Here is a 72,089-nt window from a genome sequence, read left to right as displayed (position 1 = left end):
TTACTTAATTTTGAGCAACAAAGATTGTCAAGTACAATGATGAACATAAACAAGTGATGGAAATTCAAATAGTATAAACAATGTTAGAGAATTGATTTCATACCTTTTCATATAATTTCCTCCCCTTTTCAATCGATGTGTAAATTATAATTATCCACTTGAGTTTATTTAGAGCTTGTTTACCCCTAATCCCTTAGTAGGCAAACGTATCCCTTGAATTTGAATCCCCAATCCCTTAGGCCAATTACAAATTCAACAAGATCATGAAGAACAATCATATCTCAATTCAAACTAACTAGTCCTGCCCAATTTCCCAATTGTGACAGCATCTAATCTGTTCTATTTATAAACGCAAGCAATTCCCAATCTCCCAACTGTGAACTGCTCATAGAATAGACATTAAAACATAAATAGAACACTGGGATAATTAAAATGAACTTAACATCAATTGAAAAAGGTTCAGAAAATATAATCCAAAGCACTACATCAATCCACTAACAAAAGGAAATTTAGTTCTGCATAATGGAAAAAGAAAAATCAAAAAGCAAAAAGTTCCGCAAAAAGTTGCAGCCAAAAGCTCCCAAGAAGAAGACGAAGAAGAAGCCCCGTTTGTTGTCTGTGAATCCCCTTTTTGTCTCCCCCTTCCACGTGTTTTCATTCCTCCCCCATCATTTCCACAAATTCCTCCTTTTTAGGAGAGTGGTTTTCCTTTTCCCTAACTTCCTCCACTTTTCCTTTAATTTAATCTTTTAAAATCAGTCATAAAAGAGATCAATAACTGCTCGATAACTGCTCCTGGAAAATTTCACAGCCCATGGAAAACTCCCCACTCTGCCTGTGTTCTTCTCTGCTTTAATTTTGTTTTGTTACGTGAATCCACAGATAACTCCACATGTTGTGGGAACTTTCACAGCACAGTTGTTGAACTTTCTGTTTTGCAACTCCATTTAGAAGCAACATCCACATGTAACTCCACAGGTTGTGAGACTGTTCACAGCTTGGTTGTTGAACTCTCTGGATTCATCTTGGTATCTTGTACATCAATTCTTCCCAAATTGTGATTTTGGCACTTAGAATCATCAATCTACAATAAAAACACAAAATGCCAATGTATGATCCGAAACAGAGATAATCCATGACTAAATCCTTCAATGAATGCAATTATGCATGCAAATGACCTAAACTAAGACATGAATGCAATTACATGTACTCACACATCAGTAATATATGAATGTATTAGTTAAATTTCTTTATATATGAATATATGATAATATGAATAACATATGTTTGATGAATATATGAATGCATGATTTTAATTATAGTATGATTATTTGTTTAACTAAAAATAGATGGAAGAAGAATTAGATTAGTTGTACTTGGACCGTGAAGATATAGAGGACGATGTGGTTGGTGTAGACTTTAATATAGTCGCAATGTTACATCAACAATTACAAATAACAACCTCACTGGCTGCACTAACAATGTTATGCATTGTTTGTCATGCCTTGAATATATTGAATATGTGCTCGAGTGATCCAAGTAGTGTTAGCACTTTCCTTCCCGACAAAGACCGTCGCAGGCAACAATTAATGTCGTACTTGGTGCATACTAATCGATGTCGTGACATCATTCGGATGGGTCCAGAGGCATTTATTAATCTTTGTGAGAGACTAAGAACAACTGGGTTAGTTAAAGATGTCATTCGCTCAACAGTGGAGGAACCAGTAGCTCAATTTCTTCATATAATTGGGCATAATGTTAAGAATCGAAGTGTCGCATTTTTCTTCCATCGATCTGGGGCGACGGTTAGCAAACACTTTCACAATGTGTTGGATGCTATTTTAAGTCTAGAATCTGAATTTTTAACTCAACCATCAGGAGACGAGGTGCATCCATATGTCTTAAACAACAATCGGTTTTATCTGTACTTTAAGGTAAGCATATGAATCTGTCAGTTTTGAAGCACTTGTACGAAACAATGTTTATGTTTCGCATTTGTATGATGACTTCTTATTTGAATGTTTAGGATTGCTCAGGGGCCATAGATGGTACTCATGTTCGTGTAAGAGTGCCAAGAACAGATGCTCCAAGATTTCGTGGAAGAAAAGATTGGCCAACTCAAAATGTGTTTGCCGCATGTGACTTTGATATGAAATTCACATACGTTCTAGCGGGGTGGGAAGGAACAGCATCTGATTCTAGAATCTTAAAAAATGCTCTCGATCGAGATGATCCGTTCGTCATCCCCCAAGGTAAGTGTCTTCATTGGGATGTTATGATTGGTTGTTTATTAATTAGTAAATGTTGATGTTATGCATTATTGTAGGAAAGTACTATCTTGGCGACGCTGGTTTTATGCTTAAAAGTACAGTATTGACACCATACAGAGGCGTGAGATATCATCTTAAAGAATTCACACGCACAGGACCACAAAATGCACGCGAGCTCTTTAATCATAGACATTCATCATTGAGAAATGTTATAGAAAGAACATTTGGTGTGTTGAAGAAAAGGTTTCCTATCATTGCCAGTGGAAGTGAACCACATTATGGATTGGAGACAATGACAGACATCATTCTAGCTTGTTGTATCCTACACAACTTTATCCGTGGAGTTGATAGGGATGACCCATTGCTTAATGAGGTTCATAATGAGTTAAATGAAGGGGAAGACCATAATGTGACATCTTCTCAAGTTCGAGAAGATGATTATAGGGTCGGTACAACTATTAGGGATGCCATAGCTGATGAAATGTGGCAAGATTATGAACATTAATAGTATTGTATTTGATATCATTTTATTATGACTGTGTTTTTTGAATTTGACATGTACTTGGTTTTATGATTAACTCTACTTCACTTGTATAAATTTTCTTTATCAAATAGGTTAAATATGGACAGGGGTAAGGGACAAATGATCGAGTCATCTGCTGCTACAAGAGAGTTCGTTAAATGGACTGAGGACATGGATGCTAAGCTTTTGCATTCTATGATTGAGGAGAGTCGTTTGGGTAATAGGGTTGATGGTAGTTGGACAACCCAAGCGTATAATAACATGGTTCAATACCTTCATAGTTGTGGTTATGTTAATGTTACTAAAAATAATGTCAAAAATCGTCAAAAGGTATTGAAAGACAGATGGCGTGAGGTTCATGACCTCTTTGGTGGATTGAGTGGATTTGCATGGAACGCCGTTACTATGAGATTTGAAGTTGAGGACAAAGTGTGGGCTGATCTCATCCAGGTATTTGTTAAAAATTAAGATTTCGTAGATTCTTGAAACACATAACTTCAACCACTATTTGTGTCATGTGTGTTGTTTCAGTCAAGGCCAACTGCAACCAAGTGGAGGGTTAATAGCATAAGACACTACGATTTAATGGTCGATTTATGGGCTGCGGATCGAGCAACTGGGAGTGGTGTTCGGACCGCTCGTCAAGCGCGTCGTCAACGGGTTGGGCCTCGTGTACAGGTTGATTTGAATCAGAATATGGAGTACATTCTTGAAGAGCCTAACTATCATGACTATAGAGACCCAACTCCACCATCACCTCCTCCATCCGTGGATGAGTACAGTCCAGGGCAGACTCAGTCTGTGCCATCCGTTCCATCCGGAGGAACTTCATCCTCACGAGGTTCCAAAAGGAAGGCACCTATGGTCGATGCGATAGATGCACAATTTGATAAGTTGAAATCCAGCCTCGATGGTTTCACAGATGTCCTCAGCTCAACAAATGTTCACTTTGGTGTAATTTCTGATGCTGTTGTGCGTCAAGTATCAGCAATGGAAGACAGAAATCAAATACTCCGTCGCTCCTCCACGTACACATACACAGAGAGCGACATTTACGAAATGTTGAGTGCTATGAATATTTCTGATGAAAACTTGCTCGATCAATGTTATGATTTCTTATGTTCAAACCCCACTTGTACCAAGAGGTTAATGGGACTTCCACCACACAAGAGGTGGAACAAGTTATGTAAAATGATAGCGGGTGGTCAATGTTAGAATGTTTTGGTTACTTTGTAGTTATGTTTTGCATTCAAACTATTACATGTTTCCTTCATCCATGTTCAATATTGAAGTTAAGGTTATGGTTATGGAATAATGATTTGTCTTTAATTGTTGTTATTATTAATATTCTTTAATTTATTATCACTTAACTTGTGCATGTTTTTATGTATGGTTTTGTTGAAGAAATTGTTAAATGGTCTCATCATCAACCAAAAGGCCTAGAAAAAATCGTAAGGGAAAAGAATTTGTGACTCAGCCAGAAGATGCAGTCGATGTCAGACCATCTATTGCAGAACAATTAGATCAGCGTCGTTTCTTCACTCATACCCATCAGATGGAAAATTACGCAGCTGATTTCTACACAAGAAATATTGTTCTGCCAAAAATAATGAATTTCGAATCATTTGCCGGTTCTAACTTATTTTTTACTCAGCATCTGTTGTTTCAAGGAGTGGTTGAATTTATTTCGTTGCAAGCACCCTTTTATTCGGATTTGATCAAAGTTTTTTATTCAAATCTGAACATTTCTTGTAATGGATATTTGGTCACTGAGGTCAACAAGACAAGAATTAGATTGAAACCTGCTGATTGGTTGAATGTTGCTAATCTGAAGTATCAGGGCCAAAAATTGTGTTATTCAACTATCCCACACGACTTTCCCTATGATCGGGATATGGCATTAGCTACTATGGTTAGACCAGAAATGCAGGGTGAACGTGTAAAAACAGTTGGATCTTTGAATATTGATGATAGACTTCTGCATTATGTTATTGTGCACATGTTGACTCCACGACCTGCAAATTTTGCAAGGGTATTGCAGGAGGATATCTTTATGATATGGGTGCTTAAAAATAATATAGCTATCAATTGGCCTTATCACATCATGCAACATGTGCTTAAATGTAAGGCCGGTGACACACCCCTTCCGTACGGTGTCCTTATCACCCAAATCATGCAATATTGTGGAGTGAATGTTGATGCCGATGCCACCACTCATATTGGGACCAGACATCATTTTTCAATTCATTCATTAAAGAGGTTGAATATTGCTAATGTTAACGGTGTTTGGCAACACGATGTCGGCGATGATGAAGAAGAAGAACAACCACACCATCATGCCAACCCTGTGGAACCTCCTCCACATCTTTCAAATCCTAATATGATGACTCAAATGTGGGAGGGGGTACAAGACTTGCAACACAGAATGCAGGGTATGGAACAAATGCAGGTGCGGGTTCAGCATATTGAAGATAACTTGACAAACTTATCTCTCGACATGAACCGACAATTTGCTGACCTCAATCAAAATGTTAACTTAATTCTTCATCATTTACATGATTAAGTTGCTTACTCTTCGGTGCGTGTATTTTATGACCTTATTTTTGTACTTGACTTATGTGCTTCATTGCTTACAAACCTCACTGAAGCAATTTCATCACGATCTATTCCAAATATATTTCTATGTTATTACGTTCGTTGTTTTTATATCATGTTATGTAAAACTATAACTGTTTTTAATTATCGCCTTCATTAAAAATTAATAAATCTCAGTTCATTACAAATAAATTCATACTACTCGGAACTAAATTATATTCAAAACAAATACTACATTTTAATAATAATTCATTTTACTAAATTATAATTGAATTAATTTTTATAAATTATTTTAAATAATTATTTTAAATTTTTTTCTATTAATAAACATTTTTACAAATTAATATAACATAAACAAATATCATTTTATATCACCTAAATACCTAGGGGCATTTTGGTAATCTTAAATTTTTACCAATTAAACAAATTTTTTAAAACTGTCACATCAATCAAATTCTACACTAATTCTCACAAACTTTACCCCTAAATTCACTCTCAATCACCTTCAAATCCACTCAAATAAACACACACAAAAATTACCCTCAAATCCCTTCAAATTCATTCAATCACTCTCCCCCAAATCATCTCCCCCAATCAACCCCAAGTGAACACACCCTTAGATCCTCGTCTTATAAGCTTTGCCAATTTAGTCCTTTATATTGAAAAATTGACTCAATTGGACCCCTACCGTTAAATTGACTTAACGGTGTTAAGTTTTTTATGACATGTCAGATTGACGTGGACAATTTTTTGAGACGTGGCTTGCACATACCTTATTCATGGCTTTTTATTAAATAACCCTTTTACGTGGCATTTTATAAAAGAAACATTTTAAACCCTTCTCCACCTGCATCATCGGACCCCACCACGACCTCATCCACGAAACCCATCTCTCCCACATCTTTTCCCCCACCTCCAAGATCCTCACCTCCTGCAACGGCCTCATCTGCCTCCACCACAACACCGCCCTATCCATCCTCAACCTAGTCACCTCGTCAAATCAGACAGGTTCCCATCACAAACATTTTGGCCTTCAACTACATCGGATTCGGGTTCAGCCCCCACGCCGACGATTACAAGATCGTCTGAATCTCCATGTGCGTCGTCCCCTCGGATGACCAGGTGGTCATTCTCGACAACGTTAGGGTAGACAATAATGGCAGTGGTGGTGGCGAAATAGGGGCTTTTTTGGGTGGTTTTGGTGGTGGGATTTTGGGGGATTCGGGTTTTGGACTTGATGCTGGTGTAATCTTTGGAACCTTTTTAAAAGGAAAAAAAGGAGTTCATCAAACGCTCAAAAATCAACAGTTAATAAGTTTATGCAGAATCTAATTATCTCCCATGACAAAATCTAATCGAGCAATCCGCAAAAGCACAAAAAGGGTATCTGATTATTATATATATATATATATATATATATATATATATATATATATATATATATGTATATATGTATATATGTATATATGTATATATATATATAATCTTTTATAAGAACCTCTAAACATTGTTTAGAATGAACTCCGAAACCACTATACATTTTAGAAACAAAAAGAAGAAAATCCCAGAGTGCATCGATTGGTGAGAAATGAAAGCAGAGAAATTTACTGTAAAGAAACCTACTTTTATTTAATCTAAGGGAAACCCAAATGTTGAAACTTACAGAGATGAACATCAGCAGCAAAGACCAAACCTTTTGTTTAAACTTACATAACCCTCTTCGCATTCTTCTCTTTACACTTGATAATTTTTTTTTTTTTAAGTTTTCACAGTCTTCTTCCACCTGCATCTTCATGCATCAAAGTCAGAGAGACGATTAACTCACTGAGTCTTCCGATGTACGACACTCTCTCTCTTTCTCTTTCTCTTCTCACTCTCATCATTGAGAGCTACAATACAAAATACAAAAATACAAATACGATGTCGGGGGCGATGTCGGTGGCAGTGGAAACGTCAGCGGCAGTGAAGATGGTAACAGTAGCAGCAACCATTCTGGGGAACTGGTCGGGCCAAGCTGAACTTTAGGGTGATAAAGAAGAAGCAGTTCACGGTGAGGATGCAGGGAGCAAAGGAAGGGAGGAAGGGGAAGCTAGGGATGACAATGGAGGTGTTCAAGGTACGCAGCGGTGGTGGAGTTTTCCAAACCCAATTTGTAAAATGTTTCTTTTATCAAATGCCACATAAAATGGTCTCTCAATGCCACGTTCAAAAAATTGTCCATGTCAATCTAACATGTCATCAAAAACTTAACCCCGTTAAGTCAAGTTAACGGTAAAGGCCTAATTGAGTCAATTTTTCAATATAAATGACTAAATTGGCAACACTTATAAGACGAGGATCTAAGTGGGAAAACTCCACATAAATAGGGACTTTCGAAGTGGTTTAACCTAAAAACAAAACACCCATAAGTAGGTGTATTCAATTTTCCTCTAGCAATTTAGAATGAACAGAATTAGTAGGTACACCAAGCAATGCATGCAAGATATTGAAAGCATAATGAATTTCAAATAAACCAGTGGTAGGTGTCAACACCCAATTTCGTCCGGGTAAGTAAATATTTAAAAATAATAAAGAATAAGATAATAATAATTAATGGTGGGTAAAAAGGGATAAAATAATAACTTTAATACCATATTTTATGAAATGTTAGTTTAATATGGTAATAATTTGAATTAATATTATGCTAATAATTATAAACAATAATTAAAATAGTATATTAATATAATTTGTTGCGTCAGTTGCTTTTAAAGAGGAAAATATGATTTTCTGATAATAATGATAATCAATGTTTTGAATATTATTTAATTTGTTTTCTGGCAACCAAGACCATTTCTTTCCCTATTTTGTTTTATTGTCAATTAATTCACAATTAAGGCAAGATTTCCATAATATTATAATGTGTGTATATAAATACGCACTCTGTCATAGAAAAAGGGAGAGGAAAAAAGGGAGAGAAATATTTTGAAATAATGGAGATAGCAAGAGTACTGAAGAATATAGAGAAAAGTATGTTCTCAAGTTAGAGGAACTCTGCCAAAAGAGATTACCAAGGGAGAACTGGGGGAATACTGAAAGCTAAAAGGTATGTCACCTCGTATGTCACCTCTGCACTATTCTTTTGCTTTTTATTGTACTCTGAAGTTTTTTTTTTCTAAAGGTATTTTTTTTCCTACACAAAATAATTTTTTTTAATCATAATTTTATTTTATAAGTATGTGTCGGCCTATGGCCGATTTTTTTCTTTTTCCACCATTCTTAAATAAATAAAAATACAAAATCTTCAAAACCAAAAAAATGATGTCAATCTTGTGAAACCAAATCTTTTTCGGATTTATATTTCAAAAATCTAAATCAATCAATAATAATTTTTTAAACAAACTCACAAACCTTTTTCTAGATAAAGAACTACGTGATCCCTGATTGTCCATTATAAATGGATGTACGTAGGACCAAGGTCAATTCTTGTCGGGTTCATAAAACAAAAAAATATTTTTTTGTCTCTTAATAGTTTCTTTATATTATTTTTTTTAGGGAAAATTAAACATAAAAAAACCACGTCAACCTTTTTACATTTAATTAAAGGTACTGCCTTTGGGCAGGCGCAATAGGGAGCTAACACCTTCCTTACGCGTAACCGATTTCCGAACCTAAAAATCTACTTTTCGTAGACCATGTCTTATTTTTTGGTTTTCCATAGTTTTTCCATAATAAATTATGGTGGCGACTCCAAAATCTTTTTCCCAAACCCGTTTGTTTTCGGCTCGTCGGCTCGTCGTCCCGTCGCGATCCCGGTTGCGACAGTAGGATTAAAGTTAGAGTCAACCTGGACTGGTTCATCAAAAACAATCTCACTAGTGTACACAAACTCAGTGGTTGCATCAACACACGCTGAAAGACTATCATCAATTGAAACAATATCAAAGTCAGTCCATAAATCTGAAACAACAATAGATATATCGATGTGTTATATGTCAAATGTTGAATAAAACTATGTGAATGCATAACAAGGATAAAATTCAAAGCAGGTTCTATGGATTCAACTTTAAACAGATCAAAAGCATTTAAATTTATTTGAACCTCAGAGAATTCTAAGCATAAAGGGGGTTGATAGGTGAGTTTGGGATATAGGTGTTTTAGTGAGAAAGCTACTGGTTTAGGACTGTTATGTGGCCATTTGAGACTTGCTAGAGATATTATTTTCTTGAAATCTGATATGAAACATAGAGGTAGTTCATTGTTGAAGTGTTGGGGTGTTTCTAGGGAAAATTTGGGGTTTTGGGTAGTGAGATTTTGAGGTAAGCGTTGTGAGTTGTTTTGAGAAGTTGGGAGACTGATATCAAACCAATTATGACTTGTATAAGCATTTAAAGGAGTAAAATCTGGTGTGGAAGTGTTAGATTCATATTGGGGTATGTTCTTGGGCACATTTTAGTTTAATTTTGAGGTTTGACTAGTGAAATCTTGAAACAGAAAGGTTATCAGTAAACTGAGATATTTAAGTATGTTATCCAGTGTATTAAGACTTGTTCATGCTAATAGATTATTGATATTGAGTGTTGCAAGAGATAGAATTGACTTTAGGCACTTTTGAGTTGTTGAGTTGGTTTAGTACATCTAATTCCTATCCAAATGAGCAATGTAATACTCTACTTTCATCTATAAACATGTTGGGTCCAAAAACATACTTCAGTGTCAAAGTGAATACCAATTTTCTAAAGACTTAGTCCATTAGCTCACTCTAATTTTAACCAAAGTAAACAATTCAAACAACACACTATCATAATACCCAAAACAAATTTCAACAATTTTTCAATCCATTAATACAACAATTTCAATCATTCACAGACCAAGCAAGAACTCATTCAACCACCAAACACACAAGAACTCTACATACCAGACTACCAATATTAGATCAAATTCAACATGCATCACAGACTAGAAATGTATCGATAACTCTTAAAAGTGGTAGTTAGCTTCTCTTACCTAACAAATGACCAAAACGCTCTAGAAAGCTTAAAACAACTCCAAAATACAAGAAGCTTTATTTGTTACTACGAACAACAGAAACGTGATCAAGGTACACTATTAGATCCATTGATCAACAAATACTCAAGCTGAATAGGGCCCACATACAACAAATACAAGAAAAGACTAAAGAAAAGAAGTTAAAACCCAACTTATAGTCTAGGTTTTTCAATCAGACGAATAGAGAATTGAAAAGCTAGTCTAGGTTCTTCAATCAGACGAACAGAGAATGAAAACTCTAAAAGGGATATCAGATAACTCTAAAAAGTAGTTTTTAAAGAGATTGTGTATTTTAAAATAATGAAACTCGTTCATAACAAAAATATTTATATTTAAACCTTTTAATATTAAAATAGTCCAGTTTCAATATTTTTAAACCAATACCACTTTTAAAATATCATTTTTAAACCAATATTTTGACATGTGTAAATTTGAAACTTTTTTAAATTGTCAGAAATTTCATTTGTAATAGTTTTTAACCACTTAAACTTGTAATTTTAACCTTCACAAGTATCCACTTCTTTTAGTTATTTTTTATTTAAATTAGTTTTTAAAAATATCTTTCAATTAGAAATTAATTATTATTTAGATTTAAAATTTTTTTGTTATTCTCTTTCATTTTTCTCTGCATATAGAATACGTGAATAAAATAAAACAAATTTCTCTATATAATGTCTACCATATCTCTCATATATTAAGAAAACCCTAAAAAATCTCAACACTTCTTGTACTTGTTTTGTTTAACAAAAATTTCTTGATATGATAGTTGTTATTGGGTTAGAATACCCTAAGTACTCTTATATAAAAATATTATTTTCTAATAAAAAAATTAAGTACAAAAATAATAAATTATATTATTTTTTTTTATTTTGAACACAATTAAAACAATTTTTTCAATTATTTTAAGATATAATCGATTAAATTTAAATTAACGTTTCTTAACGTATAAAAATAATAGATCATTTGATATTTTAATCAATTATTTTCTTCTTAATTGAATTCAACAACTCAATAAAAATAACTTAATTAATTAGACAAGTTATAATTAATCATCGACAAATATATATTTTAAAGCAAGATTCTAAATTAATATTAAAAAATAATATATTACATAACTTATGATATAAATTATAACAGATCATCTAAAACCAATTTTTTAATACATTTTAAACAAAATTGAAAATTTATTTAAGTCCAAATCACGCTATATTATTGAAATACTACTTAGAAGAAAAAAAATTACAATCACCGTTACAATATGAATAAGAACGAAGAATAACAAATTTCTCAAACAAAACACTCATAAAAAGATTGCGTTTTTTATAAATAAGAAATATCTAACAATTTTATAATATATATATATATATATATATATATATATATATATATATTAATTTTATTTGTTATTATTAAAATCAAACTTAACCATTCTTTTTAATAAAAATGGAATAATACATTACACTAATCTTCCTTTTTTTTTTCTCTTCTTACTTAATGACATTTCTAATGTCTTTAAAAGTTTAACTATATTTCTTTAGTAGCCATGAAATAAGGGAATAAACAGGGGAGATGAAGAAAAACACTAGTGTAGAATTTGCTTTCTACGACTTATTTTTCACAATAGTTTTAGAGTCATTGTCATGAGAAAATAAGATGTGGTAATGTTATGAATAAATACCATTTTTTAATAATGTTTTTAGGTTAATTGTAAGACCCTTGATTTTAGCAAAGATAATTTTCTGACATCCTCACCATTAATGCACGCCACATCATTACTCAGCCAGTAAAACCCACTACCTAATCTGATCCCCTCCCTCTCTGTCGTACACGGAAAATCCGCGCCCATCATTTCTCTGAAACATTAAAAACGTACCAAACACTGCATGCACACACGCAACCTGTCGCGGGAGAAGCTTCCCATTTCAGAGTTCGGTGTGCAGGTGTCAACTTGGGAGACGTTCGTCGACCGAACGTGAGTTGACATAACTAGAATTTTTGAAAATTCCCTCTCACCTGCACCATTCATCTTCTTCCTCAGAACCTAACCTTTCGTTTTCTCCAACTTCTCTCTAGAAACCTTCACCTTCTCCTTACTGTAACTCATCCTCTTCTTCTCCGATCACGTTTCAGAACCGTAGGAACGTTCCTGGCACCGTGAGCTTCAATCCGACCCGAACAGATCCTAGTTCTGTAACCGGTAAGTCACTCTACTCTGGACGTCGATCTGAACGTTTGTTCTGTAGTACATGCAAACTAAGATTCAGTTGCATGCATGAGTTATAGGTCTGAGTTGTTGCTGATTTCTGGTGTTTTAGATTAAGTGAAAGTTGTCGAGCGAAACCTGAGGGTAGGACGCTGTTAGAGGTCGGACGAAACCTTACTTTTCAGGAGTACACTGCTATTCAGGTAAGGGAAGCTTATTAAATTTAATTCGTATGTCTGTCTTGTACTGTATGAACATTATGTGTGCCGCATGAAGTATGAACTGTGTTATTTGATTGTTGGTATATGTTGGTTGAAGTGCATGATATGAGTGATATGTGTGAATATGAAATATACATGCTTAGAAGTAGTGAGCGTAAGTGAAACTTGAATATTAAATTCCCTATGATAATGTGTGTCCGACATTAAACGGTTCTCGACCGTTTGGTGTTCCAGTAAACTTCTTTGAATTGGAATACTTTCATTCGGGAAGGATTCTGGTCGAGCATGAGTTATGTAGGTCTTTTACTTAGAGTTCAAAATGAGCAGTGTCGACCTTATACATAGTAATCGTATTGGGTAGTGCTCGGTCTTACACCAAGCACTCTTACTCTTTCTTGAAAAATCCTTGAAATACAGATCCTTCATCTGTGTCGACCAACAATGTCGAGCACCCTTCTTAATACAGATCATTCATCTGTGTCGACCGACAGTGTCGAGCACCCTTCTTAATACAGATCATTCATCTGTGTCGACCGACAGTGTCGAGCACCCTTCTTAATACAGATCATTCATCTGTGTCGACCGACAGTGTCGAGCACCCTTCTTAATACAGATCATTCATCTGTGTCGACCGACAGTGTCGAGCACCCTTCTTAATACAGATCATTCATCTGTGTCGATCGACAGTGTCGAGCACCCGTTCTCGGTAGTCCTCGTTATAAAGAGAGCTGTGAGGTCAATGTTTACGTACTCGGACTGAAAGACAAAAATGAGAATAAAACTGCAAGGCTTTGAATGACGAACATTATATGAGATGATTAAATGTTTATGATTGTCGTACGAGCGTTCCAGGGAGGAACGACTCACATATGTTGAATGTGGAATTTGGTAAAGTATGACTGTGGGCATGCTAATGCTGGCTTGGTCCATCCTGATATTCCGTGACACTCGTCTTCACGTAGAGGAGAGTGGTTCATGTGTGGGAATGGCAGGAGGTCCTTAGTCCATAAGTTAACATGGGCGACGTAAGAAACGGACTAACCTCGAGTGGCAGCTGTCGAGTGTAATACAGTTACTACACCACTCGGGTGCAAGGACGCCTGTAGCTACACAGATTCATACAGTCCGGACGGTCAGTCTAGTATCAGGAATTGATTTGAGTTAAGGGATTGATTTAATTATATGTTGTGAAATATTTGATATGTTGATGTGCTATGAAATGAATGATTTTACTTGAATTAAATTCAATAAGCTTACCCTGTGTTCTCTTCTTTGCGTTGTCGATCGGCTTTGTACGTCCGTCGTGTCCTTGCGATGATCATCCATGTGGATGGGAGCAGATGGAAGTGAGCTGCTGGAAGAGGCGCTGGTAGAAGAAATTTTGGAAGAGGCCAATCTGGTTGAAGTAGAGGTTAAGGTCGAGCCCTAGAGTGCTCGACAAGTGGTAGCTGTTAGTAATTTTGTTTAGTCTTAGAATTTGGATACCGTCGGCTATATCACATTTTGTATTTTAAGCCGTTCGACGTACTGAACCTAGTATCTTCTTGTAAAGACTGCACTGTTTTAATGATTAATGTAATTAATTCTGATTATGGTCATCACTATATTTTGGGATGTTACATTAGTGGTATCAGAGCAGTTTTGTTCTCTTAAAGGACGCTGTAGGGTTATGAGTACACTGTGTTTTTGCTGTGTGCTTACTGTATGTTTAATGAGTTATCATTATTTTAACTCTTGGACAGAACTAACGCTCGTTTTTCTCTGTGTCCAGAGAACAAATGGCGCCTAGACTTCCTCCTCCTCCACCACCCAATGGATCGGATACGACCGACAGTGCCAGATTGTTGGAAACCGTGATCGAACGGTTGCAACAACAAAATGCTATACTAATGGAGCAGAACGCAGCTGCTTTAAGAAGTCTTGAGGCCACACGCGAGAACTCCGAAGCTACTCAGCGACAATTAATGGAACTCATTGTCGCCACCAGAGGCACGCCGGGAGCGTCCTCTTCCAACGCTGCCCAACCTGCTGCTGAGTGGAGCTTGGAGAGTTTTCTCCAACATCATCCGGCTAAATTCAGTGGGAAGTGCCTCCCTGACGAGGCAGATCAGTGGCTGAGGGATATAGAGAGGATTTTTAACGCCAAGAGATGTCCAGATGAGAACAGGTTGGCGTACACGGAGTATTTATTGACTGGGGAAGCGAGCCACTGGTGGGCAAGCGCGAGAGCCATTCTGATGGACACTCAACAACCAATCACTTGGGAAGTGTTTAGAAGTAAATTTTATGAAGAATACTTCCCTGACAGCGTTCGGTTTGCAAAAGAGGTGGAATTTCTACAGCTGGTCCAAGGGGGTATGTCAGTTTCAGAATATACAAATAAGTTCAAGCACTTGGTGAGGTTCAATACTATGGCGACAAGTGAAGAGTGGCAATGTCGGAAGTTTGAGAACGGCCTAAGGAGTGATTTGAAAGTTATGATTTCAAGTTTGTGCATAAGAACGTTTCCTGCCATGGTTGAGAGGGCCAAAGTGTTGGAGAAGAACATGGCGGAAGCTGAACGACACAAGAAACAGCAACAAGTGAGTAGGGGACCGATAGTGTCCAGGGGAAGTATGGTTCAGAGGAGGACTCCGTACGCTCGTCCTAGTCAACCATCTCATGCAGGCGGATCACAAGCAATCGTTCCTGTCGGACAGTCTGGACAAGTGAATGTAACTTGTTTCCAGTGTGGGGGACCACACTACCGTTCTTCCTGCCCACAGCTGATGGGAGGTAAATTCTGCACTCGATGTAGAAGAAATGGACATCTGGAGAGTGAATGCAATATGGGCGGACGCGCTGTTATGAGGCCGCCGAACGCTGGAAGGAACCAGCAAGGGAGAGGTGGTCGAGCCCAAGCTGTTGGGCGTGTGTATGCCATTACTGGAGCGGAAGCAGCGACTTCAGGTACGCTCATCACCAGTACCTGCTTGATTTATGGAAAGCAATGTTGTGTGTTGTTTGATTCGGGGGCGACACACTCCTTCATCTCGAAGGCGTGCGTTGATAAGTTGGGAATAGCTGAGAGCGAGATGCAGTTTGATCTGGTGGTGTCGACCCCAGCAGCTGGTGAGATCAGGACATCTACTGTGTGTGTTAGATGTCCTATTGAGGTAGAAGGGCATAGATACAAGGTGAACCTCATATGTTTGCCTCTAAAAGACTTAGAGGTAATTTTGGGAATGGATTGGCTGAATACCAATCGCATTCTCATAGATTGTGGAGCGAAGAAGTTAATCTTTCCTGGTGAAGTAGAGGAAATTCTTTCAGTGACGTTCGGTCAGCTGAAAGAAGATATCATGGAAGGCGCCAGCTGTTTCCTCATCATGACGCACGAAGACAGTGAAGTTGTGAATGCGAATGAGGAACGATCGTCCAAGGTAGTGGACGAATTCCCTGATGTTTTTCCGGAAGATATCCCTGGACTGCCTCCGGTTCGTGAAATTGAATTCACTATTGACTTGGTGACGACAGCAGCACCTATCTCTGTTCAACCATACCGAATGGCGCCTGCAGAGCTGATTGAACTCAAAAAGCAGATTGAAGAGCTGATGGAGAAGAATTTTATCAGGCCGAGCGTATCACCATGGGGAGCGCCTGTGCTCTTGGTGAAAAAGAAGGATGGCAGCTCTCGGTTATGTATAGACTACAGGCAATTGAACAAGCTGACCATCAAGAATAAGTACCCGCTGCCAAGGATAGACGATTTATTGGATCAACTGCATGGGGCGACGGTGTTTTCTAAGATTGATTTGCGTTCGGGATATCATCAGATCAGGGTGAAGGAGAGCGACATCCAGAAGACTGCTTTCAGGTCTCGTTACGGACACTACGAGTATGTAGTGATGCCGTTTGGTGTGACGAACGCGCCAGCAATCTTCATGGACTACATGAACAGGATATTCCGACCATATCTGGACAAGTTCGTAGTGGTCTTCATTGATGATATCCTGATTTACTCCAAGAGCCATGAAGAGCATGAAGAACACTTACGGATTGTGCTTGGAGTGTTGAGGGAGAAGGAACTGTACGCCAAGTTAGCAAAGTGTGAATTTTGGATGAAGAACGTGCAGTTCTTGGGACACATTGTGTCAGCTGAAGGAATCTCTGTGGACCCGGCAAAGATACGAGCAGTTATGGAATGGGAAAGTCCGCGTTCGGTCACGGAAGTAAGGAGTTTCGTTGGTCTCGCGGGCTACTATCGACGCTTCATTGAAGGATTTTCTAAGATGGTAGCGCCACTGACACAGCTTACCAGGAAGGACCAACCATTCGCGTGGACTGATCTGTGTGAAGAGCGTTTTCAGGAGTTGAAGAATAAGTTGACGAGCGCCCCAGTACTAATCATTCCGGACACGTCCAAGCCCTTTGAAGTATACTAGTGACGCGTCCCAGCAAGGGTTGGGCTGTGTGCTGATGCAGGAGAGACGAGCAGTGGCGTACGCCTCTCGACAACTAAAAATTCACGAGAAGAATTACCCCACACACGACTTAGAGTTGGCAGCAGTCGTGTTTGCACTGAAGATTTGGAGGCATTTCTTGTATGGATCCACGTTCCAAGTTTTCAGCGATCACAAGAGCCTCAAGTACCTCTTTGATCAGAAGGAGTTGAATATGCGGCAGAGGAGGTGGCTTGAGTTCTTGAAGGATTATGATTTCGAGCTACTCTACCATCCAGGAAAGGCGAACGTGGTAGCGGACGCTCTAAGCAGAAAAGTGGTGCATGTGTCGTCCATGATGGTGCGCGAGCTGAGTTTGGTGGAAAGCCTTAGAGATCTAAGGTTACAATTTGAGTTGGAGTCGAACAGTATCAAGTGTTGTAACCTTAGAATATCCAGCGACGTGTTTGAACGGATCAGAACGAAGCAACGAGAGGATGAAGAGTTAGTGAAGATATTTGATGCCCTCGGTACGGATCAGGCCAAAGAGTTTAACACTGGAACGGACGGTTTCTTACGTTATAAGGGCCGGACGTGCATTCCGAATGATGGAGAGCTGAAGAGAATTATTCTGGAGGAAGGTCATCACAGCCGTCTTAGCATGCACCCTGGCATGACTAAGATGTATCAAGACCTCCGGAAATCATTTTGGTGGCCTGGAATGAAGAGTGATGTCGCTCGTTTTGTGGCATCCTGTTTAACTTGCCAGCGTGCAAAGGCTGAACACCAACGACCAGGCGGCTTACTTCAGCAGCTGGAGATTCCCGAATGGAAGTGGGATAGCATATCCATGGACTTCGTGACTCACCTACCACGTACGATCAGAAACCATGACTCAATTTGGGTGATCGTGGATCGACTGACGAAGAGCGCCCATTTCCTGGCAGTAAATTTGAAGATGTCGATGACCAATCTGGCCAAGCTCTACATTCAGGAAATTGTTCGTCTGCATGGAGTGCCGTCGAGCATAATTTCTGACCGAGACCCGAGATTCACATCTCGGTTTTGGCAATCGTTACAAGGCGAATTGGGAAGCAAACTGCAGATGAGTTCAGCTTATCACCCTCAGACGGATGGCCAATCTGAGCGAACCATCCAGACGCTTGAAGACTTACTGAGGACGTGTGTCCTAGATCACTTAGGCGCCTGGGATGAGGTCCTGCCGCTAGTGGAGTTCACATACAACAACAGTTTCCAGGCGAGCATTGGAATGGCACCGTTTGAAGCTCTTTATGGGAGAAAATGTCGAACGCCACTTTGTTGGTTCAAGGAAGGAGAGAACGTGCTAACTGGACCCGAACTTATACAGCAGACGACAGAAAAAGTGAAGTTAATCCAGGAGAGGTTGAAAACGTCGAGGAGCAGACAGAAGTCCTATGCCGACAAGAGAAGAAGACCGTTAGAGTTCCAAGCTGGCGATCACGTATTCCTTAGACTGAATCCAACCACGGGAGTCGGCAGAGCTATGCGACCAAAGAAATTATCCCCGAAGTTCGTCGGACCCTATCAAATTCTGAGGAAAATCGGACCAGTAGCTTACGAACTTGCACTACCGCCTCAACTGTCGAACCTCCATCCTGTCTTCCACGTTTCCCAACTCCGGAAGTATATAGCTAATCCTTCTCATGTGTTGGAGTTGGAAAACGTCCAATTGCGCCCAGACCGAACACTGGAGTTACAACCAGTAAGTGTGGAAGACAGTCGCACCAGGCTACACAAAGGAAAGGACGTTCGCTTGGTGAAGGTAGTGTGGAACGCTAAAACCGGTGACTCAACGTGGGAAGTGGAGAGCGCCATGAAGGACTTGTACCCACACTTGTTTACGGGTAAGTTTTAATTTTCGAGGACGAAAATTTTTGTAGTTAGGGAGAATGTAAGACCCTTGATTTTAGCAAAGATAATTTTCTGACATCCTCACCATTAATGCACGCCACATCATTACTCAGCCAGTAAAACCCACTACCTAATCTGATCCCCTCCCTCTCTGTCGTACACGGAAAATCCGCGCCCATCATTTCTCTGAAACATTAAAAACGTACCAAACACTGCATGCACACACGCAACCTGTCGCGGGAGAAGCTTCCCATTTCAGAGTTCGGTGTGCAGGTGTCAACTTGGGAGACGTTCGTCGACCGAACGTGAGTTGACATAACTAGAATTTTTGAAAATTCCCTCTCACCTGCACCATTCATCTTCTTCCTCAGAACCTAACCTTTCGTTTTCTCCAACTTCTCTCTAGAAACCTTCACCTTCTCCTTACTGTAACTCATCCTCTTCTTCTCCGATCACGTTTCAGAACCGTAGGAACGTTCCTGGCACCGTGAGCTTCAATCCGACCCGAACAGATCCTAGTTCTGTAACCGGTAAGTCACTCTACTCTGGACGTCGATCTGAACGTTTGTTCTGTAGTACATGCAAACTAAGATTCAGTTGCATGCATGAGTTATAGGTCTGAGTTGTTGCTGATTTCTGGTGTTTTAGATTAAGTGAAAGTTGTCGAGCGAAACCTGAGGGTAGGACGCTGTTAGAGGTCGGACGAAACCTTACTTTTCAGGAGTACACTGCTATTCAGGTAAGGGAAGCTTATTAAATTTAATTCGTATGTCTGTCTTGTACTGTATGAACATTATGTGTGCCGCATGAAGTATGAACTGTGTTATTTGATTGTTGGTATATGTTGGTTGAAGTGCATGATATGAGTGATATGTGTGAATATGAAATATACATGCTTAGAAGTAGTGAGCGTAAGTGAAACTTGAATATTAAATTCCCTATGATAATGTGTGTCCGACATTAAACGGTTCTCGACCGTTTGGTGTTCCAGTAAACTTCTTTGAATTGGAATACTTTCATTCGGGAAGGATTCTGGTCGAGCATGAGTTATGTAGGTCTTTTACTTAGAGTTCAAAATGAGCAGTGTCGACCTTATACATAGTAATCGTATTGGGTAGTGCTCGGTCTTACACCAAGCACTCTTACTCTTTCTTGAAAAATCCTTGAAATACAGATCCTTCATCTGTGTCGACCAACAATGTCGAGCACCCTTCTTAATACAGATCATTCATCTGTGTCGACCGACAGTGTCGAGCACCCTTCTTAATACAGATCATTCATCTGTGTCGACCGACAGTGTCGAGCACCCTTCTTAATACAGATCATTCATCTGTGTCGACCGACAGTGTCGAGCACCCTTCTTAATACAGATCATTCATCTGTGTCGACCGACAGTGTCGAGCACCCTTCTTAATACAGATCATTCATCTGTGTCGATCGACAGTGTCGAGCACCCGTTCTCGGTAGTCCTCGTTATAAAGAGAGCTGTGAGGTCAATGTTTACGTACTCGGACTGAAAGACAAAAATGAGAATAAAACTGCAAGGCTTTGAATGACGAACATTATATGAGATGATTAAATGTTTATGATTGTCGTACGAGCGTTCCAGGGAGGAACGACTCACATATGTTGAATGTGGAATTTGGTAAAGTATGACTGTGGGCATGCTAATGCTGGCTTGGTCCATCCTGATATTCCGTGACACTCGTCTTCACGTAGAGGAGAGTGGTTCATGTGTGGGAATGGCAGGAGGTCCTTAGTCCATAAGTTAACATGGGCGACGTAAGAAACGGACTAACCTCGAGTGGCAGCTGTCGAGTGTAATACAGTTACTACACCACTCGGGTGCAAGGACGCCTGTAGCTACACAGATTCATACAGTCCGGACGGTCAGTCTAGTATCAGGAATTGATTTGAGTTAAGGGATTGATTTAATTATATGTTGTGAAATATTTGATATGTTGATGTGCTATGAAATGAATGATTTTACTTGAATTAAATTCAATAAGCTTACCCTGTGTTCTCTTCTTTGCGTTGTCGATCGGCTTTGTACGTCCGTCGTGTCCTTGCGATGATCATCCATGTGGATGGGAGCAGATGGAAGTGAGCTGCTGGAAGAGGCGCTGGTAGAAGAAATTTTGGAAGAGGCCAATCTGGTTGAAGTAGAGGTTAAGGTCGAGCCCTAGAGTGCTCGACAAGTGGTAGCTGTTAGTAATTTTGTTTAGTCTTAGAATTTGGATACCGTCGGCTATATCACATTTTGTATTTTAAGCCGTTCGACGTACTGAACCTAGTATCTTCTTGTAAAGACTGCACTGTTTTAATGATTAATGTAATTAATTCTGATTATGGTCATCACTATATTTTGGGATGTTACATTAATCGTAATTAAAATTCAAAATTTAAGAATCAATAACAGTTTCTTATTAAATTGTCATTAAAAGTAAATTTTTTTTAAAAATGACAATATTGTTTATAGAACCTATGTCAATAATTTCGATAAATAACTACGACTTTTGGCAGAATCATCATTGTTCTTCTATATCTTCAATAAACAACAAAATTTTGAGTGTACATTATTTTTCACTCGGTGGTTTCATTTATTTATATATCAATTTGTCTTTGTTTAATGCACTTATGACAATAGTTTGAGAAATAAAGTATTGTCCTAACTACTTACCGTCGTTGAACAAAAGAACTGAAAACAACATTTTTATTAATTAAGGGTATAAAATCATTTTTCAAAACTTTTTTTTAACGGTTGTTAAATGTCGTCTTTACTATAGTGAAAGAGTAAAAATTTAACTATGTTTTGACTCTTTATAACATAAAATTGCTGAAATATTAAAAAACGAAAACATGTGGGGTTCATTGGTAAAATTTTCACTCAAGTTCATATGCAACACACATCTTTTTTCTCTCTTTCGTATTTTCTCTTAAATTAATTAATCTGATTTTTTACTTTATTTTATTTTTTCTCCCAGCCAGCATGATACAGGTTTTAATGTTTTCTTAGTTTCCTTAGCAGATACAAAGAAGTGTACGTGTACATGCATTTATCAGACGATACCAGCAAGACAACACATTGTACAACACAATGTCGCATTTATTTCTACAAAAACACACTAAAACAAATGATTTAAACCAATTAAGTTTGTGTTAATAAATAATTGATGACAACTGTATGTACAATGTTTCAGTTCTTTCTGTTTTTTGATAGGACACCATGCCTTAGTTTTTTGTTTATATTATATGAACCACACAACCAACTTGGTAATCTCCAATCTCTGTCTTTTGCTTACATATTATTTTATTTATAGACGACCCTTTGGATTTTTCTGATAGTCTCAGAGTCAAGATTCACACATATACTTCAATTAATCAAAATAATTTTCAGTACATAGGATATAAGATATAAGTTATCAAAATTATTCATTTTTAGATTTCTCTTTAAAAAAATTATATTTTAAAATTTAAAATAAGTATAACAAAACATTGTATAACTGTTATATTAGAATCAAGAAAAAATAGTGTATGTTGGACGTGAGAGAGTATATACAGTATGTGATTGTAGTAAATAAATTAACATGCGTCACGTTGCAATGAACTTGTGTGGGGAAAATAATATATGGTTGAAACTTTATTAAAAGGTTTAATTATTGGTTGATTAATAGAATTGTGATGGACCTAAGTGTCGAGTAAATTGGAGTCATTATCATAACCACCAAATTATGGATGCAAGATATGTAGGGTCAATGCTAATAATTAATTAGGAATTAGTTAATCTAAGTGTAAAAATTGTGTAAACATTTAAATCTCAAAGTGTGAAAAGATGATAATAAATAAAAAGTCTAAATCTCCATGCATAAGGTTGGAATGTTCTTAACAAAATTAGTTTTCGAAACAACTTATACATGAATGTAAATAAGAAAGAAGGATATATATAGTTATTATAAAATTTAGTGAGCATATATTTCTAAATAATCAACACCTTTTTTCTTTATTTCTATAATAGTATGGTATGACTTTATATTGTACTATGTTTTTATTCCTTTTTATATTGTACTATATATATTTTCCTTCTTGGTAATTAATTTCTCACTAATTTGACTTGAAGGGTATTGGTACTCTTTTTCTATTTATTTCTTTGTCAACCTCCCTATCTCCTCTAAATTAAAATTCTTGTATGAATATAATGCTTATAAACACTTCTTCTTTTTTTTCTCTAAAAGCATGATTATAAATCTACTACTTATAAAATTTATTATTTTTCTACTAGTTTAATTAAATAAAAATATGGTTGTTAAAATCCTACACTATCTTAATATTATAACTGAAAGAAAAAATTATAAAAACAAATAATTTATGTGGACTGACTTGCCGACCAAATATATGAGGCGAACCAAAAAAATCAGTCCACATTTTTTATACGAAACAAATTAGCTCAATCCATTTTTTTAGGCCGAAAGCAAGTGGAACAAAAAAAATAGCTAACTCACACTTCTATCACTATTTGTTTTACTTCATTAAAAAAAATATTTATCTTGAATTTCCATTTTAAAAGTTAATATAATACAAAATGAGTACCTTAAAATGCTTAAATCATTTTATTAATTATATAATTCCTTTAATTTGAACTTTCATAATATATTTTGACATAACTATTTTATTGTGTGAACTAAGACCCACCACACTCAATCATAAACCATCGTTTTCCAACGTTGTTGAAGACAACCAATTTGACTAACCTTCTTTGCAACATAATTTCTAAACATGATGAACAAGTTAATGTCTTTTGCCTCATCATGTCTCACTTTGTTTCTTATCGTTATTGCTTGAAATATTACCCTAATCACTCCATGCATAAAGCTATTGATATTAGTCACACAAATCATTATCCCAATTAATCACTCCCATTTGGTGTACAAAGTAAAAAGAGATCCAATAACTCATCATATGTAGAAAGTTTTTTAAAAGTACATTTAATGTTTTCTTCATAAAGTATTATGAAGATGTCACGCCTCATTTATTAAGGTGCTAAGTCACCACTGTGCTTTCATTAATACACTCACGCCCCACGTGCGGTGCCATTAATGTGCACTTACATTCTCTGAATCCCTCTGACATGTGTCAATTCGGAAGGTTCTGAATGTAGTAGTGGAAGCCAGGTGTCAGCGCAAGAGTGAACGTCCGTTTGACTTGGGAAGAGAATTGAGTTTTCTGAAACACTCTTCCCCTTCTCTGCGCACACCTTCATCATCCTCAGAAAAATCAAACCTCCATTTTCTCCTCCTTCTCTCTAGAAACCCCCTTCTTCTCTCTTTGGTAACTTACCACCCTTTTACTCTGTTCACGTTTCAGCACCGTAGAAACGTCCCCTGCACCGTGAGCTCCATATTGGACCGAACAACTTCCGGTTATGGTAAGTTTACACTTGGACGCTCTTTTCTGGAATTCTGCAACCAGTTCCGTCTGCATGCATAGGTTTAAACCGAGCTCTTTATGTTTCTTTTAGTTCTAGTAGAAGAGTTCAAGAGAAAAGTTGATAGAACCATTTTGGACAAGCCAAGATCACTCATTTTAGAACGATCACTACTGATCCGGGTAAGGGAAGCCTATTAGATTTAATTCATGTGATTTCCTGTACTGCTTGTGCGTTTATGTAATGTTTGAAGTGATTTATGATAAGTGGATTTTTTAGTGTATGAATATGATATTGAATTGATTGTATGGAATTGATGAAATGTTATATGGTTGGATTAAACTGAAATGTGAGTTGTATGATGAGATGATGCATGAACACTATAGATTTTGGCTATGATATGCTTAATTTAATGTATGAAAGAATACTGAAAAATATGATTACTGTATTTTGAATTTGAACATGAAAATCTTATGAAAATGAACGTTCGTTATCGAAACGGTCTTTGACCGTTCGGTATTCTCAGTAAATTCTTAAAATAGCTGAACCCTTTCATTTGGAAAGGATTATCCTTGCGGACGAACGCCCTCTTATATATAGTTTACGTTTGAGCGTTCGGCCAGACGTAAGCATCATGAGTGTTGTATGAGAATCTGAGAAGCCTGAAAATATCCCTTTGAACTATTAGTCAAATTATTAAAACATAAACTTTAAGTATCTCATCTTATATAAATCCCAATTTTCTATGATTTTGAATCAGCGAATAGACTCGACCTAAAAGCGTACGTCCTAAGTGACGCTCGGTCTTATACTGAACGCTCGTCCCAAAACGTAAGTATAAGTAGAGTTCGGTCTTGTACTGAACGTTCGTTCCTTCCGGTATTTTTAACTAACAGAAATAGCGTTCGTCCTAACTTCCAGTAAAATTGTGTACCGTGTTCGGTCATTTACTGGCAGGCGCTTATTCCAACTAAATTGTACTTAGTACATTTAGTACTCGTATTTTATCTTCATTCAACTGAATTGAATCTGAAATCTTGTCAAGTAAATTATTCTAAGTATAATTTGAATTGTTCTAGGATCAGTTCGTTTAACTGATTCAAACTTTTAATAATGTTCGTCATGAAAGAAGAGTCAGCTGTATTCCTTCAGAGAAGAAGTCCTTTCGGTCTCGCTCTTGACGTTCGTCCTCGTTTTGAAGAGGATTGAACGTTCGTCTTTTTATGCAAGTGGAACATAGAATGAAAATGTATTTAAGAGGAAGAATTTAGATGTGCGAACACTATAAGAGTTGAAATTGTGATTGTGGTTTTTGAACGAGCGTTCTAGGGTGGAACGACTCTTGAATGGAAATTGAGATTTGTAAGTATGAACGTGGTAAGCTTATATGGTGGTTCATCCTGATATTCCGTGAGTGCTCGTTCTCAAGTAGAGAGGAGTAGGTCATGCGTGGGAATGGCAGGAGGTCTAGTCCATAACTGTAACTTGGACAGAATAGACTAACCTCAGGTGGCTACTGATGAGTATTCCAGTTACCCCACCTGAGTGCACGGACGCCTTAGCTACACAGGATTCATACAGTCCGGACGGTCGGTCTAGTATCAGGATTTGAATGGAATTAATGTATGAATTGAATGTATATGTTGTGAATTTACTTGCTGAATTTGATAAGTATGAAATATATGTTTGACTTGAATTAAATTCAATAAGCTTACCCTTGCATTTTCCATTGTGTTGTCTGTATATGTATATCCGTCATGTCCTTGCAATGATCATCCGTGTGGATGTGAGCAGAGGGAGATGCTTCTCTGGAGCAAGCGCTTGAAGAAGAAATCATAACTGAAGAAAATCTCGTAAACGTGGAAGTGAAGGCCGAACAGTAGGTCGTTCGGTTTTTAGTTAGTGTAATTAGAATAGTGTGCCGCTGGAGGGCGAGCGCCCTTTTGTTGATTGTAAATACTTGGACGATCCGTGTTTTATTTTTGTAAACTGTTCGTCCTTAAATGTTAGCGAACGCTCGTACATTTATGCTTATATGTAAGGCCGTTCGGCCACTTGCGAGAGTTATCTCTTTTTGTAAGACTATTTTGTTATATTAATACATGTGAATATTCTATTATATAGTTGCTGACTGTATAATTTTGGGATGTTACAGAAGATTTATGCAACAATTTTTTTTAAGAAAAGTATTAGAATTATAAAAGAATAATAGGGTGCAATTAATGGTAAAATTCAAGAGATGTTGAAAGTTTCACAGTAAATAAAAATACAATACACAAATAAAAAAATCTATACTTGTTTTAAGGTTTTATGTTAAAAGTAGAGTTGTGATTTATTAAATGATATGCTAGTGCATTTAAAGAAAAAAAAGGTTAAATAATCTCATTAGTCCTTATTTTAAGAAAAAATATCTTAAATCAATTTTCTTTTTTCTATGGGTGTCAATTTAGTCATATTTTGAAAATTTTATGCAATCAGGTCAATTTTTTCAATACTTGACTACAGTTGATGTTTTTTGTTTTGTTCTTTTAATTATTTTTATTTTTTTTAAATAATTTTTTTTATGTGTTAAATTGATTCGTGTCATATGTCATGTCAATGTGATATGGTAATAGATGTGTCACATGTGTCACATTAAGTGTCATTACCTTAATTTTAATTTGGTCATATATTTTTATTTTATCTCATTCGTTCTAAATTTTTTTAAAATTAAAAAATTTTGTTCCTCTCCATTAAAGTGAAATTTAACTTTTATATAAATTTTATACAAATATTTATATAAAATTGATATTTTTATTAAATATTTTTAACATAATTAAATTTATTTATATTTATATTTTACAATACATTTTAAAATGAATTTTATTTAAAATTGTTTTAAAGTTTTTAACAGAAAATAATGTTAATAGAAAAAACATCAATATTACTTTCAATTAACAAATATACTAAACTTATTTATGAATTTCCTTTTATAAAATAAAATAAATTTATCAATTCTTTTAAATAATAGTATATTTTTTTAAATGTATAAAATTCAATAAATTTTCACACAAATGTTTGAATTGGTTTAAAAATAACAATTTTACAAATTCAAATGTGAAATTTTAAAATAATTTTAAACATTTTTTTAACAATTTAAAACAAAAAAATTAAAATTTAAAAATGATTTTAAATAAAATTCATTATTAAAAAATACAATTTTAATAAAATATTTATATAAAATTTACAAAAAATAAATTTTGTTTCAAGAGGAATAAAATTGTTTATTTTAAAATAAATCTGAATTAAATTGAAATAAAATAAAAATACAAACATTAAAGTAAAACTAAAATAATGAAAATGACCTAATACTATTACTGTTGACACATAACACGATGTGAATTTGATATAAGATACATTTTTACTTTTTATAAAATGTTAAAAAGATAACTAAAAATATAAAAAAAAAATCATAAATTAATACGTGACATTTGATAATGTTAGTACAGTATTAATAGAAGATATATGACATTAAATTTTTTAAAATAAGGTTTAATTTAGACGCTTAAAAAAATACAGATTTAATATTTTTTACAAAAATAAAGACAAATGACATAATTTAAATTAAAAAAACGTATCCTGTGTATTCTAATACTTTGAGGTGTATTTTTATTTTATTAGAAATTCTTTTAATGTATTGTAATTTTTAAAACAAATTATACCATCAGTACGAGAATATTCACAAAAGCTCATAAATTACAGGTAACTTAAATTTTATTTTGGTATAGATTGGAGAGACAACTAAGAATATGAGAAAAAAAAAGAAAGACTTGTAATGATATTTATATTTATATGATACAAAAGAAATAAATGTTTTATCTGTTAATACGTATACGTTTATCATCATCGTCTATTAATGTTTATAATTAATAAGGTTGAAAACCATGTTTTGTTAGAATTATTAACAATAGTTAATTTTGCAGTGTTGTTTGAAATTTGAAAGTCAAATTTGGGTATGTGTGTACAAATTCACAGCTAATATTAGCTGGGAAATGTAAGTGAAAGGACTAAAGATATCAGTGCAGGACTGTAAGAACAAATCAATCAAGTACTGTAACGGATAAAACAATATTTCAGTAAATAAAATATTTTTAATTAAAAATAGAATTTAATTAAAGCAATATTAAGTCTCCATTGATTTAAAAAAATTCTCACATTTAAGTTTATAAATAAAACAAATGTAATTAAAATAAAAGTTCATGATTCGACTAAAATTAATTGTTAACAAAATCTATTGATACTTCATGTCAATAATATAATAATTATAAGAAAACCAAATTTTGAATCATTGGACGTAAAATAAAATTACTTATTACAATATATAAGAAATTAATTGTTACAAAGTTAAATATTCTTATTCTTTTTAATAAGGTCTGTATGATCTTTACAATTTTTGTTAGTGTCATTTATATTATATTATTTACATATCTTTTTTTTATTAATTAAGAGTAATGATTCTTTTGAAGTTAAGAGTAATAAATGAACAATAAATATATTAATAATGTATAAATTATATTTTAATATTATCATTAGTTTGTGTTTTAATAAGTAAATTTATTTTCTTATTTTGAAAAGAGAGATTTATTGCAAAAGATTCTTCAGGTTAATAAAAAAATTTAAGATTTTTGTGAATATAATGATTGAGTATAATAATTATAAATAATTATAAATTTAAATATTTAATATTAGTTATATTTATAGGATTAATATGTATTAAAATAATATTTATCTCAATTATATAATAATAGTTAAATAACATATGTAAATATTATCTTAATAAAATTGGTTTTAGCTATTCCATAAAGTATTAAATCATATTCTTTAGTACGTTGGATTAGATAAAAACATATTTTATATAAAGTTGATTAACATCTAACTAATTAATATATCTCTACAAGAAATGATTAAATAATAATTAATTTTAATAATTCTGTAAATCAAAATTATTAAAATTTAAAATAGTCTATGCTATAAATAAAAGAATATAATAAATTCATGAATTAAAGTATAAATTAACTATTAACATTAACTATAAAAATTATTATTAATTAAAAAATAGTTTGTAGTAAAAGAGAATATGAGCTGTAATTAAGTTCGTGTCTGATGGAGAAAAAAAACTGTTGTTGGTGGTCTTCCAATGATCATCAGAATCTGTCTCTTGGACTCACCATGTTTGACTCATAAAAACTCAAAACTTATCAACAAAAACCCTACTTTCGTACTCCATAAAACCACAGACAAACACTGTACTCCTCAATACATACCTATCTTATCTCCACTCCATTCATTTTTCTCAATCACTTTTCTCATTTCACATTTCACAAACTTCTTTAACATTTTAAATTTAATAATTTAATTCTAATGATGTCTTCTCCATACTTTATGTTGTGTTCACTTCCGCTGATTATACTGTTTGCAGCAATTGGCGAGCGATGAATTACGCTTTTTTCGTGTTCACTTGAGTTGATTAGCACGGATGGAATTGAAGAGAATTGCGGGATTCATGTACTGTTCAGTCACCCGCACATCTGAAGAGATTTGGAGGGATGACATAGAGTTTGTCTCAAATGCCCCTCTTCTTATAAATATATTACAAATCAATACACCTACAATTAAAAAATTGAAATGCACTGCAGATTTAAAATACACAGCTTTCACTGTGCTATCACGAGTATGACTGTGAAGAGCTACGACTTTTGTGCTAAAGCAGAGATTCCCGAGCCTGTGAAGTTGCTTCACACAGCCATAGAATAGTGCAGATTCGGTCTTTCACACACAACATTGCACACAGAAAAGATTCCTACACCATTGAAAATACACTGGGACATATTGAATGCTTTTTCACCATAAAACAAGGTTTAATATGTGCTTAGTATTTGGTTGTTGTGTTCATTGAGCCAGAAGAAGGAGAGCATTGTGTTGTGTGCATGCGTTGAGTGCGGAAGAGGAGAAAGAAGAGAAAGCTCGCATTGGCTAGCCGAGAAAGAAGAGAAAGCTCAGGTGAGGATCCATATGAGTGTATTTGTTTAGGCAACTCTGTTTCTGTAATGTTTGCAGGGTTAGTGGTAGATGAGAAGATGAGGTTGCTGGAAGATGAAGAAAGGAGAGAGAATGAGTGTTTGATCCTGGAGAAACCGTATTCGGTTACAAGAGTACATGTAACCAGTTACAAGAGTACTTGTAACCGGTTACAGCGGCATGAAGAAGCACAACGTGGATCAGTATTCGGTTACATTGAAGGTGTATTCGATTCACGCGTACATTGTTTGGTTAAGTGGATGGTATTCGGTTAAACAGCCCGTGCGTTGGAGGATTTTGGTTGCAAGGTTGGTGGTTATCGTGGCATGATGACAATGGTGGAGGTTGCAAGCTTGGTGGTGTATGCATGTGACAATGGTGGACGATGCAGTGTGGCGTCAACTTCGGAGGTTGGTGCTGGAAACGTGAAGGTGGAGGATGCAACAACCATGTCATCGTCGTTGAAGCAGTGGAGGAAGCTCTCATTGATGATGGAGGATGCAGCGTCGTTGACGATGAAGACGAAGTTGTTGGTTTTCCCATGGACGATGCAGCCAGCATTGGTGGATGATGATGAAGACAAAGTTGTCCGTCATGGTGGAGGATGCAGCGATGATTTCAATGGTCGTTGGAGCAGTGTACGAGGTGGAGGAGGTGGTTGAAATGGATGCACTTGTAATGAACCCTTTGTTTGTGATGCGGGTGTTGAGTGGATCTGGTGGAGGTGTTCTAAACGTGATGAAGCTAGGTCAAGCGTGAAGGAATTGAACACTGGGCAGCAGGTGGAGCATTTGAGGTGATGTGTAGTGTAGGGAAGCACAAAGAAGTTCATCAAGGGTGTTATCTGTAGTTGGTATTGTATGATTTTTAAATTTGGAGTTTTGTTTGTTGATAGGAGAAGTAGTTAATGATGTTTGTTTGTTCATATTGTGAAGGTGGTGGAAGTGTGAGGAGATTATTTGTTTTGGTGGAAATTGTGGTGGTTTTTTGTCCATATTTTGTGGCTGCAAAGATGATGAAGTATATATAGGACGTGGAAGATTGAAGGAATTTTGAAGCAAAGTGTTGAATTGCTTGTTTGTGTGTCTTGACTTGGTTGAAGGTAGATTCCCATTTTAACAAACTTATGAATTTATCATTTGTTGTAGTATGATATAAAATTCTCATGTATGTTGTTTTGGTTTAGGGTGATTGTAGTCTTCCAAAATTCATTGCATCTTCAGAATAATTGGAGAACATAATTTGAGATTAAGTGCATCTTAGAGAATCTGTGAGTGATATTGGTTGGAGGTCCCGTGCTAATTTTTGGCTTCATCTGACTTCAAATTTTCATAAGTCTTCAACAGGTAAGTGCTACATAATGTTAATTCTTATAAAATGTATGAATGAGTTTATTGAGTTACGTTATATATTTTTGTTTAAGTTTAATGAATATATGAATGAATTAATGTATATATGAATTTTGTTGAATGAATATATTGATGAATTATGTTTAATGAATATATGAATGCATGATTTTAATAGTATGTATATTTGTGAAAGTAAATATAGATGGAAGAAGAATTAAATTTGTCTTATTTGGACCGTGAAGATATAGATGATGATGTGGTTGATGTAAACTTCAATATAGCCGCAATGCTACATCAACATATCCAAATAACCACCTCACTGGCTGCACTAACAATGTTATGCATTGTATGTCATGCCTTGAATATATTGAATATGTGCTCAAGTGATCCAAGTAGTGTAAGCAATTTCCTTCCCGACAAAGACCGTCGCAGGCAGCCGTTAATGTCGTACCTGGTGCATACTTATCGATGTCGTGACATTATTCGGATGGGTGCAGAGGCATTTATTAATCTTTGTGAGAGACTAAGAACAACTGAGTTAGTTAAAAACGTCATTCGCTCGACAATGGAGGAACAAGTAGCTCAATTTCTTCATATAATTGGGCATAATGTTAAGAATCGAAGTGTTGCATTTTTCTTTCATCGATCTGGGGCGACGGTTAGCAAACACTTTCACAATGTGTTGGATGGTATTTTAAGTCTAGAATCAGAATTTTTAACTCATCCTTCAGGAGATGAGGTTCATCCATATGTCTTGAATAACAATCGATTTTATCCTTACTTTAAGGTAATCATTTGAATCTGTCACTTATGATGTAATTTTATGAAACACTCTGATAACAGTTGAAAAACTGTTATTTTCATGCTTAAAATTGATACTAAAAGCAACCTTTATACTTAGAAACTAGCTTGAAATCATGGTTTTCTTCATATTTTCAGAAATAAGAGAGCTGGACAGGTTTATGCTTGATTTCAGTGTTTTTGTGCAGGTTTTAAGGTGAATTTGGTGAAAGAAGTGAAGAAGGAGAGATATGGAATCAGAAAAGACATCAAAAAGTGCAAAAGGAGAAGCCGAAGTCACCGCTCAGCGGCAGTTTACCGCTGAGCGGCACACAGGAGGTTACGGGAGGACCGCTGAGGGGCAAAATGGCTGCTGAGGGGAAGAACCGTGACATGCACTTACCGCTGAGCGGTATTTTACCGCTGAGCGGCACTTTAATGGGCTTGGACCTAATTTTTTGTAATTTACGAATAATATATAAGCTTTAGGGTTTCCTAGGGTTAGGTATCTCTGGCTGGAACGAAGCAAACACTCTCTCTTCCACCCCTTTGAAGGAGGAGCTTGGATGCTGAGGCTTCCTCTTCACCTTTTTAGGGTTTTATCTTTCATTCTTTCATTGTTATTCATCTAGGTTCACCATGAATATGGTGAACTAAACTCTGTATGTTTGTTGGGGAATCAATGTAATCTTTTGAAGCTCTCATATATGGAATTTGTTTTTACATCTTTTATTTAAGATCTATGCTTTCTTTCATCATTAGTTAGGGTTTTTCCTCTTTGCTTAATGCTTGCATTGTTTAACTCATTCGATGCATGATTATTGGTTTTGTCGATACGGGCGCGTACGGGGAAGTCTAGATCCGGGGAATTTCTCCCAATATTATATTGGTTGTCGTTAAGCTCCTGCACTTATGAACTGATCATTAGGAATGCTAGGAATTGTGTGAACTCGTGATTAGGGAGAAGCCTTCTTGAAAGGTACTTTAGAGAGTGACATTAACAATGATGATTTGAATGTTGAATTCCTAAAATATATAAGAGTGGATAAGATGAAAGTGACCCCCAACAACATATTCATACATATATTTCATTGAAAGTGTTTATCTTTTGCTTTTTGCCATTGATCAAAAACTTCATGCATACATATTTAATTTTCGTCTTTTGCATATAAAATCCAAATATTTCGTCTTTAAGTCTTAGCTAATCAAGAAACCACACAACTAAACTAGGCCGTGAGTCCTTTAGGAAGAACGATACTTGGTCTTACCAAGTTTATTACTTGAACGATTCGGTCATACTTGCCGATTGAAAAACAAGTTTGTGACATCATATTTTGGTGTTCATAAATTTGTCCATCAAGTTTTTGGCGCCGTTGCCGGGGACTCATGGTTTAACTAGTTAATTTGTGTGATTATTGATTATCTTTGACTTTAATTTTGAATTTTTGTTTTTATTTTCTGTTTTTATTTTATTTTTTTTTATTTTTTTTTCGGTTTTTATTTTATTTTATTTTATTTTCTGTTTTTATTTTTTATTTTTTTTTCGGTTTTTATTTTATTTTATGTTTTCTGTTTTTATCTTCTCCTATATCTTTTTGTGCTAACCAAATATTCTAGGGTTTTGTGTTCTTGTGTATGCAGGAGGCAATTCGAACTAGGAGCAAGAAAACAACAGAACCTCTTCTTGAAGGTCTAGACGAGAGTAGACGGAGGAGAAGAATCCGAACATCTAGAGAACTTTTCCCTCCTCCGGAAACTCTGTTGTAACTATCACCACAAGTTTCTGTTCATAGCACAGAAAATATGGAGAACAATAATATCAGAAGAACTCTTGCTGACTACACCAATATAGCTGGACCTCAGCACTTTAACAGTATAGCTAGACCTAGAGTCAATGCAGCTAACATGGAGGTCAAACCAGCACTGATCCAACTGGTAAAAAGCAACCAATTCAATGGGTTATCTCATGAAAGCCCATATGAGCACCTCACAACCTTCAATGAGATTTGCAACACAGTCAAAATTAATGGGGTGCCAGATGAAGCGATCAAACTTAGTTTGTTTCCTTTCTCATTGGGAGGCAATGCTAAGCTTTGGTTGAATTCTTTCCCAGAAGGAAGTTTCACAGAGTGGGAAGCAGTGGTAACAAAGTTTTTGAACAAGTACTTTCCATAATCAAAGGTGACAAAAGGCAAGCAAGAGATATCTTCATTTAAGCAGGGCATGGAAGAATCACTGGGGCATGCATGGGATAGATACAAAAGTCTACTAAGAAAAACACCCACGCATGGCTTTGAAGAACAGGAAGTAGTCTTAATTTTCTTTGGAGGTCTTGGTTCACACACTAAGATGCTGCTTCATGCCTCAGCAGGAGGAAACATCAAATGGAAAACTCCAGAGGAAGCTATAGAAATCATTGACAACATGGCTACTAGTGACAACGAACTTAACATTGAAAGAGGAGATCTTAGTCAGAAGGAGTTGTTACAATCAAATGATGCTTTGCTTATTCAAAATAAAATTATCTCTCAACAGCTTGAAGAGGTAACGATGAAACTTTCTCAAATACCACAGGAAATACAACAGGTCTCAATGGTTCAAGTGCAACAACAAAAATGGCAAATGCAATTTACTCCAGTTGAGAAAACAACAAAACTTGAAGAGACTTTCCAAAGATTTTTGAAGACAAATGCGTCTTATTGTCAGAATGTGGATGCTGCATTTAAAAATATGGAGGTTTATGTTGAGAGAATAGTTGACGAGATGAAACATGATAATCTCAGAAAGGAATGTAAAACTATTGTGACCAGAAGTGGTAGAGTGTTAGAGGAGAGACAAAAAGAAAGAGAGGAGAAAGAAAATGAGAGTGAGAGTGAAAAAGAAACATGTGAGTGGAAAGAAAGAGTTGAGAGAGAGAAAAAGAAAAAAGAAGAAGAGGAGAGGAGAGAAAAAAGAGAGAGAAGAGAGAGAGGAGAGACAAAAAGAAAAAGAGTATGAAAAGTCACTTCCTTATCCAAAGAGTTATTCAAGGAAGGAGAAAGAAAAGCAGTTGGAAAGATTCATGGAGTTGTTTAAGAAGCTGGAGATCACTATACCATTTTCTGAAGCATTGCAACAGATGCCAGCATATGCAAAGTTTTTGAAGGAACTTCTCACAAAGAAACACAAGTACATTGAGAAGGAAACTATCAATATACAGGGTAACTGCAGTGCAATCATACAGAAACTACCTCCTAAACTTAAAGATCCAGGAAGCTTCACTATTCCATGCACCATAGGAGATGTGAAAGTTGGAAGAGCATTGATTGATTTGGGAGCTAGCATTAATCTAATGCTGCTATCCATGTGCAGAACAATTCAGGGGCTGGAAATTAAACCAACCAGAATGGCTCTTCAATTGGCGGACAGGTCTCTTAAATATCCATATGGAGTGGTTGAAGATGTTCTAGTGAAGGTTGACAAATTTGTATTCCCAGTGGATTTTATTGTGATGGAGATGGAAGGAACTAGTGATGTTCCTCTTATTCTTGGGAGACCTTTTATGAAGACTGCTAGAGTTTTGATTGATGTAGAGAATGGTAAGCTTAAATTGAGAGTTGATGATCAAGAAGTCACTTTTGACGTATCCAAGGCCATGACATATCCAAATGATGACAAAGCATGTTTTCAATTTGATGAACTTGATGAAGTTTGTATGGTGCAAGAAAGGATGGTGCGAAATATTTCTCCATTGGAAAAAACTCTCATTGATGCATGTGAAGATTTAGATGAAGAAGAAGAGAAATTGATTGATGAATGTCTGATGGACTTGGAAACATTGAAAAAGAGTCCAGAGGAAGATCCAATATTCGAAATAATTAATAAGGAAGAAACAGTCAAAGCACAGACACCAGAATTAAAAAGATTGCCATCACATCTGAAATACGTGTTTCTAGAAGAAGATGGAACAAAGCCAGTCATCATCAATAACTCTTTATCTCTACAAGAAGAAGAGCAATTGATAGAAATTCTGAAAGCCAACAAAGAAGCAATTGGGTGGTCAATATCAGATCTTAAAGGTATTAGCCCAACTTACTGCATGCACAAAATTTTTATGGAAGAAGATTATAAACCAAGTGCTCAACCACAGAGAAGGTTAAATCCTGTTATGAAGGAGGTGGTCAGAAAAGAAGTGTTGAAACTGCTAGAAGCTGGTATCATCTATCCAATCTCTAACAGTGAATGGGTGAGTCCAGTACAGGTGGTTCCAAAGAAAGGTGGGATGACAGTAATTTATAATGATAAGAATGAACTTATTCCTACTCGGACAGTCACTGGTTGGCGTATGTGCATTGATTACAGGAAGCTGAATAAAGCTACTAGGAAAGATCATTTTCCTCTTCCTTTCATGGATCAGATGCTAGAAAGGTTATCAGGGCAGGCTTTCTATTGTTTTCTAGATGGATATTCTGGATATAATCAAATTGTGGTAGATCCAAAAGACCAGGAGAAGACGGCTTTTACTTGTCCTTTTGGTATCTTTGCGTATAGAAAGATGCCTTTTGGATTATGTAATGCTCCAGCTACGTTTCAGAGGTGTATGCAGGCAATCTTTGCGGATCTCTTAGAAAAATGCATTGAAGTATTCATGGATGATTTCTCAGTTTTTGGAAATTCTTTCCAAAGATGTTTGGCTAATTTGAACACTGTCCTCAAAAGATGTGTTCAAACAAATCTTGTTTTGAATTGGGAGAAATGTCATTTCATGGTAACTGAAGGAATTGTATTGGGGCATAAAATCTCTGCTAAAGGAATTGAGGTAGACAAAGCTAAAGTAGAAGTCATTGAGAAACTACCTCCACCAACAAATGTAAAGGGGATTAGAAGTTTTCTTGGTCATGCTGGGTTTTATAGAAGATTTATCAAAGATTTCTCAAAAATTGCTAAACCATTGAGTAATGTTTTGATGAAGGATGCTGCTTTTGTGATGAATGAAGACTATCTGAAAGCTTTTGACATATTGAAGAAGTTAGTGTCAGCTCCAGTAATTGTAGCGCCAGATTGGAATCAAAATTTTGAATTAATGTGTGATGCAAGTGATTATGCAATAGGAGTTGTCCTTGGCCAGAGGAAAGAACAAAAGTTTCATCCAATTTATTATGCTAGCAAGGTGCTGAATGATGCTCAATTGAATTATGCTACCACAGAGAAAGAATTTCTTGCCATTGTGTATGCTCTAGAGAAATTTAGACCTTATCTTATTGGGTCTAAGGTGATTGTCTATACAGATCATGCAACTATCAAATATTTGTTGACAAAACCAGATTCTAAGCCACGTCTGATTAGATGGGTACTACTATTGCAAGAATTTGATGTAGAAATCCGTGATAAGAAAGGAAGTGAGAACTTAATTGCTGATCATTTGTCACGGTTAGTCAACAATGAGGTCACTAGCAAGGAGTCTGAAATCTGGGAATCTTTTTCAGATGAATCACTCATGTATATTCAGCAGAGGCCCTGGTTTGCTGATATGGCGAATTTCAAAGCTGCAAGAGTCATGCCGGAAGACTTAACTTGGCAACAAAGAAAGAAATTTCTGCATGATGCCAAGCAGTTTGTTTGGGATGATCCTTATTTGTTCAAAATTGGAGCAGATAATCTTCTAAGGAGATGTGTTACAAATGAAGAAGCAGAAGGAATTCTCTAGCATTGTCATGATTCACCTTATGGAGGACATTTTAATGGAGAAAGAACAGCAACAAAAGTCCTTCAATCAGGGTTTTATTGGCCAACTTTATTTAAAGATTCCCATAATCATGCTAGGAATTGTGATAAATGTCAAAGAGCAGGGACAATCACTAAACGTCACGAGATGCCTTTACAAGGTATTTTAGAGGTTGAGGTTTTTGATTGTTGGGGTATTGGTATTGATTTTGTTGGACCTTTCCCTCCATCTTTCAACAATGAATATATTCTGGTAGCAGTGGATTATGTGAGTAAATGGGTGGAAGTATTAGCTTGTCCTAAAAATGATGCTAGCACGGTAATTAAATTCCTGAAGAGGCAGATATTCTCACGCTTTGGCACTCCAAGAGCGTTGATCAGTGATGGAGGATCTCATTTTTGCAATTATCAGCTAGAGAAAGTACTCAAACACTATGGAGTAAAACATAAGGTAGCTGCACCTTATCATCCACAAACCAATGGACAAGCTGAGGTGTCTAACAGGGAGATAAAAAGGATCCTGGAAAAAACAGTGACTTCATCAAGAAAGGATTGGTCTCTCAAATTGGATGATGCTCTTTGGGCTTATAGGACAGCAATGAAGACGTCTATGGGATTATCACCATTTCAATTAGTCTATGGGAAAGCATGCCATTTGCCAGTAGAATTGGAGCATAGAGCATTATGGGCTTTGAAATTCTTGAATTTTGATCCTTATGAAACTCAATGCACACGCAGACGGCAGATTTTGGAGCTTGAAGAAATGCGATTACATGCATATGATTCATCCAAGGCTTACAAAGACAAAATTAAATTTTATCATGACAGGAAGTTGGTGAATAGAGTTTTCAATCCAGGACAACAGGTATTATTGTTCAATTCAAGATTGAAGATATTTCCTGGGAAGCTGAAATCAAAATGGTCAGGACCATATGTGATAAAAGAAGTGCATCCGCATGGAGCAATTGAAATATTTAATCCAGCTGCTGATGATCCACAGAGAAGTTGGGTGGTGAATGGTCAACGTCTCAAACCCTATCTAGGGGGAGAGGTGCAACAATTTTCCACAATGATGTTGTTGGTTGATCCTTGAAAGTTTGGGTCAAGCTCGTGACGTTAAACAAGCGCTTATTGGGAGGCAACCCAGTATTCTGTAAGCATTATTTGTTTTTAGATTAGGGTTTGATGTACTCTATTGAACACCTGGTTTGTTATGATGGTTTACTATTAACTATGATTGTGTAATAAGTAATACTGAATGATGCTTATTGATTGATTGATGTTGAGATGATGTGCACATTAAAATGCTTATACAGGTGATTCACAAACTTTGTGAACAAATGCAGGATATCATGATTGTGATTGTGAAATTAAGCAGGATGTGTATGTCAAATGTGAATGAGCTTATATGTGAGGTTTTGAGCTCCAGAGTTGTTATTGTTGAATGCTATTACTCTGAAAGCATGAATGATTTTGCCCAGGTTTTCTATGATTGAATCAATTGCTTGTTTTGCATCATATGATCAAGGCCGTTTGTTGAAACCCTTTTTATTGGCCAAATTCATAAAATTAGCCCACTAAAAGAGAACACTTTGTGTTCTATCCTTTTGAACCCTTAGCCTTGAACATACACTGAAAACCCTTGATTGAAAAGCTTTACCTTGAGTTAAGTAGAAGATCTTGCGTGGTATTATTAAATGTTCAAGTTTGGGGTTGTTGGGAAAACATGAAAAGCATTAAGCTAAGAGCTAAAAAGTAAGAATATGCAAAGAAAAAGAAAAGAAAAGAAAAAGAAGCAAAGCTCAATGCAAAGGCAAAAGAAAGTTGGGAATGAATAAGATGATTGTGTTGTTATGATTCTCTTAACTCAAGGATTTTGTGATCCAGAAAAACCAATTTTCTTGTTAGCCCAGCCACATTATAAGCCATTGAAAAGTCCTTGTGATGATGCATGCTTGTGAATGTTTTTGATTGTGGTAAAATGAAAGGCAAATTTGATTCAGGTGACATTGTGATAGTAGAGTGAATGAGTGATTACCTTTTATACACTTGTGTGTTGAGTGAAATACTTTACCTAGTGAGGAAATATTCCATTAGCACATGAACATCCATGCTTAATTGATTGGTCATTCATGAAAAAGAGCATTTGTTGGGTATTAACTGATTTTGTGAAACATTAAAGCATGTGCACATCCTAATTGAAATCTTGATCATAAGTTTGATTGATGTTTTTACTTATCTTGAAAAGAAGATTTTTGAATGAAGTGAACCATCATATGAATTGGTTGAAGATGGAGTTACATCTTGTTTGCTTGAGGACAAGCAAAGTTCTAAGTTTGGGGTTGTGATAACAGTTGAAAAACTGTTATTTTCATGCTTAAAATTGATACTAAAAGCAACCTTTATACTTAGAAACTAGCTTGAAATCATGGTTTTCTTCATATTTTCAGAAATAAGAGAGCTGGACAGGTTTATGCTTGATTTCAGTGTTTTTGTGCAGGTTTTAAGGTGAATTTGGTGAAAGGAGTGAAGAAGGAGAGATATGGAATCAGAAAAGACATCAAAAAGTGCAAAAGGAGAAGCCGAAGTCACCGCTCAGCGGCAGTTTACCGCTGAGCGGCACTCAGGAGCTTACGGGAGGACCGCTGAGGGGCAAAATGGCCGCTGAGGGGAAGAACCGTGACATGCACTTACCGCTGAGCGGTATTTTACCGCTGAGCGGCACTTTAATGGGCTTGGACCTAATTTTCTGTAATTTACGAATAATATATAAGCTTTAGGGTTTCCTAGGGTTAGGTATCTCTGGCTGGAACGAAGCAAACACTCTCTCTTCCACCCCTTTGAAGGAGGAGCTTGGATGCTGAGGCTTCCTCTTCACCGTTTTAGGGTTTTATCTTTCATTCTTTCATTGTTATTCATCTAGGTTCACCATGAATATGGTGAACTAAACTCTGTATGTTTGTTGGGGAATCAATGTAATCTTTTGAAGCTCTCATATATGGAATTTGTTTTTACATCTTTTATTTAAGATCTATGCTTTCTTTCATCATTAGTTAGGGTTTTTCCTCTTTGCTTAATGCTTGCATTGTTTAACTCATTCGATGCATGATTATTGGTTTTGTCGATACGGGCGCGTACGGGGAAGTCTAGATCCGGGGAATTTCTCCCAATATTATATTGGTTGTCGTTAAGCTCCTGCACTTATGAACTGATCATTAGGAATGCTAGGAATTGTATGAACTCGTGATTAGGGAGAAGCCTTCTTGAAAGGTACTTTAGAGAGTGGCATTAACAATGATGATTTGAATGTTGAATTCCTAAAATATGAGAGTGGATAAGATGAAATTGACCCCCAACAACATATTCATACATATATTTCATTGAAAGTGTTTATCTTTTGCTTTTTGCCATTGATCAAAAACTTCATGCATACATATTTAATTTTCGTCTTTTGCATATAAAATCTAAATATTTCGTCTTTAAGTCTTAGCTAATCAAGAAACCACACAACTAAACTAGGCCGTGAGTCCTTTGGGAAGAACGATACTTGGTCTTACCAAGTTTATTACTTGAACGATTCGGTCATACTTGCTGATTGAAAAGCAAGTTTGTGACATCATATTTTGGTGTTCATAAATTTGTCCATCACACTCCTTAATGTTCATCAGTTGTATGATGACTTCTTAATTCAATGTTTAGGATTGCTTAGGGGTCATAGATGGTACTCATGTTCGTGTAAGGGTGCCAAGAACAGATGCTCCGAGATTTCGTGGAAGAAAAGATTGGGCAACTCAAAATGTGTTTGCCGCATGTGACTTTGAAATGAACTTCACATACGTTCTAGCTAGGTGGGAAGGCACAACATCTAATTCTAGAATCTTAAAAAATGCTCTTGATAGAGATGATCCGTTGGTCATCCCCTAAGGTAAGTGTCTTCATTGGGATGTTATAATTGGTTCTTTATTAATTACTAAATACTGATGTGTTCAATATTGTAGGAAAATACTATCTTGACGATGCTGGATTTACGCTTAAAAGTACGGTTATGACACCATATAGAGGCGTCAAATATCACCTTAAATAATTTACACGTAGAGGACCACAAAATGCACGCGAGTTGTTTAACCATCGACATTCATCATTGAGAAATGTTATTGAAAGAACATTTGGTGTATTGAAGAAACGATTTCCCATCATTGCAAGTGGCACTAAACCACATTATGGATTGGAGACAATGACAGACATTATTTTAACTTGTTCTATCCTACACAACTTTATCCGTGGAGTTGATAACGATGACCCATTGCTTAATGAGGTTGATAATGAGTTCAATGAAAGGAAAGAGCATAATGTGTCATCTTCTCAAGTTCGAGAAGATGATTATAGGGTTGGTAGTACTATTAGGGATGAAATAGCTGATGAAATGTGGCGAGATTATCAAAACTCATAGTTATTGTAATTGATAGTTTTTCATGTTTGTGTTCTTTGAATATGACATGCACTTGGTTTTATTATTAACTCAACTTCACTTGTTACCATTTTATTTATGAAATAGGTTTAATATGGACAGAGATAAGGGAGTAACCATTGAGTCATCCGATGGTACAAGAGAGTTCATTAAATGGACTGAGGACATGGATGCTAGGCTTTTGAATTCTATGATCGAGGAGACTCGTTTGGGTAATAGGGTTGATGGCAGCTGGACAACCCAAGCGTATAATAACATGGTTCAATACCTTCATAGTTGTGGTTATGTTAATGTTAGTAAAAATAATGTCAAAAATTGTCAAAAGGTATTGAAAGACAGATGGCGTGAGGTTCATGACCTCTTTGGTGGATTGAGTGGATTTACCTGGAACGCCGTAACTTTGAGATTTGAAGCTGAGGACAAAATCTGGGCTGACCTCATTCAGGTATTTGTTAAATATTCAGATTTGGTAGATTCTTAAAATACATAAGTTCAACAAATATCTATTTCATGTATGTTGTTTCAGTCGAGGCCAAGTGCAACAAAGTGGAGAGTTAATACCATCAGACACTACGATTTAATGGTGGAGTTATGGGCTGTAGATTGAGCAACAGGGAGTGGTGTTCGGACCGCTCGTCAAGCGCATCGTCAGCGGGTTAGGCCTCGTGTACAGGTTGATCTGAATCAAAATATGGAGTACATTCCTGAAGAGCCTACCTATCAGGAGTATAGAGACCCAACTCCACCATCACCTTCTCCATCCGTGGATGAGTACAGTCCAGGGCAGATTCAATATGTGCCATCTGTTCCATCCGGAGGAACTTCATCCTCTCGAGGTTCCAAAAGGAAGGCACTTATGGTCGATGTGATAGATGCACAATTTGATAAGTTGACCACCAGCCTCGATGGTTTCAAAAATGTCCTTGGCTCTAGAAATGTGCACTTTGGCGTAATTTATGATGCTGTCGTGCGTCAAGTCTCAGCAATGGAAGATAGAAATCAAAATACTCCGTCGCACCTCCACGTACACATACACAGAGGGCGACATTTATGAAATGTTGAGTGCTATGAATATTGCTGATGAAAACTTGCTCGATCAATGTTATGATTTCTTATGTTCAAACCCCACATGTACAAAGAGGTTAATGGGACTTCCACCGCACAAGAGGTGGAACAAGTTATGTAAAATGATATCGAGTGGTGAATGTTAGAATTTTTTGCAATCTTTTTAGTTGTCTTACAATTATAGTATTACATCTTGGGCTTCATCCATGTTTAATATTGGAGTTAATGTTATGGTTATCATCTAATGCTTTGTCTTTAATTATTGTTATTATTAATATTCTTTAATTTGTTATGACTTAACTTGTGCATGTTTTTATGTATGGTTTTGTTGAAGAAATTGTTAAATGGCCTCATCATCAACCAAAAGGCCTAGAAAAAGTCATAAGGGAAAAGAAACCGTAACTGAGCCAGAAGATGCAACCTATGTCAGACCATCTCTTGCAGAACAATTAGATCAACATCGTTTCTTTAGTGATAGCCATCAGATGGAAAACTACGCAGCTGATTTTTACACAAGGAATATTGTCGTTCCTAAAATAATTAATTTCGAATCATTTATCGGTTCGAACTTATATTTTCAACATCATCTTCTATTTCAAGGAGTGGTTGAATTTCTTACATTGCAGGGAACCTTCTATCCAGATTTGATCAAAGTTTTTTTATTCAAATCTAAAGATTTCTGCAAATGGATATTTTCTCAGAGAGGTCAACAAGAGAAGAATTAGATTGAAACCTGCTGATTGGTTGAATCTTGCTAATTTGAAGTATGACGGTCAAAAATTGTGTTATTCAACTATCCCATACGACTTTCCCTTTGATCGAGAGATGACATTAGGTACTATGGTTAGACCAGAAATGCAGGGTGAACGTGTTAAAACGATTAGATCTTTGAATATTAATGATAGACTTTTGCATTATGTTATTGTGCACAAGTTGACTCCACGACCTGGAAATTTTGCAAGGTTATTATAGGAGGATATCTTTATGATATGGGTGCTTAAAAATAATATAGCTATCAATTGGCCTCATCACATCATGCAACATATGCTTAAATGCAAGGTCGGTGACACATCCCTTCCGTACGGTGTTCTTATCACCCAAATCATGCAATATTGTGGAGTACATGTTGATGCCAATGCCAGCACTCATATTGGGACCAAACATCATTTTTCAATTAATTCTTTGAAGAGGTTGAATATTGTTAATGTCAACGGTGTTTAGCAACACGATGTCGGTGATGATGAAGAAGAAGAGCAACCACACAATCATGACAACCCTATGCAACCTCCTCCACATCTTTCAAATCCTAATATCATGACTCAAATGTGGGAGGGGGTACAAGACTTGCAACATAGAATGCAGGGTATGGAACAAATGTAGGTGCGGGTTCAACATATTGAAGATAACTTGGAAAACCTATCTCTCGACATGAACCGACAATTTGTTCACCTGAATCAAAATGTTAACGTAATTCTTCACCATTTAGATGATTAAGTTGCTTACTATTTCGTATGTGTATTACATGACTCTTTTTCCTGTACTTGACTTATGTGATTGATTTCTTACATTACCTATTGTACTTGCTTTCACATCAGTTTTCATACTTTTATTCATTATCAACTTAATGAACTGCAAATCAGATGGATTTACGAATAATTGATGAATTGGAACAGGTAATTACTCAAAGAACAAGACTATATGCATGATTTTAATTATCAGCTGTATTCAAAATTAATAAATCTCACTTCCATAACAAATAAATTCGTATTACTTGGAACTAATAAATTATATTGCAAACAAATAATACATTTTAAAATAAATCTATTTTACTAAATTACAATTTAATTACTATTTAAAAATTATTTATAATAATTATTTTTAATTTTTTACTCTTAATAAACATTTTTACAATTAAATATAACATCATCAAATATCATTTTATATTAGGTTTAATGTCTCAATAGGTCCCTATTTTTGTTCAGAATTTGCAATAGGTCCCTTTATTTTTTGGCGTCTCAATTGGGTCCTTATTTTTGTTAATTTGATGCAAATAAATCCTTTCCGTCAATTTCATCAAACGACGTTAATGAATGTGTGACGTGGCCTTACACGTGTCAATACTGTCCTCAGGCCACGTCACACATTCATTAACGTCGTTTGATGAAATTGACGGAAAGGATTTATTTGCATCAAATTAACAAAAATAAGGACCCAATTGAGACGCCAAAAAATAAAGGGGCCTATTACAAATTCTGAACAAAAATAGGGACCTATTGAGACATTAAACCTTTATATTACTTTAATACCTAGGGGCAATTTGGTAATCTTTAATTTCTACCAATTACACAAATTTTTAAAAATTGTCACATCAATCAAATCCCTCACTAATTCTCACAAACTTTACCTCTAAATTCACTCTCAATTACCTCCAAATCTATTCAAATAAATACAAACAATTACCCTCAAATCCACTCAATCACTCTCCCCCAAATCATCTCCTCCAATCACCCCCAAGTGAATACACCCTTAAAGATATTATTTTACTTTCAATATAAATATTAAAACATACTATACAAAATTAACATGATATATCTCTCATTATTATGTGATATTAAGAACTAAAATTTATAACTTTTATTTGAGTGAGTGTTTTATATGTGAAAAAGTTTATGTATAAATTTCTCTATAATATAATGTGTTAAACTTGTTTAATCAATTTTGTTTTATATATAAAGAAAAGACTTAATATTATTGGTGGTCCCTATTTTCATCAACTTTGTTCGATGTGAGATTATTTTTTTCGAATGTTCAATGTAATTCTTTATATTGTAATTTATGTTCAATTTGGTTATTTTCGCTGTTTAAATTGCTAACGGTGTAGATTTCACTTAAAAAAATGGAATGACTTGTCACGCATCTCGCCACATCATCACTATCTTCTCCAAATCAAAAACCCTAATTTTCCTTCCATCAACACGTCGTCGTGCATCACACTCAGGCCATCATCTTCTCCATGCCGTGGAACCACCACGAGCTTCGCCGTTAGCAACAGCACAAGCCACCACAAATTAACCAAGAAACCCAATCTGCAAAATAAACATTTCACTACAACGAATCAGACCCAAACCGCGAGCCCAAATAACTATGCACCATGAGAATCACCATCAACATTTCACCATCTTGATCTTTTCCCCAACTTCACGAGAACTTGCAAAGTGAAACTTCAAAAATCAGAAAACCATTGAACCTGCAGAAAACCATTGAACCTGCAGAAAACCCAAAAATCACATAACCCAAATCACAAAAACCCAATTCACGGTGAACCCCCAATTCCCGAAATTGCGACTCTTCCATGAAAACCTGTAAAATCCCAAATCGCACCACCATTGAACTTGTTCAACCTCCATTGTTGATGCAAAACCATCTGCAAGGAACAAAACTCCCATATTGTTTTCCATTAAATCATAAAAACCTAAAAAAAATAGGATTTTTGATATGAGGAATATGATGATGATGTGGCGAGATGATTATGCAAGTCAGCCACTGTGAGTATTATTGTGTGACAACTCATTCCTAATGACTGACCTGATTATTATATCGTTAACAATTTAAACGTCACAAAAATAAAGACCAACATATTAAACCTAAAAAAAACTTTCTTAGATTTATCGAAATGAAATTTTACTACATAAAATTATCACCACTCTCGATCTAATACCTTTAAAAGAATGAGTTAATAAATTTTCACCTATATTCTATTTTTCTTTCTTATTTCAAGACTCACACTTGTCCCAATAAAACTCCAATACATAAAATACAAACAATGATAACAGTGGTTCGAATATCGTTACTTTGAATATTGTTATAATTTATTTTAAAATAACATTTTACTTATCTTAGACGGCTTTTAAAAAACTAAATAATTAATGTTTGAAATTAATTTATTTACACGTGTTAAAATATTCAGTTCCTTCCTTTCCAATTATGCAATGGGTTTACCCTCTAAAGTTGGGCTTTTACAACGTTCTATGATGCTATTCTCATCCACAATTTTTGCCTTTTCAACTCTCACTTCTACCACAAATTAGCAAATTACTATTTTACTCTCCCTTAAGATTGAAAACAAATTTCGATTTTCATTGTCTCTTAAAACAATACACACTAAAAATGTATGTCCATTGCGTATCAATTTTTTTAACACAACAAAAGCACATTCCCATTTTGGATTTTTCACATAAAAAATGTTCATCTTGTGTTAAAGAGTACATCTTCCATAAAAAGCAAAAACAAATTTTAGTTGTAAATGTATATAAAGAGAATTTATTTAGGTCTCCATCACGAGTATTTTTGAAAAGAAAAAATAAAAATAAAAATTCGGGTGAAAACAGAAGAGGCCCATTGTCTTAAATCCGAGTCCATGTTTTTAGTTCAGGCCTGGTTCACCATTAGGTTCTTTTGAATCCAGAAATATTATGAGGATTATACCATTATACGGAGAAAGCTTTGCGAGTCGCTCGCCACCGGCCGAGTCCGCGAGACTGCCGACCGAGTCCCCGCCACCACTTCCAGAGTTCGAACAGAGTGGAGTCCCACGGTTCTCAAGTGGCGGAGGAAGCTCCGGATGGTGAAAAAGGGTAAAATGAAATTTGAATTTTATGGGAGTACAGTAAGAAAGAAGGGAGGTGCGGTAAGAAACAGCCCGGTGATCACTTGTCCAAAGAGGCCCAAAGCAAAACGCATGGGTACTCTTCGTTCACACAGTGGTGGTGGAACTGAATGGAACGAGCATGGCAAAAATCACAGAACAATCTGAAATGGCGAAGCGCGGAACCTCTGATTCCGAATCCGACAACGCTTCGGTTTCTGGGTCAGAGTCCGAGGAGGCGCACGCGATGGATAATGGGAAGAAGGGTGTGACGGAATACGAGAAACAGAGGCTGTCGAGAATCGCAGAGAACAGAGCCAGGTTGGAGGCTCTGGGCTTGCCCAAAATGGCTCTCTCCTTGAAAAGTTCTCATCTTCGGACCGCTAAGAAGGGAAAAGAGAAGAAGGTTAAAGAAGACGATGATGAAGAGTATTTACCCGAAGACGAGGGAGGACCCGGTTCAAGTTCTTCAAGTGAACATGATGAAGACCGTAAAGATGAAGACTTTGCAACTAAAAATTCTTCTGGGTCACGGAAAAGGAAGGTGGGTCTTCATTTTTTTTTATATATATAAATGCTGTTTTTCAGATATTATTTTGTTAAGTTATTCTAGAGTGTAGTTGTAGAAGTGAGTGTGTTTTAGGAATGTGTCAATTTTCTATTAAGTTTAAACATTAAGGCAAATTTACATGTTGCGAATAAGTTGTGTAACCATTGGAGCAGCAACACAAGTTGGCAGTTGGCACTATGAGAATGTATTCTTTGATGATTACAATAGGAGTGCTAGTAATACATGATTCTAACACATTCTCTACTATTGGTTAATAGTTATTTGAAACTGCCAAATACATAGAAGAGCTCATTAAATTATAGACGAGAACTTGATAATGTAGTGATTTCTTATAATTTGGTCATTAACAAAAAATGTATCCCAATGAGTGAAATTTGGTTATTGGGATTTTTTTCCCCCTAGTTTATTCCTTTGCAAAACTGAGTTGTTTTTGTTTAAAAAGATTTTTTTTGGTATTTTGATGTTGCCATTGAATGGTTTGATATGAACGAAAAGGTTTTTCGCATTGTGGGTTTTAGTAGTTATTGACTTATTGTGCTAGACCCTTGTCTTCTAATTTGAAAATTATTTTGACCTTTACAATTTCAATTCTTTTGCCTAATACCATCTTCAGGTGAAGAACAAAGGTTTGGAAAAGAAAGCCGGAGTCTCTGGGAAGAAGGATGTTGGTAATTCAGAGTACATTGATTATGATGATGATGATGATGAAGCTTTGAGGCAGGTAGTTTTAATGTTTACATTGTGCTGGTTTTGTTTGATTTACATCTTGATCATGTTGCTATGATGCTGTGTTGCATAATGCTATGAATAGAAGCATCTTAACTTTATGATGTGTGTGAATAATAGGCAATTGCTCTTTCCTTGCAAAACTCTGCCGAAGGTTCATATTTACCTGACCAGAATGTATTCAAGCTTAAGAAGACCGAGAAAAAGGGAAACAATCAAACTCAAGAAGATAAAGGAAGAAAGAAGAACAAAAAATCGGTTTGTATTGAATTCACTATTCAAATTATCTTTTTCCTTGTCTATAATTACTTTGTTTGTATTAAATCTTCTTTTGATTTTTGCTCTTTAACTGTTTTAACATGAACAGTTTGCAAGTCGGCTGCAACTAACAGAGGATGAGCTCATTGTACACTTCTTCCAGCTTGATGGTAATTTGATAATATCTGTAAGCTGTTATTTTTTGTATACTAATGACCAAGAATAACGGTTAGAGATCAATTGGGAAAGCCATGCTGATGGACTTCTTTAATCAAGAAGTCAGTAACCCGAAAAATACACCAGACCCACTCCTCTGAATAACCTCTTCTTATTCAATGAAATCAAGAGTACAAATGTAGTGTAAACACCCCTAAGGAAGCCCGATCTCCCTCCACTGGACTAAGTTCCAGTCAACTCACAAAATACAAATTGAATGCCCTCGCCCTTTACAACTAACTTCCTTATTTATACTCCCCTTTCCCTCTAACTAATTTCTAACAGAAACTCTCTGCTTCCCGCCTTTATTTTTCCTCACATATACTTTTATTCCCCTATCAATACCCCCCTCCATCTCAACAATCTTGTCCTCAAGTTTGGAACAGTGAAGCTTGATCTCATGATTCCTCTTCATCATCGTGTTATCATATGAAGAGAGCCCAGTAACTAGTGTCCTCCAATTCCGGTCTGGAGGCTTGGGTGGTGGTCAATATGAGAGAATTATTGACTCCTTCTGTTCCATTAATAAGAACTGCTCCTTTTCCAAGATTCCCCTAGACCTCTTACCTTGTGGAACCCAAGTATTACACTTTGCTTCTGAAACTGTCTGCATTGCTTCCAGTCCTGAAGTTTCTTTCCTACCATCTTTGCCTTTCACCACTGTGAGTAATATAAGATGGCCAGTTAATGAAGATTCTGCAAGCAACCTGGAAATTCCTTTGTGGCCAATGCTAGAAGCTAGATCTGCAGGTTTTATAACCTTAGTAATTTCAAAAAATGGACTTGTAACAGCCCTAGTGGATGCACCCCTGGACACCCAGACCACAGCTAGGTCACTTCCTGACAACACTGCTTTAACCCTAGGCCTCAACAATTCTTCCCCTTTCTTCACTGTTTTGACATACCCACCACAACCTACCACTCTATCTTCACTAAAAACAATAGCTTTACTGGAAAATGGGTTGTTAGTGGGCCTAATAATGCCCAAGCCCAACATCTCCTGGACCTGCTTCTCTATTTCAGCCTTCAATAAGTGGGGATACTTATAGGGTCTCACGTTCACTTGTTCAGTGCCTTCTTTAATGGTTATCTGGTGGTCCACTCTTCTGACAGGAGGAAGTCCTTGTGGCACCTCAAACACCTTCTCAAACTCCCCCAAAATCTTCTCTAGATTCTCCTCTTGCATGGGGGTTAATCCTTCTGCCCCTGGGTTTTCCGCTGCTGTTTCAAATTGATGCAGACCCCACACCACCGCCAAAGTCTCAATCCTTGTCTCCTTCTGCAACGCCTCCTCGGGAGTGATGACTTTCATCATAGATTTGCTATCACCCCTTATCACTACCTCTGTTTCTGTTGGCCCATATTTCATGTTCATTTGCTTCCAATCCACCTTAATTTGCCCCAACTTGGCCAGCCACTCTACTCCCATCACGACATCGACTTCCCCCAGTTCAAAGAGATAAAATTCCTCTTTAATCTCCGCTCCCTCCAGTGTTAAAGAAATCCCCATGCAGTGGTCCTGCGTTTCCTTTCTCTGGCCGTCCCCCAGGCAAACGCGATATGGTGGCGTCTCCTCCCTCTCTAAACCCAACTCCTCCACTAGCCTCGTCGAGATGAAGTTGTGGCTCGCCCCACTGTCTATTAGCACGACAATCCTCCGATCTCGAATCCAACCCGACAATTTCATGGTGTTGGATTGTGTTATTCCCTTAGCTGAATACACCGACAATTCCATGCACCGTTGTTCCGCCTCCTCTTCTGCCTCCACCGCTTCTTTGTCGTCGTCATCTGCCTCCATAATCATCATCTTAAAACTCCTCTCCGCGCAACGATGCCCGGGGCTATAAGGACCCCCACAGTGAAAACAGCGGCCCTCCTCTCGCCTCTTGAGATATTCCGAATATGGTAGAGTTCGCACTCCGCGACTCGGGTTGCCTTTGCCTGTATTGCTTTCTACCTTTGAACTGACGATCCTGGTCGTCACTTCTTTCTTTGGACTGAGACCTCCGCCACTACTCCCTTGCCCCTCCGATGACCCACAATAGGTCTCCGTTCACGCTACCGTGCCCGCGTTGGCCGCATACTTCCCCCACGTCGATCCTCCTTTCATTGCCCCACCACTGCCAGACATCCTCGCCACTAATCCTGATTGCTCCATGTCCCGTGCCCTTTCCATCGTGGTTAACAAATCGCGTGGATCGTAAGGTCTAACGAGATCCCTCAGTCCTTCTTGTAATCCAGCGAAGAAATACCCAAGAAGTTGTTCCTCCGTCATGCCCGCTGCCTGAGCCACCAGGACTTCGAACTCCTGTACATATTCTTCCACCGCTCCTCTCTATCGCACCAAGAAGTTGTTCCTCCGTCAAAGATTGTTCCCCGATGTCTACCTCCAAACCTCCTGACCATCGCCTCCGTCAATGTCGCCCAGGTAGGATTCTTAACCTTCTTCCGCCAAAAGCGAAACCAATAATTCACTCCCCCTTCCATACAAATGTACACTAGCTTCATCTTCTTCCTTTCTGTCACATTTTGTAATTCGAAGAACATCTCTGCCCTAGCGATCCATCCCGTCGGATCGATCCCTTCGAAAGTGGGTAATTCTACTCTCTTCATCCAACTCTTTTGAACGTCGCGTTCTTCCTCGGATTCATCCTCCTTTGTATCCCTACCTATACGACCTCCATTAACAGAATGACTGCCTTCAGAACTCCTCACCTGGTTCCCTCTTCTCCCTCGGTCACGATTCACGTTTCAAGCCATTCCCCTCATCTCCGCTCGAATTTCCTCCAACGTCGCTTCCATGGCATCGAATCTACCCTCTAATGCACTCACCCTGTTCTCCATCTCGTCTCTCCTTCAATCTAGATCCGGCAGGTCGGACCAATATTGATGGACTTCTTTAATCAAGAAGTCAGTAACCCGAAAAATACACACAGAATAGACCCACTCCTCTGAATAACCTCTTCTTATTCAATGAAATCAAGAGTACAAATGTAGTGTAAACACCCCTAAGGAAGCCCGATCTCCCTCCACTAGACTAAGTTCCAGTAAACTCACAAAATACAAATTGAATGCCCCCGCCCTTTACAACTAACTTCCTTATTTATACTCCCCTTTCCCTCTAACTAATTTCTAACAGAAACTCTCTGCTTCCCGCCTTTATTTTCCCTCATATACTTTTATTCCCCTATCACATGCTTATTATATATGAGATCTATTATTCATCAAAGAGGAATTGTGATAGGATATAAGGTAATAAGATATAATGGGTTTAGGATAGAAGGAAGAGGAAATGAGAGGGCGGTTAGGAATGAAGAGTTGTTTGACAGTTGGTTAGTTAGTGGGAAGGGGAAGGGAGATTTTATAAATAGTGTGTGTGTGCTGTACAGGCGGTATGAGTCATTTTTGTACATTTGGGTATAGACTCGATATTTGTTCTAGTGGAGGGAGAGAGGCTTCCTTGGGGGGCTGATTTTTTGTACTTTGTTTCACTCATACATCAATAATATACATACTGTTTTGTGTCATTTTGTGTGTGCTTGAGAGTTGAGGAGTGTTGTTCGGCTTCTTGAAAAAAGAAACCTAACAAATTGTATGTTTTATATCATGCCCATATTAAAAATTGCACTTGTTGAGATGATCATAATTATGTGTAAGCCAAGCCATTCTGATCGCTTTAATTAAATGGGAAACAATTTTTTATTATTATTATTGATGAAGATCATATATCGACCTGAGATATATTCAAACTATAGTATATAAATCATTGTTGACCTCATTCTACAAGCCAGTTTTGTAAGATTGAATTAGACGTAGAAGTTCATTTTCTAAGATGGTATCAAAGTTTATCCTAACTAACAAGGTTTGTTAAACCTATTGTGTCACGCATTATTGAGTTTCAATCAAATCACCCTCAAATTTCTACTCCTTCGCACTAGATGCACACTTTTTGTCTTGATAGTGTGTTGGAAATGTCATCAACTAGATATTTGATCAAATTATATAATATATAAATGAGTGCAAATTTCATCTTCTTAAGTAGTTTTGTAAGGATAAGTTAGGTTTAAAATTTATTTTGTAAGAGTCACTTTCAACTTCTTGGACATTTAGAAAAAAATAACTATTACTTTTACTAAGTTGATGTAATGGTCCGAGAAGCCACATTCTTGCTCATATAATGCTGTAATTGATTGTTGTTTTATAAGCTATCTGTATGACTCCCTTTGTTTGCACTATTAATTTGATTTTATGGGACTATTATCTCAGTGTGTAACTTCTTGCATATGTGGTGTTTGAAGTATGAAAGATTTAGCATCAGTATAGATAGTTTTAAAATTCTGTTTTGCGGGTAGTGAGGTAAATTTGATCCAATATTCTCCCCTTTTCATTTTAAGTAAACACAATATACATAGTTTTAGCCATTATTTATTTCAGGTTTTTGTGAATTTTGTTAATGTACCGGTGAACAAAGAAGCTTTTTTCGCATCTATTTCTTTGCTTCTTTTATTTCAACCACATACTTATTGACTAGGGAAGTTGTTTGGTGGCATGCAGAAGCTGGAAAAGGAACTTTAAATGTAAGGGATATACAAAAGGCAGCTACTGCGCATGATTTTTTATGGACAGACAAAGAGTTAGTTGATATGATCCGCTGCTTCGATAGTGATGGAGATGGAAAGGTAAGGAACACAAGTTCTTTCACTGATTTTGTTATGTTATTTTGGCTGGAGATCAAGAACATTGAATAATCACAAGGCTTTATAACTTTCAATCTGAATTTTGATTGGTAATCACTAAATCTTGTAAAACAAAGAATGGCTAAAATCACAATTAACATAATTGAATTGATTGATAGAAAAATTCTTTATAATTTCAAAGAAAGAAAAACTTTTGCATTAAAAACTTTTGATATAAAACATAATTGAATGCAATGATTAATGGACTTCAACAACACTAGAAATTGAAGATGAACAAGAAGAGATTTTAAAAGAACCACTAAAGAAATTTGTAGACTAGTTTGATTATGTTAGGTTTCTAGATAGAGGAAACCAGGAAAACCACCGCAAACACCTAAACTCACTGAATAGATATCGTATTATTGATTCTAGGCAACAAGTACAGCATGAATGCATCCAAGGGACAATGTTTCCTTCACGCAGGATGGCAATGATCCTGTCAACAGTTCTCCAAACATCCAAAAATGTCCCTGCATACAAAGAACCTCCAACTATATATAGAAAGTCTCACTCAACCTAACAACTCAACTAACAACTACTTTTTAATATGTTTCCTCCTAACATACACATTACATATCCTATCATTATGCACAGCTGCAGAAACAACCTTGTCCTCAAGGTTGAAGTCTAGAAACTGGTCCTTAATTGTTGCAATAAATTCCCACATGGTTGCCTCAAGGCTTCCTTTCTGCCCTTGGATTAACACTTGTTGCAAGACTTCATCTCCCATCAGCAAATTCATCAAACTTGGGGAAGATTCATCAGCTTTGGTGGCCTTCTTCCCATCACGTCTCCCAAACAGCTTGGTAGGTGGAAGCAAACACTTCACTTTTGTAGGATCGTCATGATAGACCTGAAGATCAGTAAGAACCCCTGCCATTGCACCAACATCCATCATAAGTTTTTCCCTCAAAGTAACTTGTGGTTGAGAAGGATTATCTCCATATGTTATATGGAATCCAGCCTGGAAAGAATATTTCTCAAAACAACTTGATCATCCTCTGATGTTGAAACCTCTAAATCGGAATACTCAAACCGTGCACAACAATCCCATATTTCTCCTACCAGAACTCTTGTGTCTGCTTCTAATGCATCAGACACCTTTGTGAGAAATAAAGAAGATTGGGAGAAAATATCCCTTGTGTCTTTTGCATACACATAGGGTAGTTTATTTATAATGTAAGATATGGGCCAATGCCCTTAATACAAAATGGGCTAAGCCCAATTAATAGAAACACACATCTTAACATCTAACACTCCCCCTCAAGCTGGAGCATATAAATCATATGTTCCAAGCTTGTTACAAAGATAATCAATTCTAGGTCCTCGTAACGACTTAGTGAATATGTCTGCCAACTGGTTGTTTGAGTTAACGAACTCAGTCTTGATATCTCCGGATATGATTTTTTCTCGAATAAAATGACAATCAACTTCAATGTGCTTGGTTCTCTCATTGAAGACAAGGTTAGAGCTAATATGGAGAGCAACTTGATTATCACATATAAGTGTCATGTGAGTGACATCTCCAAATTTCAATTCATTAAGTAATTGTTTAAGCCACACAAGCTCGCAATTAGCTGATGCCATAGCTCTATATTCTGCTTCTGCGCTGGACCTTGCCACAACACTTTGCTTCTTACTTTTCCAAGATATCAGGTTGCCACCAATAGAGACACAATATCCAGAAGTAGACCTCCTATCAGAAAGGGAACCAGCCCAATCAGCATCTGAATAGCAAACGATTTTTTTATCGTTGTTAGGACCATATAGCAAACCTTTTCTAGGTGATCCTTTAATATACTTCAGTATGCGAACAACTGCATCCGAATGGTCTTCACATGGGGAGTTTAGGAATTGACTCACCACGCTAACTGTGAAGGAAATGTCAGGACGTGTAACAGTACGATAGTTTAATTTACCAACTAATCTTCTGTACCGTTCAGGATCTGAGAAAGGCTCCCCCTGATTTGGTAGGAGTTTGATGTTAGGATCCATAGGTGTCTCAACAGATTTAGAGTTCATTAACCATGTTTCCTCCAAGATGTCTAATGCATACTTCCTCTAAGATATGACAATACCGGTGTTGGATTGTGCTACTTCAATACCCAAAAAGTACCGGAGTTTGCCAAGATCTTTGGTTTGAAAATGATGAGAAAGATGTTGTTTCATCTGGGAGATGCCAAGATAGTCGCTTCCTGTGAGAACAATATCATCGACATACACTATTAAGTAGATACATCCAACACTTGAGTGGCGATAGAACACTGAATGATCCGCTTCACTGCGAGACATACCAAATTGTTGAACAACACAGCTGAATTTACCAAGCCAGGCCCGAGGAGATTGTTTTAGGCCATATAAGGATTTGCGAAGACGACATACCAATCCAGATGACTCCCCCTGAGCAACAAAGCCAGGCGGTTGCTCCATATAAATTTCTTCATGCAAATCACCATTAGGGAAAGCATTTTTGACATCAAGTTGGTAAAGAGGCCATTGTCGAAGAGCGGCCATGGCAATGAATAGGCGAAGAAAGGTCATTTTTGCCACTGGAGAAAAAGTATTACCATAATCCAAACCAAAAATCTGTGTGTAGCCTTTGGCAATCAGTCGAGCTTTCAGACGATCAATTGTGCCATCAGGGCCAACTTTGATAGCATACACCTACCTGCAACCAACAACAGACTTTCCAGATGGTAATTGGACAAGCTCCCAAGTTCCACTTTTCTGTAAAGCACTTAATTCATCTAGCATAGCTTGACGCCAGCCAGGATCAGTTAAGGCATCACCCACAGACTTGGGAATTGACACAGAAGAAATGGAGGAGAGAGATGTGTAAAAAAATGGAGATAATCTGTGGTAACTAAGTACAGTATAATGGGGGGAAGGGTTACGAGTAGAGCGTATACCTTTACGGAGGGCAATAGGCAGGTCAGACTCATTTGCTGGAGCCGGAGGAGACACAGGAGGCGGCACTGAAAGTGAGTTATGAGGGAGACAATTGTGGTGATTATAAACCTGAAGGGGTGGTGGTGAAGGACGATCCTGTGGTGAATGAGAGTCTAAAGAAGGAGACAAAATGGGTGGAGTATCACCAGGAGGATCAAAAAAAATAGGAATATCAACAATAGCTGGTGGAGGTACAGAACTAGAAGATAGATGTGAAAAGTAAAAAGAAGATTCATCAAAAGTGACATCAGGAGAGATAAAATGACGATTAAGGGAAGGGAAAAAACACTTATAGCCCTTTTGTGACCTTGGAAATCCTAAGAAGACACATTTGTGAGACACTACGAGGAAAGGAACTACGAGTATCCTTTCCTAAATGACAAGACTCACACGACAAACTTGATAATTTTGACAACCTCGGGACAAGTTGTTGCAGTTTGGCAAGACTAGGATGACCTAACTGAGCATGAAGAAGGGATGGTGACTCCATGATTACGCCAACATGTGGAGAACGACGGAGATGGTATAGGCCATGAGACTCACATCCTGTGCCAATCATATGTTTCGAACTCCGGTCCTACAACCAAACGAAATCTTTAGTAAATGAAATAACACAATTAAGGGTACGAGTTAGACGACTTATGGACAATAAGTTGAAGGGAGACCCAAGGACACAAAAGTACATGATCAATGGATATGGACGGAAAAATATGAACAGTACCAACACCATGAGATGAGACTCTAGACCCATCATCCATTGTTACCGAGGGTAAATTATCCGGACATGACAAGGAAGAAAACAAGGACTTGTTACCAGTGATATGATCGGTGGCACCTAAGTCAAGGACCCAAGGTTCGAGGGAGTGAAAGTGAGTCAGACCAACAAAAGGTGTACCTGTATGTGCAATAGATGCAGATGTAGTGGAACTAGAGTGCTGACGATCCTCATACCATCTGAGAAATTCGTTAAAGATTGTAGGTTTTTCTACGGTATTCGATGAAGTATGATGGTCTCAGACGGTGATCGGGGAGGTGGATCAGAATTAGCCATTGCTACAGGTCGAGGAGGACGCCCATGAAGCGCATAACATCTATCAACTTTGTGGCCTAACTTGCCACAGTGGTCACATATTAGACGTCCTTTACTTGCAAGACCGACTTCGATCATCACGTTGGGCAGCCATAACTGAGGAATCATCAGTATGAGGAGATGTCTCAGTGACTGGTTTGCTCGGTATACGCAAAAGAGCAGAACAAGTAGATTTAAATCATGAAGAAGAGCATGAATTTTACCCAAATACTCTGCCATGGGACCATGATTGCGCGGACCAATAACAGTTAATAGGTCCTGACAAACACCATAAAGACGCTGAGTGTCATTTGTGTATACTTCGCTTGTGCCCATACTTTTGAACATGTTTCATATGATCGAAACATTTGTTTCATATGATCGAAACATTTGTTTCAGTGAGGAGTGAATGGTGGACTTTATAACAATGCATAACTGAGCATCAATTTTCATCCAGCGAGAAGTGTCATCTGTGGTAGCAGTAGTCACATTTTGAGTAAGGTGATCTAAGTACCCCTGACTCTTCAACCAAAGTTTGATGTCGGACACCCATGTTGCATAATTTGTGCCATCTAACTTGTCAATGGACAAGTGTACATTCACATAATTGGTGTATATTGAGGGATCAGAAGATCAGCCACCAACACAGGTGTTTGTAGACGAGGAAGACGCCATGGAGAGGGAGAAACCCTAAAAATCCAAAGTGCTCCAATTGATGCAACGACCACAGATTCAGAAAGAGGACGAGGAGGCGATCATGACGGTTCTGATCATGACCGTTCGCCACGATCTTTGTACCACGGTGGTCGCCCGGCCGAGACGATTCCAATGGTGTGGTCGTCGGTCGAGTCTGGAACTCCGACGATGGTGGCGGCAGCCACAACGGCAATAGTGGCGACAACAGCGGTGATGTGTGCTGGAGACCGTGGAGTTGGCTGGAACTAATCCTATGCTCTAGATACCATGTGAGAATTAGAGAAGATTGGGAGAAAATATCCCTTGTGTCTTTTGCATACACATAGGGTAGTTTATTTATAATGTAAGATATGGGCCAATGCCCTTAATACAGAATGGGCTGAGCCCATTTAACAGAAACACACATCTTAACATCTAACAACCTTCATGAACTGCAAAACAGAATTATTCCACGTTTTTGTGCATATAGCCAATTCTTTCCACACGGTCTTGGCGGAGTCCTTTTGATTTACCACAACCATCTTATATCTCTCACCCAAACATCTTTATCTGGAACATCGCCAACAGCTTGGCCACTCTCTAAATAAATACATATAATGTCAAATGTATACACCAATTTGAGGTTCTCTTACGTACCTGAGTACGTAAACTAGCCAAATACAACCTCTCACACTCTCAGACAAAGAACAATAGAAGATGAATGAATAAACCTCTTTTATTGATAAGAATAACTGAATTAAAGAAAACAAACAATAATTGGGAGCATAACCTCCGTCAATTATTCTGGAGCATAACCTCCTTTACAAAACTCAATATTCAAAAGCATCCCTTTAACCCTAGACTCCCTTTATTTATACTAATTATTTCCTAAATAAAATATTTCCCTAGAATAAAATCTTTCCCTAGAATAAAATTTGAATATAAAATATTTTCCTAAGATATATTCTTATTTACTATAATTATTTCCCTTGAATAAAATATGAATATAAAATATTTCCCTAAGATATATTCTTATTTACTATAATTATTTCTAAATATTTTCCGTCTATCCTAACTATTGTCCCAGTTAGGATAGTCACTCTTCAACCGATCGGCTTTGCTTCGCCTGGTCGCTCCCCCTCTTCTACCGCTCAGCCTGGACGCTCCCCCTCGTCTACCGCTCGGCCTGGTCGTTCCCCCTTGTCTACCGTTCGACCATATCTCTCCATGCCTTCCACCGTTCGGTCTGCTTGCTCCTCGCCTTCCTCCGTTCGGCTTGCTTCCCCCTGCCTCCTATCGTTCAACTCCCGCTCTTCACCACCTTCCACCATTCGGCTAGACCTCTCCACGCCTTCCACCGTTCGGCTACCGTTCGGCTTTTACGGTCAATACCGTTCGGCCTCACTTCCCTCCTACCTTCCTTCTCCTTCTCATATACTTTCTAAACCTTATTATTACCCCGTACCTTATACCGTAACATTACACCCCGCTGTAAAACAACCTTGTCCTCAAGGTTGGAAATGTGAAACTTGATCTCCTGGCTTATTTTCATCATCGTGTTACCATATGAAGGGTACTTACTGGCTGTTGCCCTCCAATTGAGGTCTGGAGGTTTGGGTGGTGGTAAAACCTCCTCCAATGTCTTCCATTCTTCGTCCAACATTCTGGTCACCACTTTTCCAGAATCATAAGCCTTGAGGAATTGGACTTTGATGTCTTTTAGTACTTCACGTCCCTCTCTCCCTTCAACTGGTGTATCAAAAATTGCAAACCCCCTGTTATTTTTTGCTGGCCCACCTTCTTACAGAATCCATTGTTCTCTCCAGGGTATTGATTCTTCCATCTGCCCTTTCTTCCAAAGCCTCCATTCTTCCTTCCAGTACTAGCCCAATCGGTTCCGGCAGTTTTCTCACGTTCGGTTTTGGCTGTTCTCTCACGTTCGAATCTGTCAGTCCACTACCGTTCGGTTCCAACCGTCCCTTCCCGTTCGGCTCGGTAAGTCCTCTCTCTTTAGGTTTCGCCCGTTCTATCACGTTCAGATCCAGAAGTCTGCTACCATTAAGTTCTGGCAGTCCTTTCGCGTTCGATTCTGGAAGTCCTTTCCCGTTCGAAGTTTGGACGTATTCTTCCACGGTCCCCGACTGCTTACTGGCCGCAAGTCTTTCGAAGACTGACCCCATGTTTCTTTCTACGAATCGGATTACCATCGCCTCCTTTAAACCTTTCCAAGAACAATTCTTGGCTTTCCCCTTCCAAAATCTGAACCAGAATCCGGCCTTTTTCTCCATACTGATGTAGGCTAGGTGCACCTTCTCTTCCTCCGACACCCCTTGTAGTTCAAAAAATTTATCAGCTCTATTGATCCAATTCAATAGATCAACTCCGTAATAAACGGGTAACTCTACCCTTTTCCTCCAATTTGGTTGCTCCTCGTGGCATCCACCATCTCTCTCGCCTTCCCCTTCCTCTCGCCGGTCCTCCCGTTGACAGACCCTTGGTTTCCATCCGAATTTCCATCTAGATGTTGGGCTCGCCCTTCCATCATCCTCAGCAGTTCGTGCAAATCCTTGCGGACTGCCGCCATCTTTGTCTCCAATCCCCCCATGGATAGTTCCATGTTCTCCAACTTTTTCTCCTCTCTTGACTATCCGGCAGGTTCCTTCCTCATGCCTTTTCTCCTCTCTAACAATCTGGCAGGTCGGACCAATTGTTACGTACCTGAGTACGTAAACTAGCCAAATACAACCTCTCACACTCTCACAGACAAAGAACAATATAAGACTAATGAATAAACCTCTTTTATTGATAAGAATAACTGAATCAAAGAAAACAAACAATAACTAGGAGCATGATCTGCGTCAATTACTTGAGAGCATAACCTCCTTTACAAAACTCACAAATCAAAAACATACCTTTAACCCTAGACTCTCCCTTTATTTATACTAATTATTTCCTAAATAAAATATTTCCCTAGAATAAAATATGAATATAAAATATTTCCCTAAGATATATTCTTATTTACTATAATTATTTCCCTAGAATAAAATATGAATATAAAATATTTCCCTAAGATATATTCTTATTTACTATAATTATTTCTAAATATTTCCCGCCTATCCTAACTGTTGTCCCAGTTAGGATAGTCACTCTTCAACCAATCGGCTTTGCTTCGCCTGGTCGCTCCCCCTTGTCTACTGTTCGGCCAACTCGCTCTCCCTCTTCTACCGCTCAGCCTGGACGCTCCCCCTCGTCTACCACTCGGCCTGGTCGTTCCCCCTCGTCTACCGTTCATCCATATCTCTCCATGCCTTCCACCGTTCGGTCTGCTTGCTCCTCGCCTTCCTCCGTTCGGCTTGCTTCTTCCTGCCTCCTACCGTTCGACTCCCGCTCTTCACCACCTTCCACCATTTGGCTAGACCTCTCCACGCCTTCCACCCTTCGGCCTTTACGGTCAATACCGTTCGGCCTCACTTCCCTCCTACCTTCCTTCTCCTTCTCATATACTTTCCAAACCTTATTATTACACCGTAACAGGTTCACTTCCCCAGCTTGAAAGAATTTACAGAACATTTTTCATGTCTTCATTATTTCCTTCAAAGTGAGGAAATTCTCACCTTTCCATGTAAATGAACTTCTTTTTCCAAAATTATCCAAAGGAGAGCCATTGCTGCTCAACTCAAAATCATGCTTAGTAAAATCTTCAGCTGAGACTATGACATTGTCTTGGACAAGAAAACATGAATCTTGTTCAAAGATATTGGTGAGTGTTACAATCTCATGCCAACCCCAATCCTTTGCAGCTTTTTAGTAGTGGTTATGAGATTCCTTGGTGACAAATTTATCCTCCATTTTCTGGTTCACAACTGATATATGATGACTAAAAAAGCAATTACTATCACTAGAAGTATTTCTTGAATCTGTAACCGTGAGTTTCCTCTTTAGCAAGTCCTTCCACCTAATAAAATTCTCAATTCTAGTATTGAACTTTTCAATATGCCCATCGACTTCTGAGCACCACTCTCACTTCTCCCTGCAATCTACATTCAGTTAATCAAGGTAACCTGGGTTGGATTTTTCACTTGAAAATATCTAATTATAAGAAACACAATGCAAGCAAACCAAGACAAAAAGTACCTCCTGAAATACACTTTAAGAAGATTTACAAGATAATGAAAACATTCAATTACCTACTCACCAAACATTGCTGCTCGAATTTACAAATTGAAGTTACAAGAAGAGGAACACAAAAGGGGTATCACCTGTGCTGTAACAGATTACACAAAGAATTAACCTATAGCTTGAACAATCTCCCTATGATTCATGAGCAGTCTCTCAAGATGAACTTTTCAAAAATATTCTCTGGAAACTTTCTCACAGTAAGACTCGAACTATGAAAAGCATGTGAAAACAAATCTGATGAAAGAAATTTTGAACTAACTAAATGAAATAATCGATTATTAATAAAGATAATCAATTAATTTGCTTATTTATAAACCCAGGAAGCACTTCAGTTTGATATTAATCAATTATAATAACTAGATTTACTCAATTATTTCGGAAAGGATATGTTTTAGGAAAAACTTGAAATAATCGATTATACTTCATGATGATTGATTATATCCGAACCATATTAAACTAGTTTTATATAGATAATCGATTATTATTAAATATAATGGATTAGATGCTCTCTGTTCTGAGATAATTGATTATTCCTCGTCATAATCGATTATTTCCAAACCTTGTTTAAAAATATAAGTTTTAGCTTTATATAATCAATTATATACTTAATCTAATCTATTAATTTGTTCATAAAACAGTTTCTGGTCAATATCATTTAGGAGGCAATTCAACCTTTACAAATCTTATACTACTCTAATTAACATGTTGAAAAGAAATTTGAACACGTTTAGTAAGGAAATCCTAAAAGACTGCACATCCTTGTAGTCTTATATTTTACCATTTTTTGAATACTATCACAGATATTGACTATATGTGATTTATTATTATGATTCTTATCCAAATATGCTATTCTAACTACAAGCACTCCGTTGGTTAATCTCTTTTCCTTTTTTATCAGCATTAATCTCTTTCACTTATATTTTTTCTTATAACTTCCCAGTCTCTTTATATCTTATTAATATGAAAATTTTAGTGACTTTATTCCTTCATATAAAAATGGTGGAAGAGACTGTCTAACAATTTATTAACACTATTTGAATTATTATTAAATACTAAAACATAGCTGGCTTTGTTGCAGCTAAGCCTGGATGATTTCCGGAAGATTATGGTTCGTTGCAACATGATCAAAGAGTGATGAAAATCTTGATAGAACCACGTGTTAGAATTAGAGATATTACATGGTGACTAGATGCACAACCATTGAGTCCTTGTGCTCTTTTTGGTACCTTGGAGGGATCGGAGCAATTACTATCACCATAAGGACTGTCAAATACATGTATGTAGTATTCCTTCTTGTATATCCCATTATCACTACTATATAATTTCTGTTGTACTATGTTGATTTCCCATTTTGTATCCTATACAACTTTCTTGAACTAAGTCTTATTTTTGGTGTAAAATCTACCTCAGCAGTCTCTAACTTGATACCTTTTCAATCTCCGAAGTGTTTTTCTTATAACTATTTTGTTTTGTTGTTTTTATATCTACTTTGGTATCTTACATTTTAGCATAAGGAAGATGCTTGTTCTCTTCTCTGTTTTTTCTAAAATCTACATACATGTGCCTACACATATAGCATATACTGGTATTTTGTGTTTGGTTTCTCATTTTTTTTACATGATGCTGGTCGATTGAGAAGCAAGTATTGTTGCTTATTCTACTTTCTTATCATTTTTTTCATGTGAATTTGTTTAGAAGATGTTTAACCAGTTCAACTGTGCAATATTTTCAATCTAACTTGTAGAAGTTATGACTTTTAAGAAAGTAATGAGAAATAAGATTTTAAAATTTGTTTTTCATAAACTGAGAGCATTTATTATACAAAGTTTACAAATTACTTGATGCTGTGTATCTTCTTGGAAGAAAATTCTGTGCTAATGAAGACTCTTGAGAATTTTTGGAAGAGTTTCTTAAAAGTAAGTATTATATACTGATTTAGTTGATATTGAAGGTGTTGATATTAGAAAGGATAACATTAGAAAATGAGAAAAAAAAACACACACACACAATATATATATCAAAAATTTATCAAAAAAATCATTAAGCAAGAAGAAAAAATAACATATAAAGAAAAAAATACTTCAATCAGAAATCATCAAACACTTATCCTTGTGTTGAACTGAGGAATCAACTACTCTATATGACCACTTTCTCACTCAAAATTAACAATTCACTTATAAAATCATTTTTTTTTAAGAAATTGTTTAACGAGTATTTCTGATTTTTTCCAGGTCAATTACCAATTCATTTATAAAATGAAAACTCATTATAAAATCATTTTTTCGTAAGATTGTTTAACGGCAAGTGTTTCTGATTTTTTCAATTTGGGCTACAGTAGGGATGGCAAATAAAATGTTGGAGTGAGAGAAATGAAAGAGAAAGGGTTGAGAGGAATAAGAGAGGTGAGTAAGGATTTGGGGTTTTTTTTTTTTAGTTTTGAGAATGAAAATTATTAAAATTCCCTTAACCAGTTAACAAACCCCTACATATATAATGTAATTATTTAAATTTTTGTTTTAATATTGTTATTGACCAGAACTGGTTTCTTGTATGTTGGGAGTCCTGTAATGAAAGTGTTGGTTGACTTTAAACTTATTTGTTTAGTTTAAATGAATAAGTTGGTGTGAACTTAAAATGAGATGAATATAATGTCACAGCGTGTGTATTGTGTAAGATATTGCGGACGAGTAACTAGTGCTTCTGGTGTGGGAATTCTTGAGTATTAAAAAATCTATAAATGGATTGCACTTGAATTTTATATGACTCTTGAATTTATTCTTGATTATCACAAGTTATTGAAATATTAGGCGACAAAGTTGGGGTACCCATAAAGGTTGTAGTAAAAAGAAAGGGTGATAAATTGGTGACTTTAAGTGTGTGCCTAAATAAGCCAATCTCGATATCTAGAAAAATGAAGATTTGTAATTACGTAATGTTTCTACTATTTTGGTGGTGTAACCATTTCTCACCCAACCGTACCCTGTTGACACTACGCCTGGAACAAATTATTAGGTGAAGTCAAATGGTCCAGTTGTCAGTCTTAATTCATGTGTAATGTACACATAAATTTGGTTACAATATAGTAGTATATGTAAATTAATATAATATTTAAATTTAATCTACAGTTTGATATATAAATAATGAATTAAATGTTATTAAACAATTTATAATGTTTTAAATAAATTTTATTTTATTAGTTCAATTAAATTTAATCAAGTTATATTGATTATAAATTGATTGGATGACATAATAATACAGAATTATGATTATAATTTCATTGGATGTCAATTGTAATGATCAATTTTTTTTAAAAACATATATTATGACGTACTAAACAATGTACGTCATAATATTCTAAAAATCATTTACTATGATAAGTGAAAAATTGTAAGTCATAATAGATTCATCATATTATGATTGATAAAAATATCTACGTCATAATACACCACATATTATAACATTTAAACACATCTACGTCATAATATGTTTCGTCATATTATGACTGATAAATAAAAATTTGTCATAATAAATTACGCATATTATGACTAGTTACAGAAATTACGTCATAATACGTTCAAGCTATTATGACGTAAATTTTAGCTACATCATAAAATGCGCAAAGCTACTATAACGTCCAAAACTATGTCCCCAGCAACTACGTCATAATAGGTCAATTTTGTACCGTCATAAAATGTGATTTATGCACTAATGAGAGACATCACATATAAGCGATTGAAATAATATATAATTTTCAAAAAATATGTACTAAATGTTATTATAGTTATCTTATATATAATTATAACATCAATTATACATATATACAAGAATCATATACTAGTAAGAGTATTATTACACTAAGTCAAAAACATAATACTATTTTTTCAAAAACGGATAAAGATAGAAAATCTAACCGTCTAACTTTAAACTTTAGCTCCACTTTCACCGTATACATAATCTACCATAACATCCTCATCTGCTCATACCATTAAGGTGATAATTTTAAACAAGAAAGACAAACAAACAAAGATGAAAGGGTAAACTAAAGTACCAAAAAGGACTACAATACAATATTTATGAAGATATTAAGACATATAAATATTCATATCAACAAATCTTAACACATGCAATCATACATACTAGAATGGATCATCGAAATATATGTATTGATATTGGACACTAGCGAGTTATGCACTTGTGCTGGCCTCTAGTGCTCTACAAAACCATTGTCAATTAGTTTCACCTTACCATACACAAGGTTTCGTTCTCGTCTTAGGCCAAAGTAAAGCCCCTACACTAGGACTTCGTGCTCCTTTCACTACATATCTCACCCTTCTCTACTTGAGATTTGATGATTATTAGAGTGTTAGGATAGCTCCCAATACACAATCCCTATGTCAATGTGTACACTACTAAACACTACAATAGAATATATCCACTAGATTCATGGAATTACGTCAAACACATATACCATGCATATCACCAATAATAAACTCATCATCATCATAAATCATATATAAATAAAAGTCATACATACTCATAATTATATTATAAACCAATCATTGTTTTTAACATTCACATAATCACACTAATTAAATATATCATAAGAGGTATATGAAAACTTAGTTAAAATTTTGATATTTTCGCTCAGCCATCATATCTACTCACTTAGCGAGTAGTGCCTGATAGCACACTCGCTCAACAACCAAATTTGCTCGCATAACGAGAAAACCACTAGAACTAACAAACTTAAGTTCTCTCAAAAGTCGTCCAGTGATCATATTTTCGCCTAGTGACTGTCAAGTAAGTGAACTTTTTGACTTTAGGTTTCAATAATTCAAACACCAACCTTAGTAAATTAACCGATTTGAGACCAACATAAACATGCAACACATATCCTAAAAACATCAAAAACTTAAAACGCAATAGTTAGCTTCCCTTACCTGGAAAATGACCAAACTATTCTAAAAAAACCTAAAACAACTCCAAACGCACATGAAGTCCTATATGCTCCTACGAATAACATAAACACGATCATGGCACACTGTTAGGACTTTGATCGATAATCTTATGCAAGACTCAAACGTCACATGCAAAAATATAGTGAGCTAGCATGCAAGGAAAAGGAAACTAACTAAAGAGATGAGCATAAAACCAACTTACTCTATTTGAGAAACTAATTGGTCCAAATTGAAAAACTCATCAGTAGGATCAATCTTATGGTTTTGATTCTTCAATTAGACGAATAGAGGATAAGAACCCCTAGTAACACTAGTAAAAAATGTAGATTTTGAAGCTCCATATACGCTTCGGTTATACAAAAACCGAAGCGTACAAGGTTATATACCTCGGCCCCCATTCAACTCGTGGTGGAACAGCCCTATTGCCTCGGTTCAGACAAAACCGAGGCCTATACACCCCTGCTGCTCAGTCTGAGAAGTCTGAAAAGGCGCTGAGAAGTATGACAACTACCTACTGCCTCGGTTCGCCAAGAAACCGAGGCCTAAACGCCTTCCTATTGCCTCGGTTAGGATGAGACCGAAGCCTATACACCTTTGCTGCTCACTTGAAAAGACCTGAAAAGTCTGACAACTCCCTACTGCCTCGGTTTGTTAGGAAACCGGTGCCTAAACCATGTCCTATTGCCTCGGTTTGTAGGGGAACCGATGCCTAAACCACCTGCTCCAACTGCTGCTACGCCTGTCCAACTGCTGCTACGACCTAGGGCATCAATTTAGCACTGAACCGAGGTCTATTCGCCACACGTTCTACACCGTTGATGCTTTTAACCGATGTTGTATGCTGATATTACCTCGGGTGTGTGAGTAACCGAGGTAGTAGCTCAACTTCATATTTTCAAATCGCGCAGAACCTCCATTTACGTCGACAGCTGATGACAAATTTATGAACACTGAAAAACGGCGCCACAAACTTGTTGAACAATCGGCAAGTGTGACCGAATCGTATCAAGTAATAAAACAAGGTAAGACCAGGTATCGTTTTCCCAAAGGACTCACGGCCTAGTTTAGCTATGTGATTTGTTGATTATTTAAGACTTAACAACAAATTGATTGTAGGTTTAAATGCAAGAGACAGTAATTAAATATGTATGCATGAATTTGATCAATGGAGAAAAACAGAATACAAACACTTCAATGAATTAGATGGATGAGTATGTTGTTGGGGTTATCAATTTCATCTTATCCACTCTCATATATTTTTAGGAATTCATCATTCTTATCATCAATGCTAATGCCACTCTCTAAATCACCTTGCAAGAAGGCCTATCCGTAATTACGAGTTCATACAATTCCTAGCATTCCTAGTAATTAGTTCTTAAAGTGCAGGAGCTTAAAGGCAACCAATATGCTATTAGGAGAAATTCCCCGGATCTAGACTTCCCCGTACGTTCCCGTATTGACAAAATCAATAATCATGGCAATGAATGAGTTAAACAAAGCAATCAATAAGCAAAGAGGAAAAACCCTAGCTAAAGATGAAAGAAAGCATATAGCTTAAGATAAGACATTAAATCAAATTCCATATATGAGAGTTTCACAAGACTACATTGATTCCCCAACAACAATACAAGGTTTAGTTCACCATATTCATGGTGAAACTAGATGAACAATAATGAAAGAATGAAAGATAAAACCCTAGAAAGAGGAGGTGGTAGCCTGAGCATCCAAGATCTTCCTTCAAGGGGTGGAAAAGAGAGTGTTTGCTTCGTCTCTGCCAAAGATACAAACCCTAGGACATCCTAAAGCTTATATACTATTCTAAAATTACAGAAAATTAGGCCCAAGCCCAAAAATAGTGTCGCTCAGCGGTAAACTACCGCTCAGCGATAAGTGCGTGAGTTGTTTTTCTCCCCTCAGCGGCCTTTTCACCCCTCAGCGGATCCAACGTGACTGCCTGAGTGCCGCTCAGCGGCAGTTTTCCGCTGAGCGGCAGTTGCGGCTTCTCCTTTTGCACTTTTTGATGTCTTTTCTGATTCCATCTCTGTCCTTCTTCACTTCTTTCACCAAATTCACCTTAAAACCTGCACAAAAACATTGAAATCAAGCATAAACCTGTCCAGCTCTCTTATTTCTAAAAATATGACCAAAAGCATGATTTCAAGCTAGTTTCTAAGTGTTAAAGGTTGCTTTTAGTATCAATTTTAAGCATGAAAATAACAGTTTTTCAACTGTTATCACAACCCCAAACTTAGAAGTTTGCTTGTCCTCAAGCAAACAAGATGTAACTCAATCTTCTACCAAACCTTATAATGGTTCACTCATTCAAAAATCGTCTTTTCAAGGTAAGTAAACTTCAATCAAACTCATGACAAAGATTTCAATCAAGATGTACACATGCTTTGGTGTTCACAAAGTCACTTAATATCCAACAAATGCTATTTTTCATGAATGATCAATCAACTAAACATGGATGTTCATGTGCTCAATGAATATTTCCTCACTAGGTAAGTTGTTTCACTCAAACACAAGTGTATAAGAGGTAATCACTCATTCACTCTACTATCACAATGTCACATGAATTGTCTTTGCCTTTCATTTAACCACAATCAAATAAATTCACAAGCATGCATCATCACAAGGACTTTTTCAATGGCTTATAATGTGGCTGGGCTAACAAGAAAATTGGTTTTTCTGGATCACAAAACCCTTGAGTTAAGAGAATCATATCAACACAATCATTCTTATTTTTCCCAACTTTCCTTTGCATTGAGCTTTGCTTTTTCTTTTCTTTTCTTTTCTTTCTCTTTCACATTCTTATTCTTAGCTCTTAGCTCAATGCTTTCAATTTCCCTTTCTATTTTCCAACAACCCCAAACTTGAACATTTATCAATACCACAAAATATTTTCTACTTAACTCAAGGTAAAGCTTTTCAACAAGGGTTTCCAAATCATGTTCAAGGCTAAGGGTTCAAAGGATAGAACACATAGTGTTCTCTTTTAGTGGCTAATCATGAAATTGGCTAATATAAGGGTTACCAACAAATGACCTTGATCATATGATGCAAACAAGTAAGTAATTCAATCATAGAAAACCTGGGCAAAGTCATTCAT

The 72,089-nt window shown here is 36.5% G+C and overlaps 3 protein-coding genes and 1 pseudogene across 3 annotated transcripts; 3 read left to right on the top strand and 1 right to left on the bottom strand.

Moving 5' to 3' along the window:
* Positions 1 to 4,207: 4,207 nt before the first annotated feature.
* LOC148190971 (uncharacterized) lies at positions 4,208 to 5,356 on the top strand. The gene has a single exon (XM_088101228.1). The coding sequence runs from the start codon at positions 4,208 to 4,210 to the stop codon at positions 5,354 to 5,356; it is 1,149 nt and encodes a 382-aa protein (XP_087957354.1).
* Positions 5,357 to 43,024: 37,668 nt separating this feature from the next.
* LOC148190970 (uncharacterized) lies at positions 43,025 to 43,537 on the top strand. The gene is made up of 2 exons (XM_088101227.1): positions 43,025 to 43,375; positions 43,457 to 43,537. The coding sequence occupies exons 1-2, from the start codon at positions 43,025 to 43,027 to the stop codon at positions 43,535 to 43,537; spliced, it is 432 nt and encodes a 143-aa protein (XP_087957353.1).
* Positions 43,538 to 48,701: 5,164 nt separating this feature from the next.
* LOC124849011 (uncharacterized) lies at positions 48,702 to 65,455 on the top strand. The gene is made up of 6 exons (XM_088101572.1): positions 48,702 to 49,184; positions 49,825 to 49,932; positions 50,058 to 50,195; positions 50,305 to 50,365; positions 54,966 to 55,090; positions 65,098 to 65,455. Exons 1-6 carry the CDS (start codon positions 48,783 to 48,785, stop codon positions 65,152 to 65,154), a joined length of 891 nt encoding a protein of 296 aa, XP_087957698.1. The 5' UTR covers positions 48,702 to 48,782; the 3' UTR covers positions 65,155 to 65,455.
* On the bottom strand, positions 50,899 to 52,817 carry LOC148190969 (uncharacterized; annotated as a pseudogene).
* Positions 65,456 to 72,089: the final 6,634 nt, after the last annotated feature.

The sequence above is a fragment of the Vigna umbellata genome, chromosome 11 (genome assembly GCF_029865625.1).
Source record: "Vigna umbellata cultivar VRB3 chromosome 11, Vumbellata_1.0, whole genome shotgun sequence".
In the NCBI taxonomy this organism is placed as follows: Eukaryota; Viridiplantae; Streptophyta; class Magnoliopsida; order Fabales; family Fabaceae; genus Vigna; species Vigna umbellata.
The sequence above is the reverse complement of the archived record's forward strand: the minus strand, read 5'-3'. Positions and strand labels throughout refer to the sequence as shown.

Coding starts and splice junctions, on each gene's coding strand:
- LOC124849011 (XM_088101572.1), top strand. CDS start 48,783: ATGGCAAAAATCACAGAACAATCTGAAATGGCGAAGCGCGGAACCTCT. Junction 50,196..50,304: donor GAAAGAAGAACAAAAAATCG/GTTTGTATTGAA, acceptor TAACATGAACAG/TTTGCAAGTCGGCTGCAACT. Junction 50,366..54,965: donor ACACTTCTTCCAGCTTGATG/GTAATTTGATAA, acceptor GGTGGCATGCAG/AAGCTGGAAAAGGAACTTTA.
- LOC148190970 (XM_088101227.1), top strand. CDS start 43,025: ATGGACAGAGATAAGGGAGTAACCATTGAGTCATCCGATGGTACAAGA. Junction 43,376..43,456: donor TCTGGGCTGACCTCATTCAG/GTATTTGTTAAA, acceptor ATGTTGTTTCAG/TCGAGGCCAAGTGCAACAAA.
- LOC148190971 (XM_088101228.1), top strand. CDS start 4,208: ATGGTCTCATCATCAACCAAAAGGCCTAGAAAAAATCGTAAGGGAAAA.